The sequence below is a fragment of the Ranitomeya variabilis genome, chromosome 1 (genome assembly GCF_051348905.1).
Source record: "Ranitomeya variabilis isolate aRanVar5 chromosome 1, aRanVar5.hap1, whole genome shotgun sequence".
NCBI classification, from domain to species: Eukaryota; Metazoa; Chordata; class Amphibia; order Anura; family Dendrobatidae; genus Ranitomeya; species Ranitomeya variabilis.
In genome coordinates, this window is record NC_135232.1 from 621,943,631 (window position 1) to 622,015,719 (window position 72,089).

General features: G+C 43.3%; 1 protein-coding gene across 1 annotated transcript; it reads left to right on the forward strand.

The window, feature by feature from the left end:
- Positions 1–7,685: 7,685 nt before the first annotated feature.
- On the forward strand, positions 7,686–55,851 carry LOC143811728 (glycophorin-C-like). Its single transcript, XM_077293249.1, has 3 exons — positions 7,686–7,842; positions 54,159–54,203; positions 55,117–55,851. Exons 1-3 carry the CDS (start codon positions 7,806–7,808, stop codon positions 55,311–55,313), a joined length of 279 nt encoding a protein of 92 aa, XP_077149364.1. The 5' UTR covers positions 7,686–7,805; the 3' UTR covers positions 55,314–55,851.
- Positions 55,852–72,089: the final 16,238 nt, after the last annotated feature.

The following is a 72,089-nucleotide window of genomic DNA, read 5'->3' on the forward strand; positions in this document are numbered from 1 at the left end:
AATGACCTAAATTTTTTTTTCTATGAAATGCGTTTTTTTTTTTTTTAAATGCTGATGACTTTTTTTTAGTATCACAATCTGTATTAAAAATAAAAACTAGAAATTTGCAATTTTTTTTTTTTTTTTTTTTTTTTTTTTTTTACACTGACCACGGTGTCTTTTTTAGACACTAACTTGTTGCTTCTGGAAACACCACATTTACGTTAGTCACGATGAACAGATGCGGACTCTATCTTTTGAGCTGAAATGGGTGGTCCACTACTAGGACAATCCTTTCTTGAACTAATTGTTGGGCCCTGATAAAATAAAATAAAAACTATATGAATATTAGCTGCAGCCTTGGCTTCCTCTTCATGTTCAATCCGTACCACGTGTCATTCCACAGCACCAGAGCAATGGGACCACGAGAGCTGACACTGCTTGAGCGGCGCCGGAACAGGAGATGAGTATAGTTACATTTTTTTTTATTTTATTTGGGCTAAACATTTCGATCAAGAAGGGGTTGTCCTAGTAGTGGACAACCCCTCTAAGCATGTAATGAGCATGTGCAGAGATCGTTGTGAAGAGAGGGGGAGGAGGTGAGCTGTGACATCCCCTATTGTGATTGGTGGATCCTGCATTATAAACTGTATACAGAGGTGTGACCTGCCTCTGCTGATAAGGAGCCTGCTGAAAACTCTTCCTAATAAGACAAAGTATAAGCCTAAAAAAAACCCAGTGGTTAGTATGAAAATTGCAAGACTATTTATTTTGCGTTCAACCTCTTGGCACACAACAGTATTTGGGTCAGATTTTTGGTCAGTGTCCATTTTTACTACCACTTATTTCTTGTATGAAAAAAAAAAAAATAGCAAAGCTTTTCCTTTACAGAATTTATTGCTCTCTATGATTTTCAGGAAACAATAAAATGATGTGTGTCATAATGATCTGTATGACTTGTATAAAAAATAGATACATCCCCTCGTCTTTCATGGATACACAATAAGGCCGGTTTCACACGTCAGTGATTCCGGTACGTGAGGTGACAGTTTCCTCACGTACCGGAGACACTGACACACGTAGACCCATAAAAATCAATGCATCTGTGCAGATGTCATTGATTTTTTGCGGACCGTGTCTCCGTGTGCCAAACACGGAGACATGTCAGTGTTCGTGGGAGCGCACGTTTTACACGGACCCAATAGAGTCAATGGGTCCGCGTAAAACACGGACCTCACACGGACATTCTCCGTCTGGGGTCCGTGTGCGTGCAGGAGACAGCGCTACAGTAAGCGCTGTCCCCCCCACATGGTGCTGAAGCCGGTATTCATATCTTCCCTGCAGCAGCGTTTGCTATAGAGAAAATATGAAGAATAGTGTTAAAAATAAAGATCCATGTGTCCGCCGCCCCCCCACCCCCTGTGCGCCCCCCCGCTGGTCAGAAAATACTTACCCGCTCCCTCGCTCCTTCCTGGTCTGGCCGCGCCTCCTACTGTATGCGGTCACGTGGGGCCGATCATTTACAATCATGAATAGTCGGCTCCGCCCCTATGTGAGGTGGAGCCACATATTCATGACTGTAAATGATCGGGCCCACGTGACCGCATGCAGGAGAAGCCGCGGCCAGACCAGGAAGGAGCGACAGCCGACGGGGGACCCGGGTAAGTATTTTCTGACCAGCGGGGGGGCGCACAGGGGGTGGGGGGGCGGCGGACACATAGATCTTTATTTTTAACACTATTCTTCATATTTTCTCTGCAGCAAACGCTACTGCAGAGAGGATATGAATCGCAGCTTCAGCACCATGCAGAGTGGGTACCACACGCTCCGTGTGGTACCCACTCGCCATACGGGCGGCACACGTGTCCCGCTCGTATGGCCTCTGTGAGTTCCCAGGCACACGGACACGGATAACTCCGGTACCGATTATTCCGGTACCGGAATTATCTGGACGTGTGGGACAGCCCTAACATCTACAAAAAACAACAAAACATGTGAACAGCACCATGGAATAGAACGGTGACGTTCCGTGAAAAACATGAATAAAACATGTAGATGACTTATTGATGTCTAAATGAGGCCGCTAATGTTGAGGTTTTTTAAAAGATGATTTCAAAGCAGAGCTGCTCCAAAATCCACGTAAAAAAATTGTTATAAAAACTCTTGAAGTTATTTTCCTCTCCACATCGACGCAAAATCCACTTTGCTGTCCGGGTGACTATTTTTTTTTCTTTACGTTTTGGTGTTGATATCTTGAAGATTTCTGCATGTAAAAAAAAGAAATAACATTTCACTAGTTTGAGGCAGATTAAGATAAGAGCCAATCAGGTGCCAAAGGTCCTATAGAAATCAAAGCTAAAAAACAAAAACAAAAAACCACCCACATCAGATTTTTATGACTCCAAAAAGCTGTGTGTGAACATTCCCTCAATGGCCGTGTCATGCGCAGGTCATGTTGGGTGAGGAACTCCTCAAGCTGTGAGGGGCTTATTCCTCTCTGCAGCTGTTGGAAGACTCTCCGAAATATTATTAGTATCGGGGAGGGCTGAGAAATTTTAAGAGCAACTGTTTCCAGACTTAAACTTTCAAAAATGTGGAACTCGCCCACTCTACAACAAGTGTGCAGACACCCTGCCCCCACTCCACCAAAGGACTACATACAGCCATCCTGCATAATGTTCCTGGACAATAAAAGGGGCAGCTGTTCAGCTGTGTGGGCAGGATAACTGGCACAGTCATTTAGGAAGCTGCAAGATACACAGAATTTACCTGACGGATTCCACCTCAGTCCCTTATGCTGCTCCTGTTGTCCCTAATATGACTTCTGTAGTGACTACAATGGTCCATTATTAGGCTGGGGTCACACATGCGTGTTTTACGTACGTAAGAGCGCAAAAACTACGTACGTAAAACTCGCATTACATACGGCACAATGCTTCTCAATGGGGCTGCTCCTATTAGCCGTATATTACGGTTCAGTATTATACGGCGTTCTACGGCCGTACAAAATCGCAGCATGCTGCGTTTGTCAGCGTATTGCGCAAATAATACGCCAATGAAAGTCTATGGGGGCGAGAAAAATACGGATTCCACACGGACCAGCAGTGTGACTTGCGAGAAATACGCAGCGCTGTTAGTGAAAAGTCGGTAATTCAATTGCCGGCTTTTCATTTCTCCTGCACAAACCCGACAGGATATGAGACGTGGTTTACATACAGTAAACCATCTCATATCCCCTTTTTTTTTGCATATTCCACACTACTAATGTTAGTAGTGTGTATGTGCAAAATTTCAGCGCTGTAGCTGCTGAAATAAAGGGTTAAATGGCGGAAAAAATTGGCGTGGGCTCCCGCGCAATTTTCTCCGCCAGAGCGGTAAAGCCAGTGACTGAGGGCAGATATTAAATAGCCAGGAGAGGGTCCATGGTTATTGGCCCCCCCGTGACTAAAAACATCTGCCCCCAGCCACCCCAGAAAAGGCACATCTGGAAGATGCGCCTATTCTGGCACTTGGCCACTCTCTTCCCACTCCCTGTAGCGGTGGGATATGGGGTAATGAAGGGTTAATGCCACCTTGCTATTGGAAGGTGACATTAAGCCAGATTAATGATGGAGAGGCGTCAATTATGACACCTCTCCATTATTAATCCAATTGTAGGAAAGGGTTAAAAAACACACACACACATGATTGAAAAGTATTTTAATGAAATAAACACAGCGGTTGTTGTAATAATTTATTGTTCTCTCAAATCCATTTGCAGTCCCTCGCTTGGCAACATAATAAACGCACAAGATACATACCTTCTGATGTACTGTCAGGTCCAACGATGTAATCCATCTGAAGGGGTTAACTAATATTACAGGCAGGAGCCCTGCTAAATGCAGCGGTGCTCCGTGCCTGTAATCCCCGGCGAATGAATGAAATGTAGGTCATTGACCTACATTTCCTTCAGTCGCGGTGATGCGCCCCCTGGTGGATGTCCTCATATGACCTGGAGCGTGGGAAAAAGTTCCCAGGCTGCAGTTCATGAGAACATCCACCAGAGGGCGCCTCACCGCGAATGAATGAAATGTAGGTCAATGACCTACATTTCATTCATTCGCCGGGGATTACAGGCACGGAGCACAGCTGCATTTAGCAGGGCTCCTGCCTGTAATATTAGTTAACCCCTTCAGATGGATTACATCGTTGGACCTGACAGTACATCAGAAGGTATGTATCTTGTGCGTTTATTATGTTGCCAAGCGAGGGACTGCAAATGGATTTGAGAGAACAATAAATTATTACAACAACCGCTGTGTTTATTTCATTAAAATACTTTTCAATCATGTGTGTGTGTGTTTTTTAACCCTTTCCTACAATTGGATTAATAATGGAGAGGTGTCATAATTGACGCCTCTCCATCATTAATCTGGCTTAATGTCACCTTCCAATAGCAAGGTGGCATTAACCCTTCATTACCCCATATCCCACCGCTACAGGGAGTGGGAAGAGAGTGGCCAAGTGCCAGAATAGGCGCATCTTCCAGATGTGCCTTTTCTGGGGTGGCTGGGGGCAGATGGTTTTAGCCACGGGGGGGCCAATAACCATGGACCCTCTCCTGGCTATTAATATCTGCCCTCAGTCACTGGCTTTACCGGTCTGGCGGAGAAAATTGCGCGGGAGCCCACGCCAATTTTTTCCGCCATTTAACCCTTTATTTCAGCAGCTACAGCGCAGAAATTTTGCACATACACACTACTAACATTAGTAGTGTGGAATATGCAAAAAAAAGGGGGATATGAGATGGTTTACTGTATGTAAACCATGTCTCATATCCTGTCGGGTTTGTGCAGGAGAAATGAAAAGCCGGCAATTGAATTACCGGCTGTTCACAGATATCGCGCTGATTGAAATCTAAATACAGAATATATATATATATGTGTCACAATGACATATATATATATATATATATATATATATATATATATATATATATATATATATATATATATATATATGTATATATATATACTGTATATATGTTTTCCCGAACATTTGAGCACATAAATCCATTAGATGTCGGTTTTGCAAGCCTGCGCGAAAATCTCGCAGTACGGATGCCATACGGATTACATACGGAGGATGCCATGCGCAAAATACGCTGACACACCCTGACTACGGATCACTATTTTGGGAACATTTCTCCGTATTACGGCCGTAGTACGGACGTATAATACGTGGCGTATTGTCTTACGCCATGTGTGACCCCAGCCACAGTCTTCAAATGTGGCATTCAGGACATCGTTCGGACAATGGAGCCAAAATAAGCATTCTATCAGTGTGCGTGGTGCACCAAAAAAAAAGTTAACACACCCATAAGCCCAAATTGGCAATTTTTTAAAGTAAATATTTTAAATTAATAATATTTTTAAGGTTTTTTTTATATATCATGTTTATTTTATTTCAGTTTCTATTTTTTTTGTTATAAACTTGTATTTCTTTCCAATTTATTTTTTTTGCTATATTTTTGCATTTTATTTCTTTTTCAGTTACCGTATGTTTGTATTTATTTTATATTTATCTATTTTGTTACATTTTTTTTACATTTTTAATTTCTTCCAATTTGTTAATGTTTTGATTATATTTTAGTATGAGAATATATATATATTATATATTTTTTTTTTCTTCTTCTTTATTTCATTTTTGTATTTTTTGCACTTTTTTCTTTTTTAGTTATGTTTGCACTTAATTTATGTTATATGTCTTTGCTTTCTATACTTTTGTATTTTATTTATTTAAGCTTAATTTCTCTTTTCAATTTATTTTTGTATTTATTGTAGTCTATTTCTATTTTAGTTACCGTATATACTCGAGTATTAGCCGACCCGAGTATATGCCGACCCCCCTAATTTTGCCACAAAAAACTGGGAAAACTTAATGACTCTAGTATAAGCCTAGGGTGGGAAAAGCAGCAGCTACCAGTAAATGTCAAAAGTAAAAATAGATACCAATAAAAGTAAAATTAATTGAGACATCAGTAGGTTAAGTGTTTTTGAATATCCACATTGAATCAGGAGCCCCATATAATGCTCCATACAGTTCATGATGGCCCCATAAGATGCCCCATATTAAAATATGCCCCATATAATGCTGCACAAGGGTTAATAATGGCCCCATAAGATGCTCCATAGACACATTTGCCCCATATAATGCTCCACAAACGTTGATTATGGTCCCATAAGATGCTCCATACAGACACTTGTCCCATATAGTGCTGCACAAACGTTGATTATGGCCCCATAAGATGCTCCATACAGACACTGACTTACCCCATTTGCTGTTGCTGCGATAAAAAAAAAAATAAAAAATCACATACTTACCTCTCCGTCGCTCTGGCCCCCGGCACTTTCAATATTCACCTGACTTCGTTCCGGCGCCGCTCCATCTTCAGCGTCTTCTGCACTGATGTTCAGGCAGAGGGCACACACTAACCACGTCACCGCGCCCTCTGACCTGAGTGTCACTGCAGAAGACGCTGAAGACGGAGCGGGGCTAGGAACGGGGAGCAGGTGAATATCGCGCAGCGCTCCCCCTCCCCATTATACTCACCTGCTCCTGGCGCAGTCCCTGGTTCTCCGGCACCGCAACTTCTTCCTGTACTGAGCGGTCACCGCAAGTTACCGCTCATTACAGTAATGAATATGCTTCTCCACCACTATGGGAGGTAGAGCCGCTATTCATTACTGTAATGAGCGGTACCATGTGACCGCTCAGTACAGGAAGAAGCTGGGGCGCCGGGGAGCCAGGGACCACGCCAGGAGCAGGTGAGTATAATTAGACAGCCCCTGTTCCCCCTCCCCTGCCGACCCCTGGGTATGACTCGAGTATAAGCCGAGAGGGGGACTTTCAGCCCAAAAAAATGGGCTGAAAATCTCGGCTTATACTCGAGTATATACGGTATATATTTGTACTTTATTTATTTTAGCTTTATTTGTAATTTAATAATAATAATTTTATTTCTATAGCACCAACATATTCCGCAGCACTTTACATTTTAGAGGGGACTTGTACATAAAATAGACATTACAGCATTACAATAAGCACAAGAGGAATGAGGGCCCTGCTCGCAAGCTTACAATCTATAGGAAAAAGGGGAGACACGAGAGGTGGATGGTAACAATTGCTTTCGTTGTTTGGACCAGCCATAGTGTAAGAATCGGGTGTTCATGTAAAGCTGCATGAACTGGTTATCAACCCAAGTATGTAACAGTACCGTACTTTGTTTTCATTATTTTTTTTGCATTTCAGTTTATTTCTATTTTGGTTACATTTTTGTCATTTTATCTTTGTTATTTATGTTTTCTTCATATTTTTGTATTTATTCCATCTTTTTTCAGCTTTCATTGTACTTTATCTTTTATTTGTTATTTCTGTTTTGTTATTTTGTATCTATTTCAGTTTATTTCTCTTTTAGTTATGTTTTGTATTAATGTTTTTGTACATATATGTTTGTTTTTAATCCAGTTTATTTCTGTTTTGATTGTATTTTTTGTACGTTACTTATTGTACATTTGTTTTTTTGCTAGTCTAATCTCTGGAAATTCCTCCTGCAGTCCTTTGTTTTTTTGTACATCCTACTCTGCAGAAAAGCAGCCCTGATAGCAGCCTAAAAACAGTTCCTGTTATCTGTAAAGTTGTGCGCCCCTCCCTCCTGTATGATCCACAACCCCCCAACACATGTTATTTCTCTACAGAGGTCAGGAAACTGCCTGTACAGGAGTCCTGCTCCAGAAGCCTTGCTGCAGCCACCATCACTAGCAGAAGCCCAGGAGGGATCTGTGACCATGCCTGCACCTGATGAGAGTATCACTTCTCCAAGCTGTGAGTATGAGCTGCCTACATGACCTCACATGCATGGGTTAACCTCCTCACTGCCAGAGACACCGATGCAAACGCCACTCGCGGTACAAAGAAAACAGGGAGATGAATCTTGCAATGCAAAACTCAACTCAGAAGGTTGAGTCATAAGTCAAAGCCTACAGGGACCCAACCAAGTTGGAATAATGCAAAAAAAATTACCACAGACTCTTATGCATTAACCAGTTAAGTTACAGAAACGCAGGCAGGGATGTGACAAATTTTTGTGGTGGCCATCGTAGAATTTTCAGAATGCCCTCCCATTGGTTCGATCCCTAAAGAACCCAGAAACATCCATGAATCAAACATGCATGTCTGTACAGTTGAGTCCTCTATTAATAGTTTTTATAGTCTATAAATTGGTCACTTTCGCCTCCCCTAGGCAGCTACCCTGAATACAGCCACTGAAATGCACATTACAAGAGCACTGTTTAATCCCTTCACCCTCCATGACGGACGTGATCGCCATGGAATGGGTCAAGATGGGTGGAGCGATCAGGAGAGGTCTCTGACAGTAGTGATTGTAGCTAGCAGAAATTGGAGATATTCACCCAATAAAAGTGATCCTGCCCAATACCCATCACTTCTTTTGTGATGTGACCATAGGATGCCATTCAGGGGCCTTCCGCAGCGTGCTGCCATACTGGTACTCATGCACTGCCCAGTCACAGTCCTTTATGGGGACTAGAAGAAGGTCATTAAAATAGGGTTTTAAACTAAAAAAAAGTAAAAAAAACCCCACAATCAAATAAAACACACACGTCTACAGTTAAAAAAAAAAAAATAATTAAAGTAATAAGATAAGTAAGATTTTTTGGTACTGGTGTGTCCATAAACGGTCTGATCCATGAGTAGAAAACAATTCAGGTTTGGTATTGCCATAAATCGTACTGAGATGTGGAATCATGCTGGCAGGTCATTTTTACCACAAAATTAACGTAATAAAAATAAAACCCCCAAAATAATGGTGGAAGTGATGGTAAAATTATGGAGGAATTGTGTGTTTTTTCACCAACCTTGGATTTTATTTAGAATTTTTAAGTTGGTAAAGCGATTGAAGTCAGTCAAAATCTACAGCTCATCGCATATAAAAAAAACTGGAAAAAAGAACAAACCCTCATACAGATATGTGGATAGAAAACAAACAAAAAAAGTTCTGGCTCTTAATGGGAACCTGTCAGCAGGATTGTGCACAGTAACCTACAGACAGTGACAGGGTGGCACCATTATACTGATTACACTGATACCTGGTGATGAAATCAGTCTTGTGGTTGTTGTGTAATCTGTATTTATAGTTTTTAGTTAATGAGATTTTCCTGCTCCAGGGCGGCCTGTGGAGGGGGGGGGGGGTCTTCTTGGGTTGCTCTGATAAGGTATTCACTAATATGGCTTCTGACAGGTCACTGATAAATTCCTAAAAAAACCTCAGTTTGAAAATGTTGCCGACAGTGCCTGCGCAGTAGCAGCTATTCGCAATCCAATAGCTGCTACTGCACAGGTGCATCTTGCTACAGAAAAAAAATGGATTTTTTTTTAAATATGTGCAATATTCATTATGTAAAGCAGGGGCAGGTCAGTGAGGGATCAGTGACCTGTCAGAAGCCATACAGATGAATGCCTAATCAGAGCACCACATGAAGACCCCCCCACAGGCCGCCCCAGAGCATGAGTATTGAGATAGATAGATAGATAGATAGATAGATAGATAGATAGATAGATAGATAGATAGATAGATAGATAGATAGATAGATAGATAGATAGATAGATGTTTTAACGCAAAACTGAAAATAAAGATTAAACTACAACCACAAGACGGATTTCATCAACCAAGGTATCATTTTACTCAGTAGAACACCGCTGACCTGACACTGTTGGTTACTGTGCATAATTCTGCTGACAGGTTCCCTTTAACCCCTTTCCGATATCAGGCATAAATTAATTTTTTTGGTCACCGCAACATTGCATTAAAATGCAATAACGGGCGATCAAAAGATCTTATCCTCACCAAAATGGTATCATTAAAAATGTCAGCTTGGCTCACAAAAAATAAGCCCTCACCCAACCTGAGATCACGAAAAAAGGAGACACTAGGGGTCTCGGAAAATGGCCCCTTTTTTAAATTTGACCGAAGGGGTCGTATGCCCAGCGTAACTAACCTCTGATTGCCAATGATCCCTCACCACCTAGTAATGACTGCCACCAAACAATTCATCCAAATCTTGTGACTTATTTTTATAGAAAACTTACAGGTGGACACAACACATGAAGCTGGGTGGGTGCAGAACAACAAACATCCTTAACCAAGCCCTGGAAAGAATTGAGACCACCCATCCCAGGAGTGCCATAAATAACAATCAGGCAGGACTCCTGACCTCCATTAATCAACCCATCATGTTCCACTTCTCCAATTATTAACTACTTATCCCTCTAATCTTGTTGCCTAAATCCCTGACCATTAACCTCTTATTCCCCACCCCCTTACCACTACTCCATGCAGTCGGGGAGCATGCCGCTTCTCCTGTGCGGACCCTTGATAAATTCTACAACTCCCTTAGGGCTTGTTCACACACTGCATTTTACTAGGTTTAGAACGCTTTACAGATACCAGCAAAGTGAATGAAATATCTGAAATCTCACACTCATTTTTTTCCTTACCATAAAAGTTTTTTTTTTCTTTTTCAAATCGGCAGCATTTTTTACTCATTGAAATGAATGGTAAAAAAAAAAAAACTTAAGTAAATATGCATCAAAAACGTGCACAATAATGCCTCAAAATGTTGTACTTTACGCAGCACTGTTCCCACCAACACTCTGGTTCTCGGTGCAAATGTTCAACATGTTCACACAGTTCAGTATTTGGTGCATTTTTGATGCCGCAGATTTTCCACAATTCGCTCCAGTTGATTTGGAAAATCAGCAAATAAAACTCCAATTTTCAGCAAGAGAAACTGACCCGTTGCAGACTTTAAAGACGCTCTGCAAGACACGCGGCGTAAAAAAAAAAAAATCAAAGTGGGCATGGCAATGAAATAAATCTCATCCACTTTTTCTGGATCTGTAAGGTGCTGTGCTTTTTTTGTGGAGCAAAAATAGGTAGCGTCAACAATTAACCGAAAATTCATTGTGGGAACTGGACCTAATGGTCTTTAATTTCAGCTTCCGGGTCCTTTTAAGTCATCCGTAATGTGTATGCGTCTCTTGTCGCCGTGCGCTCAGTTCTGCCGTCCTTCCTGCAGTCCTGGGGTTCAGGATACACAGACAGGCACATTGCTCCATCATGCTCTCTCCTGTAACGGCCGCACAGTCAGTCTTCCCCTAATATAAACAGGATATTCCTGCGTCCGGTCCTGTGCACCGATCCAGGGGGCCACTATATATATTTTCCCTGAAATCCGGAGATCTCGAGCTGTCTTCTTCTGTTAAAAGGATACCTTTGGATATCTTGGATAGCCCATGTAAATACAAGACATTTTGCAATTTACTGCTTATTGACATTTTAAGCCTTTCTTGAGCTATTAAAGCAAATCAGTAAGCAGATTTTTGCTATATAATCTGAGAGTAGCAAGATGTAGGGTCAGAGATCCTGATTCCAGCAATGTGTCACTTACTGGGCTGCTTGGTGCAGTTTTGATAGAATCCCTATGTAGATGTAGCAGAGCTATGACTGCTGTGTGGTGTATAACCCCACCCACACTCCTGATTGGCAGATTTCTGTGTATATTGTCAGTAAGCTGCAAATCAGTAGTGAGGACAGAGTTGCACAGATTAGCTGGACTGGCTTGCACATGAGATCTAGTCAGGTTGTGATAATCTCCTGTTGGTAAAACACTGATTGTATTGAAACTACTGCAAACTGCTGAGGAAGTGACACATCCCTGCAAGCAATACTTTAATTTATATCACTAATTTAATCAAACTGTATTAAATTCTAAGTGCTATTCTCAGGTGAGGACACCAAGATACTTTGGTTTATATTAGAGAAAATTAAAAAAATGGGTTAAAAATCCTGCTGATCCTGCTTTTTTTCACACAAAAAAAACGCTGCACCAACTGATGTCAATGTATTTTGCTGATTTTTTACACTTACTCATTGCTTTCTATGGGTGAAAAAATGTTGCAAAAACTCTGCAAAAACGTAGAAAGAAGTGACACACTGCAGTTTTTTAATTCAGTCAAGGAAAAAAAAAGTGTGTGCATGAAATTTCTCAAGTCTCAGAGATTTTACTGGTACTATAAAAATCAGCTTTTTACTTTGCATAAAAAAAAAACACAGCAAAAACGCAACGTGTGAACATAGCCTGAGACAGCCGGATGATCATGTCTTTCAGAGATGATATTGGATGTTACTCAAATATCTCAAAAGAACAATGTAACACAAGATATTATTTTTATTGGAATTTTGGGTGTTGTTCAAATGGAAAATATGCAAAGGGTTGGGCTCGAAAAAATAGTGTGAAAAGTTGGAGCCGCGCTCGCTGGACTCACAGGTCACCTCTGTACTGCTGCCTTTAAGGAAACGACTCCCAGTTCTTCAAAGTGTGAATGAATGTGATCGATAACACATTAGAATAAATCATGTGGGATAATAATCAGCTGCAGGAGAGCTGAGTTTGTCAGCTACAGAAGATAGCACTGTGCCCAATGTTCTACATACAGTGCAGATCTGCATTTGTTCTCAGTCTGATTCCACATGCTGCTAGAAGCTCCGCAAACCAGATGGCACTCACCCATTCAAATCTATGCGTGCGTGGAAAACATTGGACAACACTCAGATGACATCTGAGTGCAGTTTGATTTCTGCTGACTCACAAAAGAAAATTGGCTTACACTATGCTGACACTCAGATATCAAAGCTGAATTAGAGTTTGACCAGAGAGTCATTAACATAATTGGCCTCTCACATGAGAGAATCTACCCTCATGTGACCCTGAAATTATAGGAGTTATATTCCTGTACATAGGAGCAGTATTATAGTAGTTATATTCTTGTACATAGGAGCAGTATTATAGTAGATATATTCTTGTACATAGGAGCAGTATTATAGTAGTTATATTCTTGTACATAGGAGCAGTATTATAGTAGCTATATTCTTGTACATAGTGGCAGTATTATAGTAGTTATTTTCTTGTACATAGAAGCAGTATTATAGTAGTTATATTCTTGTACATAGGAGCAGTATTATAGTAGTTATATTCTTGTACATAGTGGCAGTATTATAGTAGTTATATTCTTGTACATAGGAGCAGTATTATAGTAGTTATATTCTTGTACATAGGAGCAGTATTATAGTAGTCATATTCTTGTACATAGGAGCAGTATTATAGTAGTTATATTCTTGTACATAGGAGCAGTATTATAGTAGTCATATTCTTGTACAGAGGAGCAGTGTTATAGTAGTTATATTCTTGTACATAGGAGCAGTATTATAGTAGTTATATTCTTGTACATAGAGCAGTATTATAGTAGTTATATTCTTGTACATAGGGGCAGTATTATACTAGTTATATTCTTGTACATAGGAGACAGTATTATAGTAGTTATATTCTTGTACATAGGAGCAGTATTACAGTAGTTATATTCTTCTACATAGGGGCAGTATTATAGTAGTTATATTCTTGTACATGGAGCAGTATTATAGTAGTTATATTCTTGTACATAGGGGCAGTATTATAGTAGTTATATTCTTGTACATAGGGGCAGTATTATAGTAGTTATTTTCTTGTACATAGAAGCAGTATTATAGTAGTTATATTCTTGTACATAGGAGCAGTATTATAGTAGTTATATTCTTGTACATAGTGGCAGTATTATAGTAGTTATATTCTTGTACATAGGAGCAGTATTATAGTAGTTATATTCTTGTACATAGGAGCAGTATTATAGTAGTCATATTCTTGTACATAGGAGCAGTATTATAGTAGTTATATTCTTGTACATAGGAGCAGTATTATAGTAGTCATATTCTTGTACAGAGGAGCAGTGTTATAGTAGTTATATTCTTGTACATAGGAGCAGTATTATAGTAGTTATATTCTTGTACATAGAGCAGTATTATAGTAGTTATATTCTTGTACATAGGGGCAGTATTATACTAGTTATATTCTTGTACATAGGAGACAGTATTATAGTAGTTATATTCTTGTACATAGGAGCAGTATTACAGTAGTTATATTCTTCTACATAGGGGCAGTATTATAGTAGTTATATTCTTGTACATGGAGCAGTATTATAGTAGTTATATTCTTGTACATAGGAACAGTATTATAGTAGTTATATTCTTGTCCATAGGAGCAGTATTATAGAAGATATATTCTTGCACATAGAGCAGTATTATAGTAGTTATATTCTTGTACATATGAGCAGTATTATAGTAGTTATATTCTTGCACATAGAGCAGTATTATAGTAGTTATATTCTTGCAAATGGGAGCAGTATTTTAGTAGCTATATTCTTGTTCATAGAGGCAGTATTATAGTAATTATATTCTTGTACATAGGGGGCAGTATTATAGTAGTTATATTCCTGTGTGTGGGGAGCCAAATTATAGTAGTTATATTCTTGTACATAGAGGCAGTATTATAGTAATTATATTCTTGTACATAGAGCAGTATTATAGTAGTTATATTCTTGTACATAGGAGCAGTATTATAGTAGTTATATTCTTGTACATAGGGGGACATTTTTATTTTAAAACCAAACATAAATACAATTCTAATAAAACAAAAATCACCCAGCATTACAAAACACAAATCACTTAGGTTATATACACACAAGTACTAAATATATCATATTCATAAATAAATTAAAGTGTCCACACCTGGAGGGAGAAGAAAATTAACCCCTTAAGCCCCGAGGGTGGTTTGCACGTTAATGACCGGGCCAATTTTTACAATTCTGACCACTGTCCCTTTATGAGGTTATAACTCTGGAACGCTTTAACGGATCTTGGCGATTCTGACATTGTTTTCTCGAGACATATTCTACTTCATGATAGTGGTAAAATTTATTCGATATAACTTGCGTTTATTTGTAAAAAAAATGGAAATTTGGCGAAAATTTTGAAAATTTTGCAATTTTCCAACTTTGAATTTTTATGCCCTTAAATCACAGAGATATGTCACACAAAATACTTAATAAGTAACATTTACCACATGTCTACTTTACATCAGCACAATTTTGGAACTAAATTTTTTTTTTCTTAGGGAGTTATAAGGGTTAAAATTTGACCAGAAATTTCTCATTTTTACAACACCATTTTTTTTTAGGGACCACATCTCATTTGAAGTCATTTTGAGGGGTCTATATGATAGAAAATACCCAAGTGTGACACCATTCTAAAAAATGCACCCCTCAAGGTGCTCAAAACCACATTCAAGAAGTTTATTAACCCTTCAGGTGTTTCACAGGAATTTTTGGAATGTTTAAATAAAAATGAACATTTAACTTTTTTTCACACAAAATTTATTTCAGCTCCAATTTGTTTTATTTTACCAAGGGTAACAGGAGAAAATGGACCCCAAAAGTTGTTGTACAATTTGTCCTGAGTACGCTGATACCCCATATGTGGGGGTAAACCACTGTTTGGGCGCATGGCAGAGCTCGGAAGGAAAGGAGCGCCATTTGACTTTTCAATGCAAAATTGACTGGAATTGAGATGGGACACCATGTTGCGTTCGGAGAGCCCCTGATGTGCCTAAACATTGAAACCACCCACAAGTGACACCATTTTAGAAAGTAGACCCCCTATGGAACTTATCTAGATGTGTGGTGAGCACTTTGACCCACCAAGTGCTTCACAGAAGTTTATAATGCAGAGCCGTAAAAATAAAAAATCATATTTTTTCACAAAAATGATCTTTTCGCCCCCAATTTTTTATTTTCCCAAGGGTAAGAGAAGAAATTGGACCCCAATAAATGTTGTGCAATTTGTCCTGGGTACGCTGATACCCCATATGTGGGTGTAAACCACTGTTTGGGCGCATGGCAGAGCTCGGAAGGAAAGGAGCGCCATTTGACTTTTCAATGCAAAATTGACTGGAATTGAGATGGGACACCATGTTGCGTTCGGAGAGCCCCTGATGTGCCTAAACATTGAAACCACCCACAAGTGACACCATTTTAGAATGTAGACCCCCTAAGGAACTTATCTAGATGTGTGGTGAGCACTTTGACCCACCAAGTGCTTCACAGAAGTTTATAATGCAGAGCCGTAAAAATAAAAAATCATATTTTTTCACAAAAATGATCTTTTCGCCCCCAATTTTTTATTTTCCCAAGGGTAAGAGAAGAAATTGGACCCCAATAAATGTTGTGCAATTTGTCCTGGGTACGCTGATACCCCATATGTGGGTGTAAACCATTGTTTGGGCGCATGGCAGAGCTTGGAAGGGAAGGAGCGCCATTTCACTTTTTAATGCAAAATTGACTGGAATTGAGATGGGACGCCATGTTGCGTTTGGAGAGCCCCTGATGTGCCTAAACATTGAAACCCCCTACAAGTGACACCATTTTGGAAAGTAGACCCCCTAAGGAACTTATCTAGATGTGTGGTGAGCACTTTGACCCACCAAGTGCTTCACAGAAGTTTATAATGCAGAGCCGTAAAAATAAAAAATCATATTTTTTCACAAAAATGATCTTTTCGCCCAGAAATTTTTAATTTTCCCAAGGGTAAGAGAAGAAATTGGACCCCAAAAAATGTTGTGCAATTTGTCCTGAGTGCGAAACATTGAAACCCCCCACAAGTGACACCATTTTGGAAACTAAACCCCCTAAGGAACTTATCTAGATGTGTTTTGAGAGCTTTGAACCACCAAGTGTTTCACTACAGATTATAACGCAGAGCCGTGAAAATAAAAATTCTTTTTTTTTTTTCACAAAAATGATTTTTTAGCCCCCAGTTTTGTATTTTAACAAGGGTAACAGGATAAATTAGACCCCAAATGTTGTTGTCCAATTTGTCCTGAGTACGCTGATACCCCACATGTGGGGCGGAACCACTGTTTGGGCGCATGACAGAGCTCGGAAGGGAAGGAGCGCCATTTGGAATGCAGACTTAAATGGATTGGTCTGCAGGCATCACGTTGCATTTGCAGAGCCCCTGATGTACCCAAACAGTACAAACCCCCCACAAGTGACCCCATATTGGAATCTAGACCTCCCAAGGAACTTATCTAGATGTGTTGTGAGAACTTTGAACCCCCAAGTGTTTCACTACAGTTTATAACGCAAAGCCGTGAAAATAAAAATTCCTTTTTTTTCACAAAAATTATTTTTTAGCCCCCAGTTTTGTATTTTCACAAGGGTAACAGGATATATTAGACCACAAAAGTTGTCCAATTTGTCCTGAGTACGCTGATACCCCATATGTGGGGGGGGAACCATTGTTTGGGCGCATGACAGAGCTCGGAAGGGGAGGAGCGCCATTTGGAATGCAGACTTAAATGGATTGGTCTGCAGGCATCACGTTGCATTTGCAGAGCCCCTGATGTACCCAAACAGTACAAACCCCCCACAAGTGACCCCATATTGGAAACTAGACCTCCCAAGGAACTTATCTAGATGTGTTGTGAGAACTTTGAACCCCCAAGTGTTTCACTACAGTTTACAACGCAGAGCCGTGAAAATAAAACATCTTTTTTTTTCCCACAAAAATGATTTTTAGCCCCCCAAATTTTTATTTTCCCAAGGGTAACAAGAGAACTTGGACCCCAGAAGTTGTTGTTCAATTTGTCCTGAGTACGCTGATAACCCATATGTTGGGGTAAACCCCTTTTTGGGCGCACGGGAGGGCTCGGAAGGGAAGGAGCACTGTTTTACTTTTTCAACGCAGAATTGGCTGGAATTGAGATCGGACGCCATGTCGCGTTTGGAGAGCCCCTGATGTGCCTGATCAGTGGAAACTCCCCAATTCTACCTGAAACCCTAACCCAAACACACCCTTAACCCTAATCCCAACGGTAACCCTAACCACACCCCTAGCCCTGACACACCCATAATTCTAATCCCAACCCTAATCCCAACCGTAAATGTAATCCAAACCCTAACCCTAACTTTAGCCCCAACCCTAACCCTAACTTTAGCCCCAACCCTAACCCTAACTTTACCTCCAACCCTACCCCTAACCCTAACCCTAACTTTAGCCCCAACCCTAGCCCTAACCCTAGCCCTAATGGGAAAATGGAAATAAATACATTTTTTAAATTTTATTATTTTTCCCTAACTAAAGGGGTGATGAAGGGGGGTTTGATTTACTTTTATAGCGTCTTTTATATCGGATTTTTATGATTGGCAGCTGTCACACACTAAAAGACACTTTTTATAGCAAAAAAGTTTTTGCGTCTCCACATTTTGAGACCTATAATTTTTCCACATTTTGGTCCACAGAGTCATGTGAGGTCTTGTTTTTTGTGGGACGAGTTGATGTTTTTATTGGTAACATTTTCGGACACGTGACCGTTTTTGATCACTTTTTATTCCGATTTTTGTGAGGCAGAATGACCAAAAACCAGCTATTCATGAAATTCTTTTGGGGGAGGCGTTTATACCGTTCCGCGTTTGGTAAAATTGATAAAGCAGTTTTATTCGACGGGTCAGTACGATTACAGCGATACCTCATTTATATCATTTTTTTATGTTTTGGCGCTTTTATACGATAAAAACTATTTTGTAGAAAAAATAATTATTTTGGTATCGCTTTATTCTCAGGACTATAACTTTTTTATTTTTTTGCTGATGATTCTGTATGGTGGCTCCTTTTTTGCGGTACAAGATGACGTTTTCAGCGGTACCATGGTTATTTATATCTGTCTTTTTGATCGCGTGTTATTCCACTTTATGTTCGGCGGTATGGTAATAAAGCGTTGTTTTTTGCCTTGTTTTTTTTTTTTTTCTTACGGTGTTTACTGAAGGGGTTAACTATTGGGGCAGTTTTATAGGTTGGGTCGTTACGGACACGGCGATACCAAATATGTGTACTTTAACTGTTTTGTTTTTTTTATTTAGATAAAGAAATGTATTTATGGGAATAATATTTTTTTTATTATTATTATTTATTTAGGAATTTTTTTTATTTTTTTTTTACACATGTGGAAAAATTTTTTTTTTACTTTTTTACTTTGTCCCAGGGGGGGACATCACAGATCGATGATCTGATAGTGTGCACAGCACTCTATCAGATCACCGATCTCACTGACAGGGCAGCAGGCTTACCAGCGTCTGCACTGAGCAGGCACTCGGTAAGCCACCTCCTTCCCTGCAGGACCCGGATGCCGCGGCCATCTTGGAGCCGGGACCTGCAGCGAGGAAGGAGGTAGGAGACCCTCGGAGCAACGCGATCACATCGCGTTGCTCCGGGGGTCTCAGGGAAGCCCGTAGGGAGCCCCCTCCCTGCGCGATGCTTCCCTATACCGCCGGTACACTGCGATCATGTTTGATCGCGGTGTGCCGGGGGTTAATGTGCCGGGGGCGGTCCGTGACCGCTCCTGGCACATAGTGCCGGATGTCAGCTGCGATAGGCAGCTGACACCCGGCCGCGATCGGCCGCGCTCCCCCCATGAGCGCGGCCGATCGCGTATGACGTACTGTCCCGTCACTGTCATGATCTCAATGGCAAGAGATCATAGCATCAGCATATATAGGAACTAGCTCTTGGAAGATGGAAACTGAGCTGACCATGAACTAAACCTAACGCACAACTAGCAGTGGCCGGGTAGCATGCCTACGTTGATTCTAGATGCCCAGCACCAGCCGGAGGACTAAATAAAGCTAGCAGAGGAAAATATTAGTCCTAGCTCACCTCTAGAGAAATACCCCGAAAGGAGACAGAGGCCCCCCACATGTATTGGCGGTGAATCAAGATGAAATAACAAACGTAGTATGAAAATAGGTTTAGCAAATTTGAGGTCCACTTACTACATAGCAGAAGACAGAAAGGACACTTTCATGGTCAGCTAAAAACCCTATCAAAACACCATCCAGAAATTACTTTAAAACTCTGGCATTAACTCATAACACCAGAGTGGCAATTCCTGTTCACAAGAGCTTTCCAGACACAGTAACGAAACTACAGCTGTGAACTGGAACAAAAATGCAAAAACAAACATGGACAAGAGTCCAACTTATCTAGTAGTTGTCTAGGAGCAGGAACAAGCACAGAGAGGCTTCTGATAACATTGTTGACCGGCAAGCAACTAACAGAGCAGCAAGGTTATATAGCGACTCCCACATCTTGATGGGAACAGGTGAACAGAGAAGATGAAGACACCAGTTCAATTCCACCAGTAGCCACCGGGGGAGCCCAGAATCCAAATTCACAACAGTACCCCCCCCTCAAGGAGGGGGCACCGAACCCTCACCCGAACCACCAGGGCGATCAGGATGGGCCCTATGAAAGGCACGAACCAGATCAGAGGCATGAACATCAGATGCATTCACCCAAGAATTATCCTCCTGGCCGTATCCCTTCCACTTGACCAGATACTGGAGTCTCCGTCTGGAAACACGAGAGTCTAAGATTTTCTCCACAACGTACTCCAACTCACCCTCAACCAACACCGGAGCAGGAGGCTCAACGGAAGGCACAACCGGTACCTCATACCTGCGCAATAATGACCGATGAAAAACGTTATGAATAGAAAAGGATGCAGGGAGGTCCAAACGGAAGGAAACAGGGTTAAGAATCTCCAATATCTTATACGGGCCGATGAACCGAGGCTTAAACTTAGGAGAAGAGACCCTCATAGGGACAAAACGAGAAGACAACCACACCAAGTCCCCAACATGAAGACGAGGACCAACACGACGACGGCGGTTAGCAAAAAGCTGAGTCTTCTCCTGGGACAACCTCAAATTGTCCACCACCTGCCCCCAGATCTGATGCAATCTCTCCACCACAGCATCCACTCCAGGACAATCCGAAGATTCCACATGACCAGAGGAAAATCGAGGATGAAACCCCGAATTACAGAAAAACGGGGACACCAAAGTGGCAGAGCTGGCCCGATTATTGAGAGCGAACTCCGCCAATGGCAAAAAAGCAACCCAATCATCCTGGTCAGCAGACACAAAACACCTCAGATATGTCTCCAGGGTCTGATTAATCCGCTCAGTCTGGCCATTCGTCTGAGGATGGAAAGCGGACGAAAAAGATAAATCTATGCCCATCCTAGCACAGAATGCCCGCCAAAATCTAGACACGAATTGGGTCCCTCTGTCAGAAACGATATTCTCAGGAATACCATGCAAACGAACAACATTTTGAAAAAACAGAGGAACCAACTCGGAAGAAGAAGGCAACTTGGGCAGAGGAACCAAATGGACCATCTTAGAGAAACGGTCACACACCACCCAGATGACAGACATCTTCTGAGAAACAGGCAGATCTGAAATAAAATCCATCGAGATGTGCGTCCAAGGCCTCTTAGGAATAGGCAAGGGCAACAACAATCCACTAGCCCGAGAACAACAAGGCTTGGCCCGAGCACAAACGTCACAAGACTGCACAAAGCCTCGCACATCTCGTGACAGGGAAGGCCACCAGAAGGACCTTGCCACCAAATCCCTGGTACCAAAAATGCCAGGATGACCTGCCAACGCAGAAGAATGAACTTCAGAGATGACTCTACTGGTCCAATCATCAGGAACAAACAGTTTATCAGGTGGGCAACGATCAGGTCTATCCGCCTGAAACTCCTGCAAGGCCCGCCGCAGGTCTGGAGAAACGGCTGACAATACCACTCCATCCTTAAGGATACCTGTGGGCTCAGAGTTACCAGGCGAGTCAGGCTCAAAACTCCTAGAAAGGGCATCCGCCTTAACATTCTTAGAACCCGGTAGGTATGACACCACAAAATTAAACCGAGAGAAAAATAATGACCAGCGCGCCTGTCTAGGATTCAGGCGCCTGGCAGTCTCAAGATAAACCAAATTTTTGTGGTCAGTCAATACCACCACCTGATGTCTGGCCCCCTCAAGCCAATGGCGCCACTCCTCAAAAGCCCACTTCATGGCCAAAAGCTCCCGATTCCCAACATCATAATTCCGCTCAGCGGGCGAAAATTTACGGGAAAAGAAGGCACAAGGCCTCATCACGGAGCAGTCAGAACTTTTCTGCGACAACACTGCCCCAGCTCCGATCTCAGAAGCGTCGACCTCAACCTGAAAAGGTAGAGCAACATCAGGCTGACGCAACACAGGGGCAGAGGAAAAACGGTGCTTAAGCTCCCGAAAGGCCTCCACAGCATCAGGGGACCAATCAGCAACATCAGCACCCTTCTTAGTCAAATCGGTCAATGGCTTAGCAATATCCGAAAAACCAGCAATAAATCGACGATAAAAGTTAGCAAAGCCCAAAAATTTCTGAAGACTCTTAAGAGAAGAGGGCTGCGTCCAATCACAAATAGCTTGAACCTTGACAGGATCCATTTCAATGGAAGAGGGGGAAAAAATATATCCCAAAAAGGAAATCCTCTGTACCCCAAAAACACACTTAGAACCCTTCACACACAAAGAATTAGACCGCAAAACCTGAAAAACCCTCCTGACTTGCTGGACATGAGAGTCCCAGTCATCCGAAAAAATCAGAATATCATCCAGATACACAATCATAAATTTATCCAAATAATCGCGAAAAATATCATGCATAAAGGACTGGAAAACTGACGGAGCATTTGAAAGACCAAAAGGCATCACTAAATACTCAAAGTGGCCCTCGGGCGTATTAAATGCGGTTTTCCACTCATCCCCCTGCCTGATTCGCACCAAATTATACGCCCCACGAAGGTCAATCTTAGAGAACCACTTGGCCCCCTTTATGCGAGCAAACAAATCAGTCAGCAACGGCAATGGGTATTGATATTTAACAGTGATTTTATTCAAAAGCCGATAATCAATACATGGTCTCAAAGAGCCGTCTTTTTTTGACACGAAGAAAAAACCGGCTCCTAAGGGAGATGACGATGGACGAATATGTCCCTTTTCCAAGGACTCCTTTATATATTCACGCATAGCAGCATGTTCAGGCACAGACAGATTAAATAAACGACCCTTTGGGTATTTACTACCCGGAATTAAATCTATGGCACAATCGCACTCTCGGTGCGGAGGTAACGAATCAAGCTTGGATTCTTCAAAGACGTCACGATAGTCAGACAGGAACTCAGGAATTTCAGAGGGAATAGATGATGAAATGGAAACCACAGGTACATCCCCATGAGCCCCCTTACATCCCCAGCTCAACACAGACATAGCTTTCCAGTCGAGGACTGGGTTGTGAGATTGCAGCCAAGGCAATCCTAGCACCAAATCATCATGTAGATTATACAGCACCAGAAAGCGAATAATCTCCTGGTGATCCGGATTAATACGCATAGTTACTTGTGTCCAGTATTGTGGTTTATTATTAGCCAATGGGGTGGAGTCAATCCCCTTCAGAGGAATAGGAGTCTCCAAAGGCTCTAAATCATACCCACAGCGTTTGGCAAAGGACCAATCCATAAGACTCAAAGCGGCGCCAGAGTCGACATAGGCGTCCGTGGTAATAGATGACAAAGAGCAAATCAGGGTCACAGATAGAATAAACTTAGACGGTAAGGTGCAAATGGAAACAGATTTACCAAGCTTTTTAGTACGCTTAGAGCATGCTGATATAACATGAGTAGAATCACCACAATAGAAACACAACCCATTTTTCCGTCTAAAATTCTGCCGCTCGCTTCGGGACAGAATTCTATCACACTGCATACTCTCTGGCGATTTCTCAGTGGACACCGCCAGATGGTGCACTGGTTTGCGCTCCCGCAAACGCCTATCGATCTGAATAGCCATTGTCATGGACTCATTCAGACCCGCAGGCACAGGGAACCCCACCATAACATCCTTAATGGCATCAGAGAGACCCTCTCTGAAAGTCGCCGCCAGGGCGCACTCATTCCACTGAGTAAGCACAGACCATTTACGGAATCTTTGGCAGTAAATTTCCGCTTCATCTTGCCCCTGAGATAGGGACATCAAAGTTTTTTCTGCCTGAAGCTCCAAATGAGGTTCGTCATAAAGCAACCCCAAGGCCAGAAAAAACGCATCCACATTGAGCAACGCAGGATCCCCTGGTGTCAATGAAAAAGCCCAGTCTTGAGGGTCGCCCCGGAGCAAGGAAATCACAATCCTGACCTGCTGTGCAGGATCTCCGGCAGAGCGAGATTTCAGGGACAAAAATAATTTGCAATTATTTCGAAAATTCTGAAACCCAGATCTATTCCCCGAGAAAAATTCCGGCAAAGGAATTCTCGGCTCAGATACAGGTGCATGACAAACAAAATCTTGCAAATTTTGTACCTTCGTGGCGAGATTATTCAAACCTGCAGTTACACTCTGAAGATCCATTGCAAACAGGTGAACACAGAGCCATTCAAAGGAGAGAAAAAAAAAAAAAAAAAAATTTCAGCAGACTACTTATTTCTCTCCTTTCTCAGCCAAGGATTTTAACCCTTTAGTGGGCCGGTCAAACTGTCATGATCTCAATGGCAAGAGATCATAGCATCAGCATATATAGGAACTAGCTCTTGGAAGATGGAAACTGAGCTGACCATGAACTAAACCTAACGCACAACTAGCAGTGGCCGGGTAGCATGCCTACGTTGATTCTAGATGCCCAGCACCAGCCGGAGGACTAAATAAAGCTAGCAGAGGAAAATATTAGTCCTAGCTCACCTCTAGAGAAATACCCCGAAAGGAGACAGAGGCCCCCCACATGTATTGGCGGTGAATCAAGATGAAATAACAAACGTAGTATGAAAATAGGTTTAGCAAATTTGAGGTCCACTTACTACATAGCAGAAGACAGAAAGGACACTTTCATGGTCAGCTAAAAACCCTATCAAAACACCATCCAGAAATTACTTTAAAACTCTGGCATTAACTCATAACACCAGAGTGGCAATTCCTGTTCACAAGAGCTTTCCAGACACAGTAACGAAACTACAGCTGTGAACTGGAACAAAAATGCAAAAACAAACATGGACAAGAGTCCAACTTATCTAGTAGTTGTCTAGGAGCAGGAACAAGCACAGAGAGGCTTCTGATAACATTGTTGACCGGCAAGCAACTAACAGAGCAGCAAGGTTATATAGCGACTCCCACATCTTGATGGGAACAGGTGAACAGAGAAGATGAAGACACCAGTTCAATTCCACCAGTAGCCACCGGGGGAGCCCAGAATCCAAATTCACAACACGTCACTGGGAATTAAGTCCCAGGTCACCTTGACGGGATAGTACGTCAAATGGGATTAAGGGGTTAAACAAAACAAAACAAAATATATATATATCATCATATTTCCTAACTGAAATTTATGTTCCTCCATAACTTATTGTTTCTCTGACTCCTTCCAACTTCTAGTGATTTTATCCACCGGAGTTCTGATATTACCTGACCAGCTGCAGCGGTGTGATCGAACAGCTCATTGTGCAGTGACACTCGGGTTCTCATGTGCTAATGATAGTATTTAATGACACTTATTATAATGTACATAGTGTCTCTGTCGATGTTACTAACAGTGGAGGGGACACCATAGATTATGTCAGGATACTTTAGAGTCCACAGTCTGGGGATTTTTAGATTAGCTGACACTTCCTCCCAGATTTTCCTCCCTCCCCAGCAATCACATATAAAGTGCTCCATAGTCTCCTCCTGCTGACAACCAAGGGGACAATTCCGATCAGAGACACTCTGATGTTTCAGGTTCCCCTTGACAAAGAGACGACTATGCAGTGAAAGCCAAGTGACATCAAACAGTTTAGGAGGAAGTCGTTTCCCGTTTAGGAACCTAAGGCTTTCCTGCAGGGTGGTGGTGACACAATCTCTCAGAGCCAGTGGAGAGTAGAAGAAAGTCCTACATACATGAGCATATAGGTCTCTTCTCGTATTGCTCTCAATGTAAGATTTCTCCAGTCCCCACCTCCTAACACACTTCAGACCATAGTCCAGATACTGGGGGGGGTGGTCACCTGTCCATCTCCTCCTCTTGAGACTGCCGCCTCGCACCAAAGATTCTGCAAAAGGCAATATCCAGTACCTGATACTATTTACCCACAGGGAGCTACTGTTTGAGTCCATGTTCCCAAAATTTACCTTTAGAAACAAGGAGTCAAAGAAAACCCTTGGATTCAACATATCCAGCCCACCCTCTCTCCACCGTAGATACGTTATTCCCCTCTTTATTAGGTTCAACCTATTCCCCCACAAGAGCTGGAAGAACAGGCTGAAGAGCCTCTCTGAGAAAGATTCTGGCAAAGGTAAAATGACAGAGACATACAAGAAAACAGGGACCAGGAAAGTCTTCAACATTGCGACCCTTTCTCTGAAGGTCAGCCTCCAGTTCTTCCATCGCTGAACCTTTGCATTTCCGGTTTCCAATTTCTCCTCCCAATTTAGCGTGGCATTATTATCCCTCCCAAATTTAACCCCTAGGATCTTAATATGGGTGGAGGCTTTGGCAAACTGACGCAGATTAAAGCTGGGATCAGTATCTAATGTCCACAGAGCTTGACTCTTTCAAGGTTGACCAGAGACCCGGAGGCCTCTGAGTAACTTCTGATAGACGCAGATAACATCTGCACCTCTCGAGGATTAGAGATCACCAACGTCACATCATCCGCATAGGCAACAACATTCAGAGGCAGGCAATGGGGGACCCGCACCCCCTGAAAATCGCACTCCTGAAGTGACCTCATAAACGGGTCTAGGGCAAAAACATACAGGAGTGGACTCAGTGGGCAACCCTGTCTCACCCCTGCTCCAACTCCAAAAGTGTCACCCTGCCAACCATTAATCAGAGGAAAGCTCACCGCCTCTCTGTACAATGTCTTCAGCCAATCCACAAATTGTCCCGGAATACCGTACTTTGACAAAGTGGCCCACAGATAGTTATGATCAACCCTGTCAAAGGCTTTAGCCTGGTACAGACTAACAATATATTTCCCACACATCAGAGCTTTACATCTCTCAAACATCTCCCGTATCGAGATGACTGCTCCAGAGATGTTCCACCCTTTTACTGTGCCAAACTGAGAGCCTGCCAACAGTGCTGGGGACAAACAGACTAATCTAGAAAACAGGATCTTTGCTAGAATCTTCCTATCCACATTCAAGAGGGCAATCGACCTCCAGTTCTTGATGTTGCTCGGCTCTTTACCTTTAGACAGCAGAATCAACGAAGACACTCTCATGGATGGAGGCATCAAGTGATTTTCTAGACAACTTCTATATACATCCACGAAGATTGGAGCCAGAAGGTCTCTGAATTTCCTATAAAATTCTGCTGTTATGCCATCTGGACCTGGTGCCTTCTTCAGATGTAATTTATCAATAGTCTCCTTAACTTCCTCCACCGTTAACTCTGCTGTCAAAGGAGAAAAGTCCAGATCATTAGTATCAGGTGCAGGAGTTACCTCCAAGAATTGAACCATCTTATCTTTATCCAAAACTTTCCTCTGAAACAAGTCAGCATAGTAAGATCTCACCACCTCCAGGATACCCTCCCGTGAATCCTGCAATACACCCTGGAAGTCAGTGAGACCCGTGACCATTTTTTTTAACTACCATCTCCCTGCAATTCTCAAAGGGATCAGGGGCCCCTAAGGACCCATAATCCCGTTCAAGAACCAGGGAGGTATACCTTCTATACTGATACTGCCTTATCTCAGATTTCAGTCAGTCGATCTTCACTTTGTCATCCCCGCCCGCCGAATATAGTGACTCCAATTCTTTCCACAGCTTTAGGTACTGGCTGTACTTATTCCTCCCTTTATTAACTGACAGTCTCTTTAAGAGGGATCTGATATTCTCCTTGACGTCCTGCCACCAGTCTGTCATGTTGTCATAGAAGTCAACCCTATCTAGATGAAGCTGGATAAGCGAGTAGACACGACTCTGAACATAAGCATCATCCAGGAGATTGGAATTGAGTTTCCATAACCCTCTACCGATGTCTGGACAGTTAGAGGTCCCCAGAAAGAAGCACAAGGCAAGGTGATCTGAGTAAAGGTACCGTCACACTAAACGATATCGCTAGCGATCCGTGACGTTGCAGCGTCCTCGCTAGCGATATCGTTTAGTTTGACACGCAGCAGCGATCAGGATCCTGCTGTGATGTCGCTGGTCGCTGAATAAAGTCCAGAACTTTATTTGGTCGTCCGATCGCCGTGTATCGTTGTGTTTGACACCAAAAGCAACGATACCAGCGATGTTTTACACTGGTAACCAGGGTAAACATCGGGTTACTAAGCGCAGGGCCGCGCTTAGTAACCCGATGTTTACCCTGGTTACCAGCGTAAAAGTAAAAAAAAAAAAACAGTACATGCTCACCTGCGCGTCTCCCAGCGTCTGCTTCCTGCTCTGACTGAGATCCGGCCCTAAAGAGAAAGTGAAAGCACAGCGGTGATGTCACCGCTGTGCTGTTAGGGCCGGAGCTCAGTCAGTGTCAGGAAGCAGACGCTGGGGGACGCGCAGGTGAGTATGTACTGTTTGTTTTTTTTACTTTTAAGCTGGTAACCAGGGTAAACATCGGGTTACTAAGCGCGGCCCTGCGCTTAGCAACCCGATGTTTACCCTGGTTACCCGGGGACCTCGGCATCGTTGGTCGCTGGAGAGCGGTCTGTGTGACAGCTCTCCAGCGATCAAACAGCGACGCTGCAGCGATCGACATCGTTGTCGCTATCGCTTCAGCGTCGCTTAATGTGACGGTACCTTAAGGGACAACCTTCTCACTCAGGGTGCCGACAGCCTCAGTAGGACTCACAAAAGCAAAATCTATCCTACTGCTCCTGTTGGAACATGAATACGTGAATTTTGGCAGTCGACCTCCCTGTGAGAAAACGTCAGTCAGTCCAGCCTGCATTATGATGTTATGTAGGACCCTACCGTTCCTGGTCACTGTCCTGCCCGAGGAACTGTCACCTGACGTCAGTATGGCATTAAAGTCCCTTGCCATCACCACCAGAAGAGAAGTAAAGAGGTAAGGCTTAACGTTATTAAACAGCTGAATCCTGTCAGTCACTGTCTGTGGCCCATAGATGTTAATAAGCCGGAGTCTCCTACCATGAATAGTGTCTTCCAGGACCAAATATCTTCCCATGACCACCTCCGTCATCCTATGTCACATCATTGGTGTTAAACAGGACAGCGACTCCATCATAAGGCTCCACAGCCAGTGACCAAAAAGAAGGACCGCACCGCCATTCTCTCTCAGCCTCTCTCATAAGCCCCAGAGATGTCAGTCGTGTCTCCTGCAGGAAAATGACATCGGTGTCCAGATGTGTGAGATGTTCATACACACGTCTCGTCCTCCTTGCCTTAACATTGACCTCAAGTAATGTCAATAGTATTAATGAGAACCCCGCCATCACAACACAATAGAGAAGGAGCAAAGTAACTGCCATCATCATGAGTCAGAGATGTTCTGTCCACCACCGGTGTCCATGTCAGACTCTACCTGAGGGTCTACAGATAAAGGCTTCCGCTTTGACGGAGGGTGGTCCTCTATGTCCCTGTCACACTCTGCATCAACTTTCCTCAACTCTGTCTCATAACCGTCATCATTAGACTCAGATAAAACTCCATACTTGTAGACCTATACAAAAATGTCCTCTTGGCCAACAGAGAACATACCTCTATGCCACAACATAAACACCTACAAGAAAAAAACTGCTATGGATGCCTAAATAGATATACGTAAAATCTATATTAATAATTGTGTACAATATAATTGTGCAAAAGAACCATGCCAGAAATAGAGGTATATATAATCAATGCAAAATTTCTTATTCAAAAAGTACATACATAAATAGACAAAAAATGAATAGGAGACAGCAGCTAAAAATAACTAATGCGCAAAGATGACAAGAGATGGTAACAAATGCACTGGTAAACGACACAAAAGAATCCTGCTGTAGCACTGCACTGCCAAAACGTCACAATAAGTAGTCAGAAATCATGGTACAAAAGGGATTTTTTGTGTATAAAGTGACTTAAGAAATTACCCTAAAGAGCCTACTACTGATTGAGTAAAAAGCATATTGCACAATCCCTAGGCAATTCAGGAACAATCCCCATGAATGAAATAAAGGCGTTATTGCCTTGGGACATTTTGCAAGATAATGCAGGCATGCTGTCAGAACAGAGGGGCCTCGACATGCGTTTCACCACCGTGGCTTCATCAGGAGGCGTGGCAAATAAAAGGAAGGGCTGGAGTATTTATGGGGCGACTAATCAAACCCCCGGCAAATCAGCGCACATACCCATCATGATGTGCAAGCTGCCGGCGGCGGGCGGGGCCAGCGCGCGTCATGGCACATGGGCGGGAGGACGGACGTCATCTCCGCCCATCACCACGGCAACACGGTCAGCCCGTGACACTGCCAGAGCAGCACAGAACATGCGTGGGGTGCGCTTATGCCGAGGGAGCTTCATGTGGATCAGTATCCACGGTCTTCACACTATGGAATTGCAATATGCTGACAGAGAACAAGCTTACTAATGCAGGTTTGGGGTAAGCATAAACATAAGTGCTCCTAGGTCTCTCACGGTGTATGCATATTGGATTGACTGCTCCAGATAGTATCTGTATGCAAATATGACAGAATTCTATGTAACATACAGTACAATAAAGGGCATGACATCCTAGCATACGAATGTCTTGTGACTATAACATGCCTGATCTTACCAATACTATAACACAGCAAATGTCTGCAAAATACAGTCTGTTAACAAGGCCCAGGCATGTTTAAGAAGAGCCCATCAGAACAGAGACCTAAGAATGTATAGATCAAAGGGGGTAAATAGGTACATAAAGTGCCAATGAAACATTTTTTTTTTATACACCCCATGTCATTTTAAAACAGAAGAAACAGACAAGGTGAAAGAGCCATAAACACATATATAACCATCTTGCATGCAATCAACAACATCTCTTATTATAACATGATAATAGTGATAGCATACATCAGAATTATTTATAGCAAAAGTTGCAGCAATCACGATTCTTATGGCGAAGTGCAGCAGGTCTTATATCTCATGGTCCTCTTCAACACAAGGCAAACTCCATAAATTTCCTCTGGTGGATGTCCGGTAAGATACAAGGATGGGACAGTATCTAGATCATAGATAAATAAATTAGCGCATAAAGAACAAAAACATGACATATAGAACAAAAAAGGTTAAAAATACCCAGCCCACTAAATAATAAAATAAGTATCAATCATAGAAAAGACTTGAAACTGATAGCTTCATTGAGACCTTTTGGTGAAAGTGTGTCTAAGGTGACCATCCATCGTGTTTCTTTTTGAAGTAATTTTTGTTTAACATTGCCACCTCAAATCCCCATGTATACGTGATCTATCCCGCAAACCCTAAAACCCTTAGGGTTGCTATGATGGACCTCAAAAAAATGTTTGAGGATAGATTTTAGTAGGTTTGGTTCAAGACAATTGGCTGAATTTTTTATGTCTCTTGTCTTGTGTGTTCCTGAACACGAATTTTTAAAGATCTTGTTGTCATACCGACATAAATACGATTGCAAGGACACTGGGCATAATATACGACTGCTTCCGTATTGCAGGTGATATGGTGCACGATCTTATATGTTTTATCGCCTGTCGAATTCACAAACTCTTTAGTCCTTGCAATGTATTTGCAGGCTGAACAATTTCCACACGGGAAACAGCCCCAGCGGGGGCCTTTTTTGCGAGTGCCAAAAGGGTTACTCATAGGGGGGACATAATGGCTATTGCAGAGGATGTCACCCAATGTACGAGATTTGCGCCATGTAATAGGAGGATAGGGAGTTAGTTGTCCAGACAGATCCCTGTCTGTCAACAGGACAGGCCAATGTCTTTTGAAAATCTTATTGATCTCTGACCAGTTGGAATTGAATCTTGTGATAAACCTAGGTGCTGAATCCAGATTCTTTGTGGTCCTTTTAGATGGTCCTGTCAACAGAGAGGGCCTATCTGAATACAGAGCTCGTGTGTAACCTTTATGAATGTCCTTAGATTTATAACCTCTATTCCTAAACCGACATGCTAGATCTCCAGCTTGCTTGTGAAAATTATTATCATCCGAACAGATGTGGCGTGCCCTTAAGAATTGCCCAATTGGTATTGAGCTTTTCAATTTAGGGGGGTGAGATGATGAAAAATGCAAAAGTGCATTAGTCACAGTATTTTTGCGAAAAATATCTGTGTCTATCGTGCCATCCAGTGATCTAGAAATGACCAAGTCCAAAAAGTCGATGGAAGTTTGGCTGTATCTCCAAGTCAATCTTATATTCCACATATTGGTATTAAGATTGTTAAGGAAGGAGTCTAGCCGCGACGTGAAGCCCTGCCAGATAAAGAATATATTGTCGATATAGCGTAACCACGAGATAACGGATTCATGACCAGGTGTGTCAAGGACCGTATCCCTCTCCCACAGCCCCAGGAACAAATTTGCATATGAGGGTGCACAAGACGCCCCCATTGCGATTCCCTGGAGCTATAGGAAGGGGCGGTCCTTGAACACAAAAAATTTGTGAGTAAGAATAAACTGTAACAAATCAAGAACAAAATTAATCAATTCAGGATCAAAATTGGTCATGTCCAGAAAGAATTTAGCAGCCCGTATCCCGTGGTCATGGCCTATCGACGTATACAGGGACTCCACGTCGCATGTGACCAGCCACATGTCTTCTTCGAGTGTGAGACCGTCCAGTCTTCTAAGAACATCAGTGGTGTCCTTAACAAAAGATGGGAGGGTCTCAACACATTTTTGCAGGTAAAAATCAATGAACTGGCACGAAGGTTCACAAAGACCCCCAGGCCCGAGACGATGGGTCTCCCTGGAGGGCCTGAGGGGTCCTTGTGAACCTTAGGCAACAAATAGAACATAGGGATGATGGGGAACTCTGGTAGAAGTGCTTCCCTCATCCTATTAGTGATGACAGCCTGTTCTGCTCCCTCATCCAAAAAGTGACTCTTCCCACTGGAATGAAAGCAATGGTATAGTATCCAATCTAATATATAATTGCCTAGAATACTACTTCCTGCAATTTGTGCCAACTTCCGTGGCTTTGTCCGGAGCTAATGTCCGGAGCTAATGTCCGGAGCTAATGTCCGGAGCTAATGTCCGGAGCTAATGTCCGGAGATAAGTGACGTCACCAGTGTCCTACACCCAGGCAGAGCACAGTGGCCCCAGGCAGAGCACAGGGGCCCCAGGCAGAACATGGGGCCCCAGGCAGAGCACAGGGGCCCCAGGCAGAGCACAGGGGCCCCAGGCAGCATATGGGGCCCCAGGCAGAGCACAGGGGCCCCAGGCAGCATATGGGGCCCCAGGCAGAGCACAGTGGCCCCAGGCAGAGCACACACCAAATCGGAGGCCGAGGGGCCCCGCCAACCAAATCGGAGGCCGAGGAGCCCCGCCCACCAAATCGAAGGCCGAGCGGCCCCGCCCACCAAAGCGGAGGCCGAGGGGCCCGGCCCCGCCCACCAAAGCGGAGGCCGAGGGGCCCCGCCCACCAAATCGGAGGCCGAGGGTCCCCGCCCACCAAATCGGAGGCCGAGGGTCCCCGCCCACCAAATCGGAGGCCGAGGGTCCCCGCCCACCAAATTGGAGGCCGAGGGTCCCCGCCCACCAAATCGGAGGCTGAGGGTCCCCGCCCACCAAATCGGAGGCTGAGGGTCCCCGCCCACCAAATCGGAGGCCGAGGGTCCCCGCCCACCAAATCGGAGGCCGAGGGTCCCCACCCACCAAATCGGAGGACGAGGGGCCCCACCAACCAAATCGGAGGCCGAGGAGCCCCGCCCACCAAAAGTAAGTGCGGCCCCAAAAGTAAGTGCGCCCCCGGGTGCAAAAGTAAGTGCGCCCCCGGGTGCAAAAGTAAGTGCGCCCCCGGGTGCAAAAGTAAGTGCGCCCCCTGGTGCAAAAGTAAGTGTGCCCCCGGGTGCAAAAGTAAGTGCGCCTCCGGGTGCAAAAGTAAGTGCGCCCCCGGGTGCAAAAGTAAGCGCGCCCCCGGCCCCGGGTGCAAAAGTAAGCGCGCCCCCCAGTCCCGTGTGTGAAAAGTGCTGCTGTAAAGCTGGTAGCGCTGTTCAAGCACCATGTATTTCCTTCAGGAAATGCCCATCTAATATATAATTGCCTAGAATACTACTTCCTGCAATTTGTGCCAACTTCCGTGGCTTTGTCCGGAGCTAATGTCCGGAGATAATGTCCGGAGCTAATGTCCGGAGATAATGTCCGGAGCTAATGTCCGGAGCTAATGTCCGGAGATAAGTGACGTCACCAGTGTCCTACACCCAGGCAGAGCACAGGGGCCCCAGGCAGAGCACAGGGGCCCCAGGCAGCATATGGGGCCCCAGGCAGAGCACAGTGGCCCCAGGCAGCATATGGGGCCCCAGGCAGAGCACAGTGGTCCCAGGCAGAGCACAGGGGCCCCAGGCAGCCTATGGGGCCCCAGGCAGAGCACAGTGGCCCCAGGCAGAGCACAGGGGCCCCAGGCAGCATATGGGGCCCCAGGCAGAGCACAGGGGCCCCAGGCAGCATATGGGGCCCCAGGCAGAGCACAGGGGCCCCAGGCAGCATATGGGGCCCCAGGCAGAGCACAGTGGCCCCAGGCAGAGCACAGGGGCCCCAGGCAGCATATGGGGCCCCAGGCAGAGCACAGTGGTCCCAGGCAGAGCACAGGGGCCCCAGGCAGCCTATGGGGCCCCAGGCAGAGCACAGTGGCCCCAGGCAGAGCACAGGGGCCCCAGGCAGCATATGGGGCCCCAGGCAGAGCACAGGGGCCCCAGGCAGCATATGGGGCCCCAGGCAGAGCACAGGGGCCCCAGGCAGCATATGGGGCCCCAGGCAGAGCACAGTGGTCCCAGGCAGAGCACAGGGGCCCCAGGCAGCCTATGGGGCCCCAGGCAGAGCACAGTGGCCCCAGGCAGAACATGGGGCCCCAGGCAGAGCACAGGGGCCCCAGGCAGAGCACAGGGGCCCCAGGCAGCATATGGGGCCCCAGGCAGAGCACAGTGGTCCCAGGCAGAGCACAGGGGCCCCAGGCAGCATATGGGGCCCCAGGCAGAGCACAGTGGTCCCAGGTAGAGCACAGGGGCCCCAGGCAGCCTATGGGGCCCCAGGCAGAGCACAGGGGCCCCAGGCAGCATATGGGGCCCCAGGCAGAGCACAGGGGCCCCAAGCAGCATATGGGGCCCCAGGCAGAGCACAGTGGCCCCAGGCAGAGCACAGGGGCCCCAGGCAGAACATGGGGCCCCAGGCAGAGCACAGGGGCCCCAGGCAGAACATGGGGCCCCAGGCAGAGCACAGGGGCCCCAGGCAGAGCACAGGGGCCCAAGGCAGCATATGGGGCCCAAGGCAGAGCACAGGGGCCCCAGGCAGCATATGGGGCCCCAGGCAGAGCACAGCGATATTTTGGACCACTGTGCGGTGTTTCAGACCCCCTGTGTGATGTCTGGGGCCCTGTTCTTAAGTATATTAAAGATTAAAGTAACGTATATTAAAGTATATTATAGATCAAATTTGACACGTTTATGAGCACTATTGAGTGATATACTCAAGAATGACATAATTTTTCAACATTTTATGGTTTCAAACTGTAAACACTCAGTTTTTTTTACTTCAACCAGAAAACCTTAACGGTTCATAAAAAACGACTGTTCAGGATATGATAAAAGTCATAGTATTCTGAATCTTTAACTTATAAAGATACCTTTACATGGGGTGATTATTGGTTCCAGAGAGGCTTTCGGCCGATAATCGTACACATGGCTGGTGACAGGACAATACAATATAAACGTTCAAAGGTAAATACTGATAACATTAAAATCTAATATATAATTGCCTAGAATACTACTTCCGGCAATTTGTGCCAACTTCCGTGGCTTTGTCCGGAGATAATGTCCGGAGATAAGTGACGTCACCAGCGTCCTACACCCGCTCAGGGTGGACAAAGATATATGCCTTCGTGGTGCGCGGCACTTTTCTGATTGGTTGCCGCCTGCCGCGAGCGACCAATCAGAAATGTGCTGTACTGTCAAGAATTGTCAAGAGCTGGTGAGTGCAGCCATTTTTTGTTCTTTCTTACTATTATTTATTAATTGTATTATTCTTACATTTGAATAAATAAAGTATATATGGATTCTAGACTCCCGATTCTTTAGAATCGGGCTGCCATCTAGTTTCTTATAATGCTCAGATCTATGAAGCTGCTTGAATGCTTCTGCCTCATATAGGTGCACCGGCCAGATCACTACGTTGCCTCCCCTGTCCGCCCGTTTAATGACCACATCTTTCAATAATTTCAATTCTTTAATAGCTTTTCTCAATGGAGGAGAGAGGTTATCATTCCTGATATTAGAATCCAGTCTATTAATATCCTCCCTAACTAGTTTAACGAAAACCTTGACTGGTGGACAACTTCATACTTGTTGGACACAGCCATCACTCCTGCAGAATTCTGAACCTTCTTAGTAGCACTCTGACCGGTGTCATATTCTGCCTCAGGTTTACGGGAGGACATGTTTTTTTTCTTCCTTTTATTATGATTGATGCTCCAGTCATCAGATACAGACAGTGATGGTGAAGTGGGGGCTACCTGAGGCTGCAGTAACTGATTAGCAACCACCATATTCCCCTCTGCACCCTCTATATCCTGCTTCTCTGGTGTTACATGAGTGGACTCCTGTTGTGCATCTGGGCTGGTCACCATCTTTCCTGACATTAAATCCTCCCCCTCATGTGCCCCTGTCACCACATCCTCATCCTCCTGAGCCTCTGCCCCTGCCAGTACAGCCTCATCAGGGAAGACTCTGCAGATATTATGCCAGGCGTCTGGACAGTCCCTGTGAGGGTGGCCCATCTTACCGCAGAGTTTGCACCTAACATCCCAGCAGTCCGCAGCGACATGGCCGATTTCCCCACACAGGCTGCACTTCACTACAGTACAGGCGTTAGCCAGATGACCTTTCCCACCACATTTGAAGCACTTTCTGGGCTGCCCGGGGTAATAACATCTTCCCTTCTCCCTCCCAATGAAGAATGAGTTGGGTAAATGGGCAGTAATGTTATTAAATTGCCGCAGTTTCACCACAGCTTTCCACCCCATTGTCCAGATACCATCCTCATCTCTGACCTTGGAGAGTCCAGAGGCGAGGTCACAGTGTCTCCGGAGCCACACCTCGATGTCCTGTGGGGGAACGGCCTCATTCCTGAAGGTGATATTTACTGGGACAGTGTCCGGCCTAGAGATAGGAACCAATATAAATTTATTCCAGCCTTCAGTGTCTCTGAACCTGGGGTAATTGGCCCAGAATCTGTCCAGGTCACACTGTAACTTGAAACTGACCTCGTAGCCCTGCCTGTCCTGAAGATTAGACACCGCCAGTATCTCATTTACCGCAAACCCCATTTGGCTGCATAGCTCTCTCACCACATACCTGCGCTGTGGCAGATCCTCCTTGGCACCTATGTATTTAAACAGCACCACATTAATACGCTTAAACATCTGGCCGGTATACCTGGCGCTGGAAGTGAAGGATGGGACGCCGTGGCTCCAGGCATTCCTGGGGGGCACCTGCCGGGTCACACTGGGCTGACTGACAGGGAGAGTGCCTGCAGTAGGGGGGCTGTCACACCTTGTGGACTAGATGGTAAAGGGGGATAGTCACACATATCATGCACATTATCATCAGCAGCATCATTATCATCAGACAGTGCCACGTCCATGACAGAATGTGAAAACCCTCCAACCCCCGACCCCATGGGCACAACATCACCAGCCCCAGTCTGTGCCTCAGCCTCGGCATCATCAGCACAAACAGTCTCACAAATACTGTCCTGCTCCTGCGTGGGGCATTCTGGGACCTGTGGTGCCTCTGCTGGAGTCTGAAGTGCATGCTCCTGTTCACACTCAGCTGCTTGCTACTGCAGTTTTTTCCCTTCCTGGAAGCAGAAGCGGGCAGCCTGTAACACTGGCCGTGTCTGCTGCATACCTCCCAACCGTCCCGGATACAGCGGGACTGTCCTGATTTTGACAGTCAGCCCCGCGATCCCGGGCGGGACATTAGTTGTCCCGCAGTGGTTTGGAGGTGTGCTGCAATATCAGGCGGTCACTGCGGTCAGCCTCTTCCCTGCACCTGCAGAGCCGCCTAAGCACAGCACAGCACATATTGGCTGCTTCTTGGCCACAGGACCAGTGATGAGGTCAAAGGGGGGAGGAGTCAGGGGTCACATGATCGGGACCTCGTGGATTGCAGGACTCGGCTTGCTGGTTGCCAACTTGCCATGTTGCCTGCTGGATGAGGTAAGCTGCCGTGTGTGGGGTCAGGAGGTGTACAGTGTGGATGTAGCAGAGCCGTGTGTGTATGAGGTGTACGGAGCGGAGCCGTGTGTGTACGAGGTGTATGGAGCGGAGCCGTGTGTTTACGAGGTGTACGGAGCAGAGCGCGTGTGTGTACGAGGTGTACGGAGCGGAGCTGTGTGTGTACGAGGTGTATGGAGCGGAGCCATGTGTGTACGAGGTGCACGGAGCGGAGCGCGTGTGTGTACGAGGTGTACGGAGTGGAGCCGTGTGTGTATGAGGTGTATGGAGCAGAGACGTGTGTGTGTACGAGGTGTATGGAGCGGAGCCGTATGTGTATGAGGTGTATGGAGCGGAGCTAAATGTGTACGAGGTGTATGGAGCGGAGCGCGTGTGTACGGAGCGCAGCCGCGTGTGTATGAGTAGCTATGTGTGGCCATTATACAGTACGAAGTATCATGTGTGGTCATTATACAGTATGGAGCATCATGTGCGGTCATTATACAGTATGGAGCATCATGTGCGGTCATTATACAGTATGGAGCATCATGTGTGGTCATTATACAGTATGGAGCATCATGTGTCGCCATTATACAGTATGGAGCATCATGTGTGGCCATTATACAGTATTGAGCATCATGTGTGGCCATTATACAGTATGGAGCACTGTATGGCCATTATACAGTATGGAGCATCATGTGGGGCCATTATACAGTATGGAGCATCATGTGGGGCCATTGTACAGTATGGAGCATCATGTGGGGCCATTATACAGTATGGAGCATCATGTGGGGCCATTATGCAGTATGGAGCATCATGTTGGGCCATTATACAGTATGGAGCATCATGTGTGGCCTTTATACAGTATGGAACATCATGTGTGGCCATTATACAGTATGGAGCATCATGTGTGGCCATTATACAGTATGGAGCATCATGTGCGGTCATTATAAAGTATGGAGCATCATGTGCGGCCATTATACAGTATGGAACATCATGTGCAGTCATTATAGAGTATGGAGCATCATGTGCGGCCATTATACAGTATGGAGCATCATGTGTGGCCTTTATACAGTATGGAGCATCATGTGAGGCATTATACAGTGTGGAGCATCATGCGCGGCCATTATACAGTATGGAGCATCATGTGTGGTCATTTTACAGTATGGAGCATCATGTGGGGCCATTATACAGTATGGAGCATCATGTGCAGTCATTATACAGTATGGAGCATCATGTGCGGCCATTATACAGTATGGAGCATCATGTGTGGCCATTATACAGTATTGAGCATCATGTGTGGCCATTATACAGTATGGAGCATCATGTGTGGCCTTTATACAGTATGGAGCATCATGTGTGGCCATTATACAGTATGGAGCATAATGTGCGGCCATTATACAGTATGGAGCATCATGTGCGGTCATTATACAGTATGGAGCATCATGTGCGGCCATTATACAGTATGGAGCATCATGTGCAGTCATTATACAGTATGGAGCATCATGTGCGGCCATTATACAGTTTGGATCATCATGTGTGGCCATTATACAGTATAGAGCATCATGTGTGGCCATTATACAGTATGGAGCATCATGTGCGGTCATTATACAGTATGGACCATCATGTGCGGCCATTATACAGTATGGAGCATCATGTGCAGTCATTATACAGTATGGAGCATCATGTGCGGCCATTATACAGTTTGGATCATCATGTGTGGCCATTATACAGTATAGAGCATCATGTGTGGCCATTATACAGTATGGAGCATCATGTGGGGCCATTATACAGTATGGAGCATCATAAATCCTACACAAGACCAAAAGGAGTACATGTCCCACTCAGTAAACCTATTTAAATATTTTATTAATAAATACAAAATCAGTAAAAGTCAATATACAACAGACATGAAAAGCTCAGACAACTCATGAGGGGAAAAGAACGACAACTGAAAATGACAGAATATGTAAGTGAGCAGACCTAGCCAGCGTATAGTCCTTATTCACAAATATCCATTACAACAGGTAAAACCCCATAATAGGGCTGGACATTTGTGACTATACCATAACCTCTATATACCGACATCAGCAGACCGTTCCTTAGTCTCCAATACTCAATTAAGCATGGTAAATGATAAACGGACCCCTTTAAAGGACGCTCAGCTTACCCATAGTAATATCCGTCAGTGTGCGCTCCACAGCAGCCCCAGGGGCACTGTGTGGCCATATTTTTTTGTTTATAATTATTCTTTATGAAACAGTGTGATCAGCAGTGCTAAATGGGTGTGGTTGGGACGTGGATATGGGTGTGGCTAGTTATGAATGGGTGTGGTCAGAGACGTGGCCTAAAATTTGCCACGCGCGCTGCGAACTTTGTCCCTCTTTCCCATCTTCAAAAGTTGGGAGGTATGCCGCTGCTGGGGGGTCCCGTCCTGAACATCAGGGGTCCTGGTCTCTACAGCACAGTCCTGCTTATAGAAGGCGAACCGCTCGCGGTTCCTGTAGGTCTCTGACAGGGGCCCCATGCCCTCCAGCACAGATTCAATGTCCTGCACAACACTTGCCAGCTGTACCCCCAGTGTGTTCAGTCTCAGGTCATACGCATCATTACCGGCAGGATTAGTGACCTTTAGGTTATAGATGAAGTCTACTTCCATTTGCAGCGCTTTTTTTTGCTGCTGTAACTCACCCAGTTTTCTGACTAGTCCCGGTATCTCGTCCGCTAGCTGCAGCTCGGGTGCACGTGCCGGCTGCACAGCTTTACTCTTCACCACGGGTGCAGGGGTTTTGAACACAGTCTTGTGCGGTTCCACTACAGATGGCCTTGTGGCTCCTTGGCTGGGTGCAGGCTCCGCAGCAGGTTTATCGCTGCCACCTGATTGTGACCAGGTGCGCCCTGACAGCGCCACACTGCCATGTTGCTGCAAGTTCTCCTGGATTGTTTGTCTTTCCAATGACATCCGTCTCTGCCTGGGAGCAGGAGAGGTGATCTGCACAGCTGTGGCTGATTACACCTGTGCTCCAGGCAGGGGCTGCTTACTGACTGGGGAGTTACAGGACTTCATACTGTGCTGCGTAACATCACTCACCAACACTTTTCCTTCTTGCTTCTTTGCTGGGCTTGGAGCAGATTTTTCTCCCAAAACTTTACTTGCAGGTTTTTCCTCCTTTACCGAACTGCTGCAGCTTTGGCTCGCTGCATTCACTGGTCTCACAGTGGCTTTGGGATTACTATTCCCATTCAGAGAGGTCTGGGAGCCTTGTCCCAGTGTAGGCCGAGAAGCCTGGGCCTTGCCTGGGGAGCTTCCTGGCCCAGGGTGGCCCCTCCCTGGGCTTGCTCCAGACATCAGGAGAGCTACAAACACACAACCTCACAGCTAGGAGGCAGTATTATAGTAGTTATATTCCTGTACATAGGGGCAGTATTACAGTAGTTATATTCTTGCAGATAGAACAGTATTATAGTAGTTATATTCTTGTACATAGGAGCAATATTATAGTAGTTATATTCTTGTACATAGGGTCAGTATTATAGTAGTTATATTCTTGTACATAGGAGCAGTATTATAGTAGTTATATTCTTGTACATAGGAGCAGTATTATAGTAGATATATTCTTGTACATAGGAGCAGTATTATAGTAGCTATATTCTTGTACATAGGAGCAGTATTATAGTAGTTATATTCTTGTACATAGGGGGCAGTATTATAGTAGTTATATTCTTGTACATAGAGGCAGTATTATAGTAGTTATATTCTTGTACATAGGAGCAGTATTATAGTAGTTATATTCTTGTAAATAAGGGGCAGTATTATAATAGTTAAATTCTTGTACATAGGAGCAGTATTATAGTAGTTATATTCTTGTACATAGGAGCAGTATTATAGTAGTTATATTCTTGTACATAGAGGCAGTATTATAGTAGTTATATTCTTGTACATAGGGGCAGTATTATAGTAGTTATATTCTTGTACATAGAGGCAGTATTATAGTAGTTATATTCTTGTACATAGGGGCAGTATTATAGTAGTTATATTCTTGTACATAGGGGGCAGTATTATAGTAGTTATATTCTTGTACATAGAGCAGTATTATAGTAGTTATATTCTTGTACATAGGAGACAGTATAATAATAGTTATAATCTTGTACATAGGAGCAGAATTATAGTAGTTACAGTATATTCTTATACATAGGAGCTGTATTATAGTAGTTTTTTTTCATGTACATAAGGGGCAGTATTATGACAGTTATATTCTTGTACATAGGAGCAGTATTATAGTAGTTATATTCTTGGACATAGGAGCAGTATTATAGTAGTTATATTCTTGTACATAGGGAGCAGTATTATAGTAATTATATTCTTGTATATAGGTGCAGTATTATAGTAGTTATATTCTTGTACATAGGGGTAGTATTATAGTAGTTATATTCTTGTACATAGGGGCAGTATTATAGTAGTTATATTATATTCTTGCACATAGAGCAGTATTATAGTAGTTATATTCTTGTACATAGAGCAGTATTATAGTAGTTATATTCTTGTGCATAGGAGACAGTATAATAATAGTTATAATCTTGTACATAGGAGCAGAATTATAGTAGTTATATTCTTGTACATAGGAGCAGAACTATAGTAGTTATATTCTTGTATATATAGAGGGCAGTATTATAGTAGTAATATTCTTGCACATAGGGGCAGTATTATGGTAGTTATATTATTGTACATAGGAGCAGAATTATAGTAGTTATATTCTTGTACATAGGAGCAGTATTATAGTAGTTATATTCTTGTATATATAGAGGGCAGTATTATAGTAGTTATATTCTTGTACATAGGAGCAGTATTATAGTAGTTATATTCTTGTGCATAGGAGACAGTATAATAATAGTTATAATCTTGTACATAGGAGCAGAATTATAGTAGTTATATTCTTGTACATAGGAGCAGAATTATAGTAGTTATATTCTTGTACATAGGAGCAGTATTATAGTAGTTATATTCTTGTACATAGGAGCAGTATTATAGTAGCTATATTCTTGTACATAGGAGCAGTATTATAGTAGTTATATTCTTGTACATAGGAGCAGTATTATAGTAGTTATATTCTTGTACATAGGGGCAGTATTATAGTAGTTATATTCTTGTACATGGAGCAGTATTATAGTAATTATATTCTTGTACATAGGGGCAGTATTATAGTAGTTATATTCTTGTACATGGAGCAGTGTTATAGTAGTTATATTTTTGTACATAGGGGCAGTATTATTGTAGTTATTTTCTTGTACATAGGAGCAGCATTATAGTAGTTATATTCTTGTACTTAGAGGGCAGTAGTTATGTAGTTATATTCCTGTTCATGAGGCAGGATTATTGTAAGTAGAATCACATTAGTACACAGGCTCTGCTCTGGTCTGCTATTGCTCTGCCTCTTCATTTGCTTGCATTGTAATGTTCATATTGTATTTTCTGTTTCATTTTTTTATTATGATAAGTTGTTGAATTTGTAGCAAAACATAATCAGAAATCCACATGACAAGATTGGATTACAGGGATCCAGATACAATCTTGACCGCACAGCTGCCTGGTAATGTACCATCTCTTGCAATTGTCTATTCATTTGCCAGATGCCATCACCCGTTCCTGATAACTGCTACTGACTAAGAAAAGGCTAATTTTCTATTCTTATGAACGTTTTGTGCTCAATGCATAAAACATCCCAGGGGTCTTTTTTCTATTAGTTCATAAAATTAATAGTCTAAATTCAATTAAAGCTGGCTGAGACCTGGAGGGCACCGTGCCCAGAGGAGGAAGGCGAAGAACAGACAAGACAATATAACATCTCACCCTCGGCCTCTGTAAAAGACGTTTTCCCCACTGACTTTCTGGGTCTGGTTTTCCAAAGCTTCTGCTCATTAACTGAAATTGTAATATAAAGAAAATGAGAGACTGGAAAGAAAGCATCGGGAAACTCGACCGAACATTTCAAGAGACTGGAATGGTAAATTATAAAACTGGATTATAAAGAGACACTTCTGCAGAATACTAAAACTTCCCGACCCTCATCAGTCATCCTGTTCTCATACACTGCACAAGATTTCAATTCTTGGAGCAGAAGTTTGTGCTCCAGAGCTGCCCTTTGTACATAGGCTGTAGCAACCACAATGAGCCATTTTCCCTTATTTCTATGCAGATAGAGATGCAGAAGACATCTGTTTTTGCACCGAGGGGGTTAAGTTTCAAGTTTTAGCTTCCTTCCTCACTTAATGAGCTTTCTTTCCTAATGACATAGCCCCCTTTCCATGAGTGTACAATGCAGCAGAGCTTTTAATGGCTCAGAAACAGGTCTCTTATCTTTCTGGCTTGACTTTATTTCCAGCAGCTTCTTATAAATGCTGAGGAGCTGAGCTGTTTATCAGCTCTGTACAGGAGCAGAGGGGAGACAGGAGAGATGGGAAAGTAAGAAAGAGAGGAAAAAGGAGCCAAGGAATGGCTTTTATTTTGACCACCTACTTGCTTTTTTGTCTTCTTCCCTGTGTGACCTCTTAGTATTGACCCTGCGTGATGACCCTTCTTGTTGCCAGCTTGCTTCTTAGGTCAGCTGCTGACTTTGTGACCCCAGTCCAGCTGTCCTCCTGTAAGTTCAAATCCTTGTACAAGGGTTAAAGTGTAAAGGTGCGAAGGCAAGGGCAACCCCTGGGATCTGGACGAGTGGCTTTTGCGAGTGACGTCAATAGAGTCCGATTGGCCCCAAATTTGGACCTGCCCCACCCCCTGTATGTTGGTCAGATGCATGGACCCTTGTAGCATTCTAAATCCTATAAGGATATATGTGTTCTACCCGCCTCTTTATATTGTAAAGTTCCCTATCCTGCACTACTGTCCTCCATCATGGGCCTCTTCCTGGTCTATATGTTCCATATCCTGGTGTATATTGTATGTCCCCCATTCTGGGCCCCTTGCGGGTATATATAAACAATGTCTCTGATCTTGGGTCCCATCCTGGTGTATATGCCCCCCTTCCATATTTATATGCCCCCATCCTGGTATGTATATCTCGCTTCCTACCGCTTTTCTATTTCTCATAAAAAACCTCATTCATCCTCATTCTACTGCTCACATGAGGCACGGCGTAATCTTCTATAACCAGTGCAAAGGCCAGCAGCTGACATCGGCATGCGTGCCATAGGCAATGTATGAGGACACTGCAATGCATTGTCTACCAAGGTCAACTGCCAGTCTTTGATTGGCCGGCAGCGTGTATTGTAGTGTAGGGCCCTATTGGGTCTCTGTGACACCCTGTGCGACCATGATTGTTATGCCACTCTTTCTAAAAATGTGTGTTGAGTATAAATACCATGCTTCCACGAATAGTGCAGCTATGCAAAGTTGCTATTGTACTGTCCTCTACAACAATGTAACTACTATAATACTGCCCCTATGTAAAAGAATATAACTACTATAATACTGCTTCTATGTAAAATAATATAACTACTATAATACTGCTCCTATGTAAAAGAATATAACTGCTATAATACTGATCCCTATGTACAAGAATATAACTACTATAATACTGCTCCCTATGTACAAGAATATAACTACTATAATACTGATCCTATGTATAAGAATATAACTACTAAAATACTGCCCCTATGTACAAGAATATAACTACTATAATACTGTCTCTATGTACAAGAATATAACTACTATAATACTGCCCCTATGTACAAGAATATAACTACTATAATACTGTCTCCTATGTATTAGAATATAACTACTATAATACTGCCCCTATGTACAAGAATATAACTACTATAATACTGCTCCAATGTACAAGAATATAACTACTATAATACTGCCCCTATGTACAAGAATATAACTACTAGAATACTGCCCCTATGTACAAGAATATAACTACTATAATACTGCCCCTATGTACAAGAATATAACTACTATAATACTGCCCCTATGTACAAGAATATAACTACTATAATACTGCCCCTATGTACACACGTGGTCAAAATTGTTGGTACCCCTCGTTTAATGACAGAAAAACCCACAATGGTCACAGAAATAACTTGAGTCTGACAAAAGTAATAAATGAAAAATCTATGAAAATGAACAAACGAAAGTTAGACATTGCTTTTCAACCATGCTTCCACGGATTTTTTTAAAAAAATGCAACTCATGAAAAATTTATATTTTGTTGCACAGCCTTTTGAGGCAATCACTGCAATCAAACGATTCCTGTAACTGTCAATGTGACTTCTGCACCTCTCGACAGTTATTTAGGCCAACTCCTCAAGAGCAAACTGCTCCAGTTGCCTCGTGTTTGAAGGTTGCCTTTTCCAGATGGCATGTTTCAGCTCTTTCCAAAGATGCTCAATAGGATTTAGGTCAGGGCTCACACAAGGCCATTTCAGAATAGTCCAATGTTTTCATCTTAGCCATTCTTGGGTGTTTTTAGCTGTGTGTTTTGGGTCATTATCCTGTTGCAAGACCCATGACCTGCAACTGAGACCAAGCTTTCTGACACTGGGCAGCACATTTCGCTCTAGAATCCCTTGATAGTCTTGTGATTTCATTGTACCCTGCACAGATTCTAGACACCCTGTGCCAGATGCAGCAAAGTAGCCCCAGAACATAACAGAGCCTCCTCCATGTTTCACAGTAGGGACAGTGTTATATTCTTGATATGCCTTATTTTTCCGTGTGTGAACATAGAGCTGATGTGCCTTGCCAAATAGTTCCATTTTTGTCTCATCTGTCCATAGGACATTCTCCCAGAAGCTTTGTGGCTTATCATCATGTAGTTTGGCAAATTCCAGTCTGGCTTTTTTATGATTTTTTTCAACAATTGTGTCCTCCTTAGTCATCTCCCATGAGGTCCACTTTGGCTCATACAATGACGGATCGTGCAATCTGACACTGATGTTTCTTGATCTTGAAGTTCACATTATATCTGCTTAGAAGTTTTTATGGGCTCTTTTGTTACCATTTGTATTATCTGTCTCTTTGATTTGTCATCACTTTTCCTCCTGCTGCCACGACCAGGGAGGTTGGTTACAGTCCCATAGATCTTAAATTTCTGAATAATATGTGCAACTGTAGTCACAGGAACATCAAGCTGCTTGGAGATGGTCTTATAACTTTTACCTGTAACATGTTTGTCTATAATTTTCTTTCTAATCTCCTGAGACAACTGTTTCCTTCGCTTCCTCTGGTCCATGTTGAGTGTGATACACACCATGTCACCAAACAGCACAGTTTGGTGCTGTTTGGTGACATAATTTGTTATAACTAACCACATTTAGTTAATATGCTGGAGAATAGTAACTAACTGTGGCTAGTTAAAACAAATTACAATGATTATCCTCCATCCCATAGTCCCGTGCCCATATACCCATCATACATATCCTCTATCCCATAGTCCCTTGCCCATATACTCATCACACATCCTCCATCCCATAGTCCCATGCCCATATTCCCATCATACACATCCTCCATCCCGTAGTGCCGTGCCCATATACCCATCATACATATTCTCCATCCCATAGTCAAGTGCCCATATACCATCGCACATCCTCCATCCCATAGTCTCGTGCCCATATACCCATCATGCATATCCTCCATCCCACAGTTCCGTGCCCATATACCATCACACATCCTCCATCCCATAGTCTCGTGCCCATATACCCATCATACATATCCTCCATCCCATAGTCCCGTGCCCATATACCCATCACACATCCTCCATCCCATAGTCATGTGCCCATATACCTATCTCACATCTTCTATCCCATAGTCCCATGCCCATATACCCATCATACACAACCGCCATCCCATAGTCCCATGCCATATACCCATCATGCATATCCTCCATCCCACAGTTCCGTGCCCATATACCCATTCTGACATCATCGTCGCCATGGGAACTTATTATGACATCATTGTCACCATGGCAACCATTATAGCATAACCATCACCATTACAACCTATTATTAAATTATCATCACCATAGCAACCATTATGACATCATCATCGTTACCATGACAATCCTTATGACATTATCTTCGACATGGCAACCTTTATGATATCATCGTTGCCATGACAACCATTATGACATCATCGTTGATACATACACACATACACTCGTTTTTATATATATAGATAATATTGTCCCTATGTACAAGAATATAACTACTGTAATACTGTCCCCTATTTACAAGAATATACCTACTATAACCTGCTTCTATGTACAAGAATATACCTACTATAATACTGCTCCTATGTAGAAGAATATAACTAATATAATACTGCTCCTATGTACAAGAATATATCTACAATAATACTGTCTCCTATGTACAAGAATATAACTATTATAATACTGCCCCTATGTGCAAGAATATAACCACTATAATACTGCCCCTATGTACAAGAATATACTATAATACTGCCTCTATGTGCAAGAATATAACTACTATAATACTGCCTCTATATACAAGAATATAACTACTATAATACTGCTCCTATGTACTAGAATATAACTACTATAATACTGCCTCCTATGTACAAGAATATAACTACTATAATGTTGCCCCTATGTACAAGAATATAACCACTATAATACTGCCCCTATGTACAAGAATATAACTATTGTAATACTGCCCCTATGTACAAGAATATAACTACTATAATACTGCCCCTATGTACAAGAGTATAACTGCTATAATACTGCTCCTATGTACAAGAATATAACTGCTATACTACTGCTCCTATGTGCAAGAATATAACCACTATATTACTGCTCCTATGTACAAGAATATAACTACTATAATACTGCTCCTATGTACAAGAATATAACCACTATAATGCTTCCCCTATGTACAAGAATATAGCTACTATAATACTGCTCCTATGTACAGGAATATAACTACTATAATACTGCCCCTATGTATGAGAATATAACTACTATAATACTGCCCCTATGTATGAGAATATAGCTACTATATTACTGCTCCTATGTGCAAGAATATAACTACTATAATACTGCTCCTATGTACATGAATATGGTATATCTAAAACACATACAGTAGACCAAAAGTTTGGACACGCCTTCTCATTTAAAAATTTTTCTGTATTTTCATGACTATGAAAATTGTACATTCACACTAAAGGCATCAAAACTATGAATTAACACATGTGGAATTATATACTTAACAAAAAAGTGTGAAACAACTGAATTATATCTTATATTCTAGGTTCTTCAAAGTAGCCACCTTTTGCTTTGATGACTGCTTTGCACACTCTTGGCATTCTCTTGATGAACTTCAAGAGATAGTCACCGGGAATGGTCTTCCTACAATCTTGAAGGAGTTCCCAGAGATGCTTCGCACTTGTTGACCCTTTTGCCTTCACTCTGCGGTCCAGCTCACTCCAAACCATCTCGATTAGGTTCAGACCTGGTGACTGTGGAGGCCACGTCATCTGGCGTAGCACCCCATCACTCTCCTTCTTGGTCAGGTCAGCCTGGAGGTGTGCTTGGGGTCATTGTCCTGTTGAAAAATAAATGATGGTCCAACTAAACGCAAACCGGATAGAATAGCATGCCGCTGCAAGATGCTGGGGTAGCCATGCTGGTTCAGTATGCCTTCAATTTTGAATAAATCCCCAACAGTGTCACCAGCAAGGCACCCCCACACCATCACACCTCCTCCATGCTTCACGGTGGGAGCCAGGCATGTAGAGTCCATCTGTTCACCTTTTCTGCGTCGCACAAAGACATGGTGGTTGAAACCAAAGATCTCAAATTTGGACTCATCAGACCAAAGCACAGATTTCCACTGGTCTAATGTCCATTCCTTGTGTTCTTTAGCCGAAACAAGTCTCTTCTGCATGTTGCCTGTCCTTAGCAGTGGTTTTCTAGAACCTAGTTTACCATGAAGGCCTGCTCTTTACAGTTGTAGAGATGTGTCTGCTGCTAGAACTCTGTGTGGCATTGACCTGGTCTCTAATCTGAGCTGCTGTTAACCTGCGATTTCTGAGGCTGGTGACTCAGATAAACTTATCCTCAGAAGCAGAGGTGACTCTTGGTCTTCCTTTCTTGGGGCGGTCCTCATGTGAGCCAGTTTCTTTGTAGCGCTTGATGGTTTTTGCCACTGTACTTGGGGACACTTTCAAAGTTTTCCCAATTTTTCGGACTGACTGACCTTCATTTCTTAAAGTAATGATGGCCACTCGTTTTTCTTTACTTAGCTGCTTTTTTCTTGCCATAATACAAATTCTAACAGTCTATTCAGTAGGACTATCAGCTGTGTATCCACCAGACTTATGCACAACACAATTGATGGTCCCAACCCCATTTATAAGGCAAGAAATCCCATTTACTAAACCTGACAGGGCACACCTGTGAAGTGAAAACCATTTCCGGTGACTACCTCTTGAAGCTCATCAAGAGAATACCAAGAGTGTGCAAAGCAGTCATCAAAGCAAAAGGTGGCTACTTTGAAGAACCTAGAATATAAGACATAATTTCAGTTGTTTAACACTTTTCTGTTAAGTATATAATTCCACATGTGTTAATTCATAGTTTTGATGCCTTCAGTGAGAATGTACAATTTTCATACACTGTGTTCCAAATTATTATGCAAATTGGATTTAAGTGTCATAAAGATTTAATTGTTTTGTCTTTCAAATAAACTCGTGGATGGTATTGTGTCTCAGTGCTCAATGAATCACTGAAATCAATCTTAAACACATGTGATAATTAGTTTTCCAGGTGATTCTAATTAAAGGAAAACTACTTAAAAATGATGTTCCACATTACTAAGCAGGTCACAGGTTTCAAGCAATATGAGAAATAAAAAGGATCTCTCTGCTGCTGAAAAGCATTAAATAGTGCAATGCCTTGGACAAGGTATGAAAAAATTAGATATTTCACGAAAACTTAAGAGTGATCATCATACTCTGATGAGATTTGTGACTGAAACAGAGCACAGACAGAGTTCAAGCAAATAAAGGTATAATGAGGAAGGTTTCTGCCAGACAAATTCATTGGATTAAGAGAGCAGCTGCCAAAATACCATTACAAAGCAGCAAACAGTTATTTGAAGCTGCTGGTGCTTCTGGAGTCCCTCGAACCTCAAGGTGTAGGATCATTCAAAGGCTTGCTGTGGTGCATAAACCTACTATTCGGCTACTCCTAAACAGTGTTCACAAGCAGAAATGGTTGCAGTTGGCCCAGACATACATGAAGACTAATTTTCAAACAGTCTTGTTTACTGATGACTGTCGAGCAACCCTGGATGGTCCAGATGGATGGAGTAGTGGATGGTTGGTGGATGGCCACCATGTCCCAACAAGGCTGCGACGTCAGCAACGAGGTGGAGGAGTCATGTTTTGGGCTGGAATCATGCGGAACCAGCTGGTAGGGCCCTTTAAGGTTCCTGAAGGTGTGAAAATGACCTCAGCAAAGTAAATAGGGTTTCTGACTGACAACTTTCTTTCATGGTCTAAAAAGCAGAAACGTGCCTTCAGGAGAAAAATCATCTTCATGCATGACAATGAATACCTCTGAGTAATTGGCTGCTATGGGCATAAAAGGAGATAAACTCATGGTGTGGCCACCATCTTCCCCTGACCTCAACCCTATAGAGAACCTTTGGAGTATCATCAAACAAAAGATCTATGAGGGTGGGAGGTAGTTCGCATCAAAACAGCAGCTCTGGGAGGGAAGAAATACAAGCAGAAACTCTCCAAAAACTCACAAGGTCAATGGATGTAAGAATTGTTAAGGTGATATCAAAGAAGGGTCCTATGTTAACATGTAACTTGGCCTGTTGGGATGTTTTGGCGTTAAATAGCTTTTTTGTTCAGTGAATGTGACCTCCTAATGCTGCAAATTCTTCAAATGAGCATTTTCAGTTCTTTAAAACATCAAATGCTTAGAAATTCTACTGTGCCTAATAATTTGGAACAGTGCATTTTGAGTTTTTATTCATTTTGGAGATTATACTGTTGTCATTGGGAGGTTTCTTCAATAAAATTCGATGTATACTCTAACGGGTGATGACTTTTATTAGACTGACTGTCATTTGCACTGACCATTTAGGAAAATCCGAGAAAAATGTCATTTGCATAATAATTTGGAACATAGTGTAGTCATGAAAATACAGAAAAATCTTTAAATGAGGAGGTGTGTCCAAACTTTTGGTCTGTACTGTACGTATTGTACACTGTGATACTGATACAAATGAATACAATACACCAGACATTCCCAAACGTTCTAAGCCGGGGTTCTCACTAGACTGATGTAGGTGATATCTGTGCCTCATAATCATTTGTGGAGGTCCATGATCAAATTAATAATATCACTTAATTTTTTCATTTTTCTGCTTCCTGAACCCAGAAAAAATAATATCAGTACATAAGGAGTCGATTATATTACCAACTTTTCTATTGCTGCAGCCACAGAAAAATCCGTAGAGTATTTGATCACTGCTTCCTCTGCACCTTAACAACTAGGGGGCGTCTCACTGGTGACGCCGGTATCACAGTTTGAAAACCACTGCAATATAGAATAAATTGATGTTGTGTTGACATTCATGTGTGTGTACTATCATTGTAGAATACACTTATTCTTATGCGGTGTAATGTTCTGGGGTGACGTGATGTGCAGATCCCATTCAATATAAATACCGTTTGTTCATTTTCCTTCCACCCTTTTTAACATGGAATTATTTTTTTTGTGTGATGAAAGCTTTAAACATGGAGAGAAGTAAATCATTGTTGTGTTGTGAAATCATTATTAGTCTTATTGTGATCATTTTTCGTCCATATTTACAATATTTTGCTGAGACCATACGAAGTACATAGGATCACGCAGCTCCTACCTGCTGCCACATTTCACCCATGTGCAGTCAGAGCAAAGAGACTACATTTATTTCGCAGTTATTTTTGGTGCACTTAGAAATAGCATTTTGTCAAGTTTTTTGGCACAGGAACTTTGAAAAAAGCGCTAATCTACTCTTATTAATTATGGAGAGCCATGGGCGTTAATGACAGCTGCTATGCTTTTAACCAGGGCATCTGTCACCAGCATAATTTAGAGACAGAGACCCCGATTTCAGTCATGTATCACTTACTGAGCTACTTGCTGTAGTTTTGATAAAATCACTGTTTTATCAGCAGGAGGTTATCACTTGAGGACTAGTAAAAGTGCTGCCATGTAGTCCTCCATATTCATGAGCTCTGTATAACCCCGCCCTCCACCACTGATTGGCAGCTCTCTGCACAGAGCACACAGGAAGCAGCCAATCAGTAGGTTGGGCGGGGTTATGGGCAGCTCAGCATTCAGAGAGCTGATAGGTCTGCAAAAGAGAAAACAGGGATTGTACCCAAATTATAGTGAGTAGTGTCTGGAATCAGAGTCTCTACTCCTACATTAGGCTTCTATCGGATGGGGTAGTAGAAACCAGGTTCACTTTTAACCCGTTAAACAAAGGTATTACAAAATTGCCAAATTGGGAAAGGGTTAAAAGGACACCCCTATGGTAAGACAGCGTGATAGCAATCTCTGCAAATGTTATTTATATAAAGCAGGCAGCAGGGTGAGGAAATAACGGAAAGCAATGATCAAAAGGGACCGGTGGCATGAATTCCGGGGGATGAGAGCAGTAATGGTATCCGCCAGTGACCCGGGGGACAAACTTCCCAGGAGGAGCCGCCATTTCTGCAGACCAGATGCTACATCCTTTGATTCCAAACTGTGAGGGCAGGAAGCCTGATGATGTATATACTGTGTACATATGGCAGGACAGGATTTGCTACAGTCTCCTGATATATTATTTTATTGTACTATTCAATAAAGAACGTGTTGTTTTTTTTTGGCAATTCAGGATTGGAAGCAGCGAAAATGTAAACGTATTTTTTTTCTGATGTGTTCACAGCTCCTGAAATATCCAGCAGTGGACCCGATGCTGCCATTATTGGGGGTAAGAAATCGGATTCTAGTAGAAAAGGCGCGAAGGGTCCAACGTGGTCCGATATTAGAATTGTCAGAAATCGATAAGTGATGACTGCGCTGCTAAACATAACCAACTATAAGACCGGGTGCAGACAGCTGCATTCCATGGTCTGTGTATGGACCCCAAATGACTGCCTCCTGGGCATAGATCAGGTCTGGAGATACGTCGTCAGTCCATGCATTGCGCTCCTGTGTAATATTGCTGCCTGAGCCTTCCCTAAAGGGGACGTCTTCATTTGACCATTTTTGTAGGAAGGGGCCACCTGATGATTTTGGCCACAACATTGGTCTTGTTGCCTAAAATCCTTGTATGACGCTTGATAGGAAGGGAGGCAGGAAAAGGTGAAAAGGGAAAGCAGAAGTAGGGACAAAACCAGGCTCAGAGGAAGACTGAAAAAGGACCCAGAGGAAGAAAGAGCAAGAGTAGAGGGGAGAGAGACAGAGAAGAATATGGGAAATGTCACCAGGTTTTTGCTATCTAATCAGAGAGCATCATGATATAGGGGCAGAGACCCTGATTCCAGCACTTACTGGACTGATTGCTGTAGTTTTCATAAAATCACCTTTTATTCACCAGGAGATTATCACTAGAGGACTAGTAAACCTGCTGCCATGTAGTCCAACCCCGCCCCCACCACTGATTGGCCCATTATTGCCTATACACAATGTACACAGAAAGCTGCCAATCAGTGGTGTGGGCGGGGTTGTACTCAGATCATTCTGAGTACTGCTGGATCTGCAGCAGAGAAAACAGGTTTTAATCAGAACTGCAGCACCTAGCCTAGTAAGTGGCCCATCACTAGAATCAGGGATCTATCCCTACATTGTGTAGAAACAAACAGATGCCCTTGTAACATGATGTAACTTTATTTTCTTCCCAGGCATTGTGGCTGCTGTGGTGGTCGTGGTTGTAGTTCTAGCTATAGTCCTCCTCCGTTACCTGTATCGACACAAGGGGACGTACTTCACCAACGAGGATAAAGGCTCGGAATTCGCAGAAAACCCTGACACAGCATTAAAAAAGGACCCATCGTTGCAGGAGGCAGTATCCGAATCAAAAAAGGAGTATTTCATCTGAGCGACCTCCAGCACCATTGTGACCGTACACCCACAATGGTCTCCAAAGGGGATTTACCGTATGTGCGAGCTAGTAGGTCTGAATTGTATATGTGTGGGCAAGTACTTACAGCATATGTCAGGGGAATCATCACTAACAGTCTGGATTATGTACTGAAAAATGTGACACCGAGAACGTCCGCCTACAAGGTTAAGTGGCTGCGGAGGCGTGAGGTTCAGCATGGAGCCTCCAGAGATGAAGAAATAATGACCTGTTCTTAATGGCCGCATTCAAAGCAGAAGCAATTCCACTTATTAATAGAAAAAATAAACATGAGAAAATCATCATTATATCTAAAACTTGCACTAACACCATCTTCACCAGATTTCATGCCGTATTGTCTGCAGGGCCGGACTGGAATTGAAACTCAGCCCTGGCATGTGAGAGCCCACCGGCCCACCCGCTGCGTGGTGAATGTGAAAGATTTCCCTGCTCTTGTGGGTTATGGCTGATTCCCGTATATGTCACATTTTTTAAATAAAAATTGTCGTAAATTTCACTTCATCATTAACAGACAAAACGAATGTCCAATACAAATTTCCCTCCAGGAAAATGTTAATTTCTTTCAAGTGGACTGACGGACATATTTGTAATAAACACCCCCAAAAACTGCTATGCGTGATAGTACCAGAGAAGTGAATGAGATGTCTGAAATCTCATGGAGGTTATTAATTCCTTGCAGATGTGAAGCAGTTTCATGTCCGCAGCATCTAATCTTTCCGCATTCTTGGAGTGTTTTTTATTCATTCTAAAGAACGGGAAAAAATCGCACGAAAATCAAAGCGATTTTCCTGCCAAGAAACACTTTTTTTTTTTGCCAGACTGCACAACTTTGATTGCTGCGGAATCCGTTCTGATTACTGGGCATGTGAACAGAGCCTTACTTTAGAGAGTCTCACTTTTCTATCCTTGGGCCATGGTACCTGATATTGCAGGTTTTTTGCTATGTAATCTGAGGACATCATGAGGTAGGGGTTAAAACACTGAACTCAATGATGTGTCATGTATCCGGCTGCGTGCGGTTTACTGAGACTGACGCTTTAAATCGCCTTGTCATTAACCCCTTCGTGACTGGAGGTATTTTGTTTTTTGCTCCCCTTCCTCCAAGAGCCATAACTTTTTTACTTTTCCGTCAATATGGCCATGTGAGGGCTTGATTTTTTGCAGGACAAGTTGTACTTGTGACCGACACCATTGGTTTTAGCAAATCGTGTCCTGGAAAACTGGAAAAAAAATTCCAAGCACGGTGAAATTGCAAAAAAAAAGTGCAATTCCACACTTGTTTTTTTTTAACCATATTCATTAAATGCTAAAACTGACCTGCCATTATGATTCTCCAGGTCATTACGAGTTTAAAGACACCAAACATGTCTAGGTTCTTTCTTAAGTGGTGAAAAAAAAATCCTAACTTTGGTAAAGAAAAACAATTGCGTCATTTTCCGATACCTGTAGCATCTCTATTTTTCGTGATCTGTTGCCGGGTGAGGGCTCATTTTTTGTGTGCCGAGCTGACATTTTTATTGCTATCATGTTAGTGCAGATACGATCTTTTGATCGCCCGTTATTGCTTTTTATTGCAATATAGCGGCAACCAAAAAAACATAATTCTGGCGTTTTGACTTTATTTTCTCGTTAAGCTGCTAAGCGATTGGGTTAATTCTTTTTTTTCTTAATGATAGATCGGGCGATTCTGAACACGGCGAAACCAAATATGTGTATGTTTGAGGGATTTTTTTTATTGTTTTATTTTGAATGGGGTGAAAAGGGGGGTGATTTGAACTTTTATTTTTTTAAAAAAATGTAATATTTTATAAACTTTTTTTCACTTTTGGCATGCTTCAATAGTCTCCGTGGGAGACTAAAAGCTGCCATAACCCGATCGGCTCTGCTACATACAGATCGCCTGTGTGTAGCAGAAATGCGGACTTGCAGAGATTGACAGCAGCGTTTAACTAGTTAACAGCGATCCACCTGCGACTATTAGAGGCACATGTCAGCTGTTCAAAATAGCTGGCATGTGTCGGAAAAGATGTGGACTCGGCGCCGGAGCCCACATCAAGAGGAGGGAATCCAACGTGGGCGTACTATTACGACCAACGTCTGAAAGGGATTAACATTGCTGTGACTAGCAGGTCTTGTGAGCCCTGGTCCAACTTCACCCCCTTCTGTGATAAGTTCCTCACTGTCTATATCTATGTGCATGAGAGCCTGGTGTGGATGTGGTTAGCTATGGTGGGGGAGGGGTTAGCTTTCTCAGCACTGCTTCATGCTAAATCTAACAACTCTCTGTCATGTCGGACGCTGTTCAGACCAGGTCGTTCGACAGACAGCGGTAATTCCGCTTTTTACCACTATTTGCTCATTGGCGTCGGCTAGGTTTTGTCCAGCTGTTTCAGGGTTAATTTACCTGATCCTCGGATTGGAAGCTGGGCCATGCCCATGGCCTTTAAATAGTTCTCTGGATCATTGGGTGTCGCCGATTATAGCTTCTGTCTTGCGTTGTTATCTCGGTCTGGAGTGGAGAGCTGGTTGTTGGAGAATCGTTGCTGGTGGTGTATTTTCCTTTGTCTTATTTACTCCTTCCTATATTTGTGTTTATTTTGCCCTGCACATTTATAGTGTATTCCTGAGTGACTGCGGTGTGGTGTATATTTTCCTTTATCCTTGTCTGTGCTAACTGTGGGTATTGGTGTATTACATTCACTGGGTGGAGGGCGGAGGTTTTCAGCTTAGGGTTGTAACAGGAGGCAGGGTGAGGTTCGAGGCCTGGACATGCACACCATCAGTGTAAACTTCAGGTAGAGGGTCAGTCAGCATTTCCCTAGTCTGAGGGAAATTGCAGGGGCCCAGGTTATTAGCTCTCACCCACCTAGTCTCCCCGTGACACTCTCATTGTGTCAGAACACCTGCACCCAGTAAACGAAGTGATACATTGTTGGAATCAGGGTCTCTTTTCCAATGCTTCAAGGTACCCTCCAAACTGCATATGTTGATTATTAACCTCTGACGTTATAATATTGCAAAAAGATCTGGAAAAGATTCCTGCAAGAGCAAATACATGGCAGATGAAGTTTATGTTAATAAATGTAGAGTAATGCAGGGTAACGGGAGTAATCGAACTGCTGCATACATATTAAAAGTAAATATATTAGAGATTACAGAACAAGAGAAGGACGTGGGTATTCTGGTTACATGTAAGCTAAACAACAGTACTCAATGTCAAGCAGCAGCTGCAAAAAGCAAACAAAATTTTAGGGTGTATGAAAAGAGAGAAAATCCTGTGATCCAAATGTATTATTACTCCTCTATAAAGTTAAGCCACATCTTGGATATGGGATCCAATTTGGGCTCCACATTTTAACCCCTTTCTGACATTGGATGTACTATCCCGTCGAGGTGGGGTGGGCCCGTATGACTACCGACGGGATAGTACGTCCAGCGCGATCGGCAGCGCTCACGGATTATCACAGCTGACATCCAGCACTATGTGCCAGGAGCGGTCACGGACCGCCCCCGGCACATTAACCCCCGGCACACCGCGATCAAACATGATCGCGGTGTGCCGGCGGTACAGGGAAGCATAGCGCAGGGAGGGGGCTCCCTGCGGGCTTCCCTGAGACCTCCGGAGCAACGCAATGTGATCGCGTTGCTGCGAGGGTCTCTTACCTCCTCGATGCAGGTGCCCGGATCCAAGATGGCCGCGGCATCCTGGTCCTGTAGGGAGGGAGGTGGCTTACCAAGTGCCTGCTCAGAGCAGGCGCTTGGTAAGCCTGCAGTGCTGTAAGTCAGATCGGTGATCTGACAGAGTGCTGTGCAAACTGTCAGATCACCGATCTGTGATGTCCCCCCTGGGACAAAGTAAAACAGTAAAAAAAAAAATTTCCACATAAGTAAAAAAAAAATAAAATTCCTAAATAAAGAAAAAAAAATATATTATTCCCATAAATACATTTCTTTATCTAAATAAAAAAAAATAAAACAATAAAAATACACATATTTAGTATTGCCGCGTCCGTAACGACCCCACCTATAAAACTATATCACTAGTTAACTCCTTCAGTGAACACCGTAGGGGAAAAAAAAAAAAACGAGGCAAAAAACACTTTATTTTCATACCGCTCAATCAAAGAAAAAAGAAAAAAGTTATAGTCCTCAGAATAAAGCGATGCCAAAATAAAAATTTATTCTATAAAATAGTTTTTATCGTATAAAAGCGCCAAAACATAAAAAAAGATATAAATGAGGTATCGCTGTAATCGTACTGACCCGAAGAATAAAACTGCATTATCAATTTTACCAAACGTGGAACGGTATAAACGCCTCCCCCAAAAGAAATTCATGAATAGCTGGTTTTTGGTCATTCTGCCTCACAAAAATCAGAATAAAAAGCGATCAAAAATTGTCATGTGTCCGAAAATGTTACCAATTAAAACGTAAACTCTTCCCGCAAAAAACAAGACCTCACATGACTCTGTGGACCAAAATATGGAAAAATTATAGGTCTCAAAATGTGGAGACGCAAAAACTTTTTTGCTATAAAAAGCGTCTTTTAGTGTGTGACGGCTGCCAATCATAAAAATCCGCTATAAAAAATGCTATAAAAGTAAATCAAACCCCCCTTCATCACCCCCTTAGTTAGGGAGAAATAATAAAATTAAAAAAATGTATTTATTTCCATTTTCCCATTAGGGTTAGGGCTAGGGTTAGGGTTAGGGTTAGGGCTAGGGTTACAGCTAGGGTTAGGGCTAGGGCTGGGGTTAGGGTTGGGGCTAAAGTTAGGGTTGGGGCTAAAGTTAGGGTTAGGGTTGGGGCTAAAGTTAGGGTTAGGGTTTGGATTACATTTACGGTTGGGATTAGGGTTGGGATTAGAGTTAGGGGTGTGTCAGGGTTAGGGGTGTGGTTAGGGTTACCATTGGGATTAGGGTTAGGGGTGTGTTTGGATTAGGGTTTCAGTTAGAATTGGGGAGTATCCACTGTTTAGGCACATCAGGGGCTCTCCAAACGCGACATGGCGTCCAAACTCAATTCCAGCCATTTCTGCATTGAAAAAGTAAAACAGTGCTCCTTCCATTCCGAGCTTTACCGTGCACCCAAACAGGGGTTTACCCTAAAATATGGGGCATCAGCGTACTCGGGACAAATTGGACAACAACTTTTGGGGTCCAAGTTCTCTTGTTACCCTTGGGAAAATATATATTTGGGGGGCTAAAAATCATTTTTCTGGGAAAAAAAATTGTTTATTTTCACGGCTCTGCATTGTAAACTGTAGTGAAACACCTGGGGGTTCAAAGTTCTCACAACACATCTAGATAAGTTCCTTGGGAGGTCTAGTTTCCAATATGGGGTCACTTGTGGGGGATTTCTACTGTTTGGGTACATCAGGGGCTCTGCAAATGCAACGTGATTCCTGCAGAAAAATCCATCTAAGTCTGCATTCCAAATGGCGCTCCTTCCCTTCCGAGCTCTGCCATGCGCCCAAACAGTGGTTCCCTCCCACATATGGGGTATCACCATACTCAGGACAAATTGGACAACAAATTTTGGGGTCCAATTTCTCCTGTTACCCTTGGGAAAATACAAAACTGGGGGCTAAAATAATCATTTTTGTGGAAAAAAAGATTTTTTATTTTCACGGCTCTGCGTTATAAACTGTAGTGAAACACTTGGGGGTTCAAAGTTCTCACAACACATCTAGATAAGTTCCTTGGGAGGTCTAGTTTCCAATATGGGGTCACTTGTGGGGGGTTTCTACTGTTTGGGTACATCAGGGGCTCTGCAAATGCAACGTGACGCCTGCAAACCAATCCATCTAAGTCTGCATTCCAAATGGCACTCCTTCCCTCCCGAGCTCTGACATGCACCCAAACTGTGGTTCCCCCCCACATATGGGGTATCAGCGTACTCAGGACAAATTGAACAACAACTTTTCTTCACAATAATTTTTGTGAAGAAATATGATTTTTTATTTTTACGGCTCTGCATTATAAACTTCTGTGAAGCACTTGGTGGGTCAAAGTGCTCACCACACATCTAGATAAGTTCCTTAAGGGGTCTACTTTCCAAAATGGTGTCACTTGTGAGGGGTTTCTGTTATGAACTGGTGGTTTAGGAGCAACATGGGACGTGCTCTGGAGGAGGTGGTACCTGTGCTGACCGCAGTTCCTGAGCTTAACACAACACTAGAATAGCCGTGGGATGTTCCTGTCACTCCCTAGACACCTCGTCACAGCCGGAGGACTAACTACCCCTAAAGATAGAAACAGGAAAGCTATCTTGCCTCAGAGAACATTCCCAAAGGACAGACAGCCCCCCACAAATATTGACTGTGAGTGGAGAGGGAAATGACATACACAGAATGAAACTAGGATGTAGCAAAGGAGGCCAATCTAGCTAGATAGATAGAACAGGACAGAATACTGTGCGGTCAGTATTAAAAACTAGAAAAATCCACCACAGAGTTTACAAAAAACTCCACACCTGACTAAAGGTGCGGAGGGTAAATCTGCCTCCCAGAGCTTCCAGCTTAACTGAATAAATCCATACTGACAAGCTGGACTAGAAAAAACATAGAATGTGCTGAACGATTAAGTCCACAACAAGTGGAAAGCAAAAGAACAAAGCAAGGACTTGTCTTTGCTGAACTGGTCAGAATATCAGAGAAATCCAAGAGAGATGTGAATCCAAGCAGGAACCATTGATCACTGGCACTGGCTGAAGGATAGAGCCAGGATAAATAGCCGAGCCAGAACAGATGATCAGTGGAAGCAGCTGCTGACTGCTAAATCCAAGGAGCAGCAGTTCCACTTAAATCCACCGGACGGAGCCCAAGAGCAGAACTCACAAAAATGCTACTTATAACCACCAGAGGGAGCCCAAGAGCGGAATTCACAACTGTACCCCCCTTGAGGAGGGGTCACCGAACCCTCACCAGAGCCCCCAGGCCGATCAGGACGAGCCAAATGAAAAGCACGAACCAAATCGGCAGCATGGATATCGGAGGCAACCACCCAAGAATTATCCTCCTGGCCATAACCCTTCCACTTGACAAGATACTGAAGCCTCCGCCTCGAAAAACGAGAATCCAAAATTTTCTCAACCACATATTCCAACTCCCCCTCAACCAACACCGGGGCAGGAGGATCAACAGATGGAACAACGGGTACCACATATCTCCGCAACAAAGATCTATGGAAAACATTGTGGATGGCAAAAGAGGCTGGAAGGGCCAAACGAAAAGATACCGGATTGATAATCTCAGAAATCTTATAAGGACCAATAAACCGAGGTTTGAACTTAGGGGAAGAAACCTTCATAGGGACATGACGAGAAGATAACCAGACTAAATCCCCCACCCAAAGCCGGGGACCAACACACCGACGGCGGTTAGCAAAACGTTGAGCCTTTTCCTGAGACAACGTCAAATTGTCTACCACATGAGTCCAAATCTGCTGTAACCTGTCCACCACAGAATCCACACCAGGACAATCAGAAGGCTCCACCTGCCCCGAAGAAAAACGAGGATGAAAACCAAAATTACAAAAGAAAGGCGAAACCAAAGTAGCCGAACTAGCCCGATTATTGAGGGCAAACTCGGCCAACGGCAAGAAAGCCACCCAATCATCCTGATCAGCAGACACAAAGCATCTCAAATAGGTTTCCAAGGTCTGATTAGTTCGCTCAGTTTGGCCATTTGGCTGAGGATGGAACGCCGAAGAAAAAGACAAATCTATGCCCATCCTAGCACAAAAGGCCCGCCATAACCTAGAAACAAACTGGGAACCTCTGTCAGACACAATATTCTCCGGAATGCCATGCAAACCAACCACATGCTGAAAAAACAATGGAACCAAATCAGAGGAGGAAGGCAATTTAGGCAAAGGTACCAAATGGACCATTTTAGAGAACCGGTCACAAACCACCCAGATAACAGACATCTTCCGGGAAACAGGAAGATCCGAAATAAAATCCATGAAAATATGCGTCCAGGGCCTCTCAGGGACCGGCAAAGGCAAAAGCAACCCTCTAGCGCGGGAACAGCAATGCTTGGCCCGGGCACAAGTCCCACAGGACTGCACAAAAGAACGCATATCCCGCGACAAGGAAGGCCACCAAAAGGACCTAGCAACCAAATCTCTGGTACCAAAAATCCCAGGATGACCACCAACACTGAACAATGAACCTCAGAAATTACCTTACTAGTCCATCTATCAGGAACAAACAGCTTCCCCACTGGACAGCAGTCAGGTTTATCAGCTTGAAATTCCTGAAGCACCCGCCGCAAATCAGGGGAGATGGCAGAAAGAATCACCCCTTCTTTAAGAATGCCAACCGGCTCAAGGACTCCAGGAGACTCAGGCAAAAAGCTCATAGAGAGGGCATCAGCCTTAACATTCTTAGATCCCGGAAGATGCGAGACCACAAAATCAAAACGGGAGAAAAACAGGGACCATCGAGCCTGTCTAGGGTTCAGCCGCTTGGCCGACTCGAGGTAAATCAGATTCTTATGATCGGTCAAGACCACAACGTGGTGCTTGGCTCAGTCAAGCCAATGTCGCCACTCCTCAAATGCCCACTTCATAGCCAACAACTCCCGATTGCCAACGTCATAATTGTGCTCCGCAGGCGAAAACTTTCTGGAAAAAAAAAAGCACACGGTTTCATCAAAGAACCATCAGAATTCCTCTGAGACAAAACGGCCCCTGCCCCAATCTCAGAAGCGTCAACCTCAACCTGAAAAGGAAGAGAAACATCCGGCTGACGCAACACAGGGGCAGAAGTAAATCGGCGTTTAAGCTCCTGAAAGGCCTCAACAGCCACAGAGGACCAATTCGTCACATCAGCACCTTTCTTCGTCAAATCGGTCAGGGGCTTAACCACACTGGAAAAGTTGGCAATGAAACGGCGATAAAAATTAGCAAAGCCCAAAAATTTCTGAAGGCTCTTCACCGATGTGAGTTGAATCCAGTCATGAATGGCTTGGACCTTAACAGGATCCATTTCTATAGACGAGGGAGAAAAAATAAAACCCAAAAAAGAGACCTTCTGAACTCCAAATAGGCACTTAGACCCCTTCACAAATAGAGCATTATCACGAAGGATCTGGAATACCATCCTGACCTGCTTCACATGAGACTCCCAATCATCGGAAAAAATCAAAATATCATCCAAATACACAATCATGAATTTATCAAGATAATTGCGAAAAATATCATGCATGAAAGACTGAAATACAGAAGGCGCATTTGAAAGCCCGAAAGGCATCACAAGGTATTCAAAATGGCCTTCGGGCATATTAAATGCAGTTTTCCATTCGTCACCCTGTTTAATACGAACAAGATTATATGCCCCTTGAAGGTCAATCTTAGTAAACCAACTAGCCCCCTTAATCCGAGCAAACAAATCAGAAAGCAAAGGTAAAGGGTATTGGAATTTGACCGTGATCTTATTAAGAAGGCGATAATCAATACAGGGTCTCAAGGAGCCATCCTTCTTGGCAACAAAAAAGAATCCCGCTCCCAATGGTGACGAAGACGGCCGAATATGCCCCTTCTCCAAAGACTCCTTGACATAACTCCGCATGGCGGCATGCTCTGGCACAGACAGATTGAAAAGTCGGCCCTTAGGGAACTTACAGCCAGGAATCAAGTTAATAGCACAATCACAGTCCCTATGTGGAGGAAGGGAACTGGACTTGGGCTCATCAAATACATCCTGGAAATCCGACAAAAACTCAGGGACTTCAGAAGAGGGGGAAGAGGAAATTGACATCAAAGGAACGTCACAATGTACCCCTTGACAACCCCAACTAGTCACAGACATAGATTTCCAATCCAGCACCGGATTATGTTCCTGTAACCATGGAAAACCCAGTACAACAACAACATGCAAGTTATGCAATACCAGAAAACGGCAATCTTCCTGATGTGCTGGAGCCATGCACATGGTCAGCTGAGTCCAATACTGAGGTTTATTCTTGGCCAACGGTGTAGCATCAATCCCCCTTAAAGGAATAGGGCTCTGCAAAGGCTGCAAGGAAAAACCACAGCGCCTGGCGAATTCCAAGTCCATTAAGTTCAGGGCAGCGCCAGAATCCACAAATGCCATGACAGAAAAGGACGATAATGAGCAAATCAGGGTCACAGATAAGAGAAATTTAGGCTGTACAGTACTGATGGTAACAGACCTAGTGACCCTCTTAGTACACTTAGGGCAATCAGAAATAACATGAGCAGAATCACCACAGTAAAAACACAGCCCATTCTGACGTCTGAATCCCTGCCGTTCTGCTCTAGTCAAAATCCTATCACATTGCATAGGCTCAGGACTCCGCTCAGAGGACACTGCCATATGTGTTGTGAATTAGACTTTTTTGGCTCCCTCTAGTGGTTACTAGTGATATGACTCTGGGATTTCCTTCCCTCTGTTTGCACCCAGCTGGGTCGTTACTTCAGGGGTGTTGCTATATAACCTCCTGGAACCTTAGTCCAGTGCCTGGCATCGGTGTTATCAGACACATTCTGTTTGCTCCTGTTTGCTGGTCCTGGTTCGTGCTAAATTAAGCTAAGTCTTGCTTCTTTGTTTTTTGGGTTATTTGTTTGCTATCATTTTTGTCCAGCTTGTACTAAATGTGATTCCTGACCTTGCTGGAAGCTCTAGGGGGCTGGTGTTCTCCCCCCGGGCCGTTAGACGGTTCGGGGGTTCTTGAATTTCCAGTGTGGATATTTTTGATAGGATTTTTTGCTGACCATATAAGTTATCTTTCTATATTCTGCTATTAGCTAGTGGGCCTCTCTTTGCTAAATTCCTAGCTCATTCTTATGTTTGTCTTTTCCTCTTACCTCACCGTCATTATTTGTGGGGGGCTTCTATCCAACTTTTTGGGGTATTTCCTCTGGAGGCAAGAAAGGTCTTTCTTTTCCCTTCTAGGGGTAGTTAGCTCTCCGGCTGGCGCGAGACGTCTAGGATCAACGTAGGAACGTTCCCCGGCTGCTGGTATTTGTGGTGCTAGGATTAGTTATATGGTCAGCCCAGTTACCACTGCCCTATGAGCTGGTTTTCTGTATTTACTGACTTAGCATTATTCCTGACACCCTCTGCCATTGGGGTCATAACAGTATGCCAGGCCAATATTGAATGTTTAAAGCATTGCAGAAGTGGGATAATAAGAAAGGAAATTCTGAGGTTTTTTTTTCCTTCCTTCTCTTCCTCCCCTTTACCTTTGAGTGGCGTGTGCTTGCTGCAGACATGAATGTGCAGACCTTGATTACAAGTGTTGACCAGCTGGCAGCTCGTGTACAGGGTATACAAGATTTTGTTACCAGTAGTCCTATGTCTGAACCTAAAATACCTATTCCGGAATTGTTTTCTGGAGATCGATTTAGGTTTAGGAATTTCAAGAATAATTGTAAATTGTTTCTTTCTCTGAGACCCCGTTCATCTTGAGATTCTGCTCAGCAAGTTAAAATTGTTATTTCTTTTTTGCGGGGCGACCCTCAGGATTGGGCTTTCTCGCTATCGCCAGGAGATCCGGCATTGGCGAATATTGATGCGTTTTTTCTGGCGCTCGGATTGCTTTACGAGGAACCCAATCTTGAAATTCAGGCAGAAAAAGCCTTGCTGGCTATTTCTCAGGGTCAGGATGAAGCTGAAGTGTATTGCCAAAAATTTCGGAAATGGTTCGTGCTTACTCAGTGGAATGAGTGTGCTCTGGCCGCAAATTTCAGAAATGGCCTTTCTGAAGCCATTAAGAATGTGATGGTGGGTTTCCCCATTCCAACAAGTCTGAATGATTCTATGGCGCTTGCTATTCAAATTGACCGGCGTTTGCGGGAGCGCAAAACCGCTAATCCTCTGGTGGTGTTGTCTGAACAAACACCTGATTTAATGCAATGTGATAGAATTCAGACTAGAAATGAACGGAAAAATCATAGATGTCAGAATGGGTTGTGTTTTTACTGTGGTGATTCTACACATGTTATATCAGCATGCTCTAAACGCCTAACAAGGGTTGTTAGTCCTGTCGCCATTGGTAATTTGCAACCTAAATTTATTTTGTCTGTGACTTTAATTTGCTCTTTGTCTTCTTACCCTGTTATGGCGTTTGTGGATTCAGGTGCCGCCCTGAGTCTTATGGATCTGTCATTTGCCAAGCGCTGTGGTTTTGTTCTTGAACCGTTAGTAAATCCTATTCCTCTTAGAGGTATTGATGCTACGCCATTGGCGGAAAATAAACCGCAGTTTTGGACGCAGGTGACCATGTGCATGACTCCTGAACATCGGGAGGTGATTCGTTTTCTTGTTCTGCATAAAATGCATGATTTGGTTGTTTTGGGTCTGCCATGGTTACAGACCCACAATCCAGTCCTGGATTGGAAGGCAATGTCTGTGTCAAGTTGGGGCTGTCAGGGAATTCATGCTGATTCCCCGCCGGTGTCTATTGCTTCCTCTACTCCTTCGGAAGTTCCTGAGTATGTGTCTGATTATCAGGATGTATTCAGTGAGTCCAGATCCAGTGCTCTGCCTCCTCATAGGGACTGTGACTGCGCCATAGATTTGATTCCAGGTAGTAAATTTCCTAAGGGAAGATTATTTAATCTGTCAGTACCTGAGCATGCCGTGATGCGTTCATATATCAAGGAGTCTCTGGAGAAGGGGCATATCCGTCCATCCTCTTCCCCTCTTGGTGCGGGATTCTTTTTTGAAGGACGGATCTTTGAGACCTTGTATTGACTATCGGCTACTGAATAAAATCACTGTAAAATTTCAGTATCCTTTGCCTCTCTTGTCGGACTTGTTTGCCCGGATTAAGGGTGCCAAGTGGTTCACCAAGATAGATCTTCGTGGTGCATACAACCTTGTGCGCATTAAGCAAGGTGATGAATGGAAGACTGCATTTAATACGCCCGAAGGTCATTTTGAGTACTTGGTGATGCCAAAATTCCAAAATGGTGTCACTTGTGAGGGATTTCAATGTTGAGGCACATCAGGGGCTCTACAAACGCGACATGGTGTCCTATCTCAATTTCAGTCAATTTTGCATTGAAAAGTCAAATGGCACTCCTTCCCTTCCGAGCTCTGCCATGCGCACAAACCGTTGTTTACACCCACATATGAGGTATCAGCCTGCTCAGGACAAATTGCACAACAACTTTTGGTGTCCAATTTCTCCTGTTACCCTGGGTAAAATAAAACAAATTGGAGCTGAAATAATTTTTTTGTGAAAAAAGTTAAATGTTCATTTTTTTAAAAATGCTCCAAAAATTCCTGTGAAACACTTGAATGGTTAATAAACTTCTTGAATGCGGTTTTGAGCACCTTGAGGGGTGCAGTTTTTAGAATGTTTTCCCACTTGGGTATTTTCTATCATATAGACCCCTCAAAGTTACTTCAAATGTGATGTAGTCCCCAAAAAAAGGTGTTGTAAAAATGAGAAACTGCTGGTCAACTTTTAACCCTTATAACGCCCTCACAAAAACAAATTTTGGTTCCAAAATTGTGCTGATGTAAAGTAGACATGTGGGAAATGTTACTTAATAAGTATTTTGTGTGACATATCTCTGTAATTTAAGGGCATAAAAATTCAAAGTTGGAAAATTGCAAAATTTTCAAAATTTTCGTTTTTTTCACAAATAAACGCAGGTAATATCAAAGAAATTTTATGACTATCAAGAAGTACAATATGTCTCGAGAAAACAATGTCAGAATCATCAGGATCCATTGAAGTGTTCCAGAGTTGTAACCTCATAAAGGGACAGTGGTCAGAATGGTAAAAATGTATCCTGTCATTAACTTTCAAACCACCCTTGGGGGTTAAGGGGTTAACATAGGTTGCCTTCCTTGACATCACCTTCACAATTCTTGTATCCATTGAACTTGTGAGTTTTTGGAGAGTTTCTGCTTGTATTTCTTTGCCCATAGCAGCCAATGATTCAGATGTATTCTTTGCAGCATGAGATGGTGCATTGTCATGCATGAAGATGATTTTGGACCTGAAGGCACGTTTCCGCTTTTTATACCATGGAAGAAAGTTGTCAATCAGAAACTCTATATACTTTGCAGAGGTCATTTTCACACCTTCAGGAACCTTAAAGGGCCCTACCAGCTGTTTCCCCATGATTCCGGCCCAAAACATGACTCCTTTACCTCCTTGCTGACTTCACAGCCTTGTTGGGACATGGTGGCCATCCACCAACCATCCACTATTCCGTCCATCTCTGGACCATCCAGGGTTACTCGACACTCATCAGTAAACAAGACTGTTTGAAAATTAGTCTTCATGTATGTCTGGGCCCACTGCAATCGTTTCTGCTTGTGAAAACTGTTTAGGGGTGGCCGAATAGTAGGTTTATGCACCACAGCAAGCCTTTGAAGGATCCTCCATCTTGAGGTTCAAGGGACTCCAGAGGCACCAGCAGCTTCAAATAACTGCTTGCTGCTTTGTAATGGTATTTTGGCAGCTTGTCTCTTAATCCAATGAAATTGTCTGGCAGAAACCTTCCTCATTATGCCTTTATCTGCATGAAATCTGTCTGTACTGTTTTTCAGTCACAAATCTCTTCACAGTATGATGATCACTCTTAAGTTTTCGTGAAATATCTAATGTTTTCATACCTTGTCCAAGGCATTGCACTATTTAATGCTATTCAGCAGCCGAGAGATCCTTTTCATTTCCCATATTGCTTGAAACCTGTGGCCTGCTTAATAATGTGGAACATGATTTTTAAGTAGTTTTCCTTTAATTACAATCACCTGGAAAACTAATTATAACATGTGTTTAAGATTGATTTCAGTGATCCATTGAGCCCTGAGACACAATACCATCCACGAGTTTATTTAAAAAATAAAACAATTAAATCTTTATGACACTTAAATCCAATTTGCATAATAATTTGGAACATAGTGTATAAAGACTAAAAAAATGCTGAAAAATTGTCATTTTGGATGCAGTGTATTACTGCCAAGTGAGAACGTTTTGGCTGCAGAACAAATGCATCTAGAGCACTGCGTATGAACATAGACTTCCAAATCAAACTTGTCACCCATTTTTGTAGACCTTGCTTTTTGCACATAACCCAGTAATACTGAAACACATGAGCGGATTGCCTAACAAATGGGCATGACCGTGTATGCCGAATACGGTTTCTTAGGTGGTAACCTCAAACCTAAAAACACCCTAACCGCTGTTCCAACCCTTTCCTTAAATAAAAACACTACTATTCATGTTCTTTCGATAAATTTTGGCCACAGCGGCCAACTTTTATAAACAAACACTAACATAAAACAGTCATACAATCAGTATGTAAATATGAGGGGAGGGTTCTTGGAGCTAAAAGATCTGGCTTATATCTGGTAAAACACCAAATTGAACATCGACCACCATGTTACCCTCAGCCGTACATCACCAGCTCGAGGTCACCGTACATCCAGTTCGGAGAAGACAAACCACCAAAGGATCCCAGGGTAAAACCCTGTCCAGAGCCCATAACCAAATGCCATATCAAACCCCACACAATTTCCAATTGCCTATAATTGTTACAATTTCTTCCCTCGAACAATCAGCATCAACTCCAAGAAACCCACCCGCCGCCAACACTGTCACTGTGACAATAAAACAATTAAACATATGCAAAATCATATACCCAACACTCCTCATATTTTTTTTTATATATAATTAACCCCCCTTTTGCAAAAATACAGGAGAAAACATAAAGGGAAGGGTGGCTGGGTCTGCCTGCTATGGCTTCCTGAAGTAGAATGGTGGTTTTTCAGCACTTTTTCCCTAATCCCCCTGACCAGCACCTCCTTAAAACTCCTCCCCCATGACCTTCCACCTATCACGTCCCCCTTTTACTTTTAAAACCTCCCCGGCCAATCGCAGTCATGGGGGGCTTCCTTATAGCTGTGCCCTACTCCTGCCCCCATCTTGACCGCATATTCCGAATACGGTTTCTCAGGTGGTAACCTCAATCCTAAAAACACCCTCACCGCTGTTCCAACCCATTCCTTAAATAAAAACACTACTATTCATGCTCTTTGGATAAAGTTTGGCCACAGTGGCCAACTTTTATTAACAAACAATAACAGTCATACAATCAGTATGTAAATATGTGGGGAGGGTTCTTGGAGCTAAAAGATCTGGCTTATATCTGGTAAAACACCAAATTGAACATCGACCACCATGTTACCCTCAGCTGTTGTGCATTCCGTTCTCGAACTCCCTCCTGTGGTCATGAATGGTACTTCGTTGAGTTCTCTCTGTGGACTCCCTCTGGTGGCTGTGAGTGGAGTTGCTGGTTCTGAGATTCCTTCTCCAGCTGCCCTCGTTTGGGGCTAGGCTGGATTCTCTATTTAACTCCACTCAGATCGTTACTCCTTGCCAGCTGTCAATGTTCTAGTACTGGTTCAGATCTCTCCTGGATCTTTCTGAGGACCTGTCTACTCCAGCACAAGCTAAGTTCCTGCTTGTTCATTTGTTACATATGGTTTTTCTTGCTAAGTTCTAGTCCAGCTTGCTATCATGAAACTACCTGGTTAGCTGGAAGCTCTGGGGGTGCAGAGTGGCACCACCACATCGTGAGTCGGTGCGGGGGTATTTTTTGCACACTCTGCGTGGTTTTTGTAGCTTTTTGTGTTGACCGCAAAGATCCCTTTTCTATCCTCAATCTGTTTAGTTAGACTGGCCTCTCTTTGCTAAAACCTATTTCATCCTGTGTTAGTGATTTCCTCTTATCTCACAGT

Excerpts from the sequence above, each read along its gene's own strand:
- LOC143811728 (XM_077293249.1), top strand. The coding sequence starts at position 7,806 with ATGCCTGCACCTGATGAGAGTATCACTTCTCCAAGCT. Across the intron at positions 7,843-54,158 it reads GAGTATCACTTCTCCAAGCT|CTCCTGAAATATCCAGCAGT; the intron begins GTGAGTATGAGC and ends ATGTGTTCACAG. Across the intron at positions 54,204-55,116 it reads CGATGCTGCCATTATTGGGG|GCATTGTGGCTGCTGTGGTG; the intron begins GTAAGAAATCGG and ends TTTTCTTCCCAG.